The sequence below is a fragment of the Molossus molossus genome, unplaced genomic scaffold (genome assembly GCF_014108415.1).
Source record: "Molossus molossus isolate mMolMol1 unplaced genomic scaffold, mMolMol1.p scaffold_m16_p_17, whole genome shotgun sequence".
Lineage (NCBI taxonomy): Eukaryota > Metazoa > Chordata > Mammalia > Chiroptera > Molossidae > Molossus > Molossus molossus.
The window spans coordinates 1,967,115-2,038,509 of record NW_023425352.1 but is presented as its reverse complement, the minus strand read 5'-3'; the positions used below and the strand labels follow the sequence as shown (position 1 = coordinate 2,038,509).

The window sequence follows — 71,395 nt, the reverse complement described above, 5'->3', positions numbered from 1 at the left end:
CCCAGCATCTAATTTATTTTCCCAGTTTCCCCACAGTGTCTCTTCTCTGGGTGCTCACCTGCTGTCCTGTCCCCTTTGCTAACTGCCTCCTCTGTGCCTGGATTTGTTTTTAGACAGCGTTGTTACATTTAAAATCAATCAAAACCAAGACAGACCCGCCTGTGGCCGCAGGGCAGGTTAATGTGCACACTGCCGGGCACCGAGCTGTTAGGGACATCGGTCCACAAGTCCGAGAGGGATGCCAGGAGATGTGACTGTGACCCCCCAGCTTCCCGAGGCCCCTGTTTCCGGGTCGTCTCACTTGGAGATGAGGAAGGGCAGGCCTCAAACATCAACCAAGTGCCTGATCGCACAGCTCGTAAGAACAGGTCGACAGCCTTCACCCCACCCCAACACCTCACTGCATTGACCCTGGCCACTGGTCACCCTGCAGAGGAGGGGGAGGGACCCCCAAGTCCTCGGACTCTGCATGCCAGCCAGGCCACCACACCCCCTGCCCAGACTCTGGGACCACACTCCACTCCCTGCCCAAAGTGGGTGCAGGCATTAAAAGTGCAGCCAGGCTCTCAGTCCATGGTCCGGGCAGAAGGTTCCAACAGGGGCATTCTGAAGCATTCTAGTCCAGGAATCCAGGTGCTCCAAAAGCTCACCTAAACACCACTGTGTAAAGTAAGGTCCAAGACAAAATGGAATCCCCTGAAACGTACACCACGGGTTCTCTGAGCTATTGCCGCCAGCTCCCCCCACCCAACCCCTCCTCCGAGTCCGAGGGAATGTCCCTCCTGTGCAGCCAGAATGACCTTCTGAACTGCACAGCTGACCCTCTCACCCTCCGCCTCCTCCCCCACCCCTGCTACAAGGCTCCACAGTCTGGGGGCAAAGTCCAGTTTGCTTAGGCTGCCCACTGGCCACACAGGGTCTGGCCTCTGCTCCCGTCGGCCACGCTCAGGGCTCTCTGCGGCGCTGGATCCTAGCACAGGCTGACCGCCCCCTGGAACCCCGAGCAAAGCCTGCCAACTACTTCTTGAGCCCCTAGGAGCCCCCAGGCCCGCTCCTAAGCACCCCATCGACATTATCTATTTTCGTTCTGAGCAGCCCCAAGAGGAAGAGCTGCGGCCCGGAGATGCTCAGTGGCGTATCCCCTGTCCACAACCGGCTGAGGCCAAGCTGGGACTCTGGGTTGCTGAGGGCCTTCCTTATCCACCCTCCACCCAGGCCGGGACCAGGCCTCTCCTCCGCACCCCCATAGCCTTCTGTGCAGTGGTGCTCTCTGGTCGACCCCCAGAAAGTGGGCCCGCTGAAGGCAGGGGCTCAGCCTAATTCCCCAGCTCACGGCCAATGCCTCGTACGTGGCAGGTATTCAGTTAATATGTGCACAAGGAATTCATGAACCACCGGGAAAGAAGTTACTGGTGAAAAGACCTGCTACACGCCAGCTGCAAAGGAGCACCGCAGAGCCAGGCAGCGAGCCTGGGAACCCCTCTGGACCCCCATCCGCAGGGCCGTAGCCGCTCACTGCTCCAGCCACGGCTTAAGAAGGGGGCAGTCCTTGACCAGGCTTCATCCCCAGCTCCTCCCTCTTGCCACCCAGCATGCTCCTGGGTTCGCTCTCAGCACCATTAGTTGTATCCGTCAGGGCCCGAGTCCGAGCATCCTGTTAAACATATTACCGGGAAGACGGATCGGCGGCCCGAGTCAGTGTTTTCTGAGGCACACGCATGTAAATTACACTGATCCAGATGTTTCGCAGATCTGTGCCAAACCATTTAAAACATAAAGCAGAGAAGATCCTTGCGCCTAATTTCCAGCTTCCCGAGGACCAGCCTCGGCAGATGGCTAGGCAGCTGAATGCCGAGGAGAAATTAAGGGTCGTCTGTATCTTTCAAATTGACATGGAGAGCAGTTGGTTCAGCTGGAGACCAAGGATGACCACACAATGTAATTATGATTGTAATGAGAATGGGTTAAGCTGAAACTATTCCTCATTTTCATTGCCGTTGCTGCCACAAGATGGAGTGGAGATGAATGCCAGGCCATTTCCTGTGCTTGTTATACTCCTTGTCATTAGAATAAAACATCCCCATTTGAGCATCTCATCTCTGCGGAGGATGGCGGGGCGCGGTGCCGCTGCGCTCTGGCCAGGTCTCCGTGCGCGGGTGGGCCCCTTTGTGGTGGGCGGCCGCCAAGGGACTAGGAAGCTGTGGGCTCACCGAGAGCTCCTATCCCCGCGCCCCGTTCTGTAGCCCGGAAGGAGAGTCAGAGCCTCGTCAACTGGAGAATGGGGGCGACCCTCGCGGCATCGGGGATTTCATGAAGAGCAGATGAGGTGACAGATAGAATGTGCCCAGAATGGGGCCTGAACGTACACTGAGTGCCCCATAAAGAGCGGCGGCTTGAACTGTAGATGCTGGTCATTGCTAATGTCATCATCGTCTTCGAGATCACATGCGGGCTCATTAATATTCTGGTGACGCAATTGACAATGCTGAGGATTGCTGGCTCTGGGCGGGAGCTTTTCAACCCAGGATGCTTTGTGCGACAAAGTCTCGCTTGAGGGCCCACAGGTGGGAGCAGAGGTGCTTTGGTTCAAGGGGGAGAGGAGCGCTCAGGGCTGGCCATCAGCCTGTCCCCAGCAGCTCCTAAGGGTGCAGCCCCGGAGAGATCAAGCGCTAAGTGCTGAGTGAAGACCTGTATTGGTCCGGATCTCGAGCCCAGTACCTGCTGCCCGGTGCCCTGGAACAACTCATCCTTGTCAGATCGAGGCCACACGAGAGGAGACCCACAACTCTCCTGACACCGAGTTAGTGCCTGTCCCAGCCAGAAAGGACCTTGGCAGTCACCTACTTTCACGAAGCTGTACAACAGTCACTACCAATCCCAAACCATTTTCATCACCCCACACACAAACCCTGTGCCCATCAGCGGTCACTGCCCGCCGGCAGCTGGTGACCACTGGTCTACATTCTGTCTCTGTGGGTTTGTCTATTCCGGACAGCTCACGGACATGGAATCATCGAAATGAAGTCTTCCGCGATTTACTTCTTTTACTTAGCTAATGTGCTCGTGGTTCATTCGTGTCGTAGCATGTTTCAATGCGTTCGTTCCTTTTTATTGCCAAATAAAAGTCCGTTGTAGCCCTGGCCGGTTTGGCTCAGCAGTTAGAGCGTCGGCCTGCAGTCCGGAGAGACCCGGGTTCGGTTCCCGCTAAGGGCGCGTACCTTGGTTGCAGTTTGTCCCCGGCCCTGGTCGGTCGTGCGGGTGGCAGCCACTCGATGTGTCCCTTTCACATCGATGTTTCTCTCTCTCTCTCTGTTCCTCTCTCTCCCTCCCACTCTACCTGAACAAAAAAAAAATGGGAAAATGTCCTCAGGTGAGGATAAAAAAAAAAAGTCCGTTGTATGGCTATACTACATGTTTGATTATCCGTTTGTCAGTTGATGAGTTTGAATTGTTTCCACATTTTGGTCATTTCAAATAATGCTGCTAAGACCATTTAGAAATACATTTTTGAGTGGACTTTCAATTCTCTTGGGTATGGACCTAACGGGGAGTTCTGGGTCATATGGTAACTATGTTTAACATTTGCGAAACTGTTTTACACCATTTTATATTCCCAACAGCGTACATGAGTCCGACTTCTCCACATCTTTGTCACACTTATTTTCTGGGTTTTTCTGGTGGCCATGCTCACGAGTGTGCGGTGGTCTCTCACTGTGGGTTTGGTCTGAAGGTCTCTGATGATCAGTGAGGCTGAGCATCTACCCTCGTGCTGCGGGCCATGTGTGCACCTTCTTTGGAGAAAAGTCTGTTCAAGTTCTTGGCCCATTTTTAAGTCATGTTGTTTGATTTTTTGTAGCTGAGCTGTAGGAGTTTTTTATAGATTCTAGATACTAGACCTTTATCAGACATATGATTTTCAAATATTTTTTCCCAATTGTGTGAGTTATATATTTTAATTGTTAATAGTGTCCTTCAGAGCACAAAAGTTTCTGATTCTGAGGGGCCCACTTTATTTTTCTTTGGTTGCTTAATACAAGGCCACAAAGATTTGTACCTATGTTTTCTCCTAAGAGTTTCCTAGTTTCATCTCTCACATTCAGGTCTTTGATCCATTTTAAGTTAATTTTGTACATAGTCGGAGGCAGGGGCCCAACTGCATTCTCTTGTGTGTAGAAATCCGCATGCTATTTATTGAGAAGCCTCTTCTTTCCACAGTGAACGGTCTTGGTACTCTGGGCCAAAGTCAATAACCAGGAACGCTGACTGTGTCTGGGCTCTCGATTCTATCCCACTAATCTATATATTTATCCTCATGCCCGTATCTCACTGTCTTGATAACTGTTGCTTTGCATTAAATTTTGAGGTTGAGAAATAGGAGTCCTACAACTTTTTTCTTTTCTCCAAGATTATGGTGACTATTATCCTGGGTCTCTTGAAATTCCATATAAATAAATTTTAGGATCCGTTTGTTCATTTCTGCAAAAAGCCAAGGGGTGGGGGTGGTACAGATTGTGTTGACTCTGTGGATCAGGGCCGCCGTCCTCTCAACATTGTTTCCTAACCCGCGACCACAGACGTGCTTCCATCTACTCGTCGTCTTTCATTTCTTTCCACGGTGGTCTGTAGTTTTCAGTGCACAAGCCTTACCATTCTTCTGTTGAATTTATTTCAAAGATGTTTACCCTTTGGGGTGCTACAGTAGGTGGTCTTATTTCCTTAACTTCATGTTTGGGCTGTTCACTGCTGGTGTGCAGAAAGGTGAAGTTGTGGGCTCCTTAGAATCTCTGTATGCAGGATGACATCGTCGGCAAGTAGATACTGTTACTCCTTCCTTCCCTGTGTAGATACCTTTTGTTTCCTTTTCTCACCTAATTGTTCTCATTGCACCTGAATCTGACCCATGAGATCCTTGAGACAGGGACTCTGTCTTATTTACCTCATCACATCCCTGAGCTCCATACCAGACCTATCAGTAATACATGTCCAATAAATGGACAGAAGGGCCTAAGAGGAAGAATTTCACTTGAAAAATATGTATGAAATTTTTAAAAGATTTTTTTCACCGAACAACACGTGCTTTGGGAGGTAATAAAATATGAAGAACCCAAACACCTGCTATGAAGTACTCTCGCCCCCAGATAAGTTGAGGAGAGCTCGTCCTAGCTCTCAGAAACTACAGAGCATACAGGTACAAGTCAAATGACCCCTCAGGAAGCAGACAGACAAATGCAGGCTGTAGAACATTCCATGGGACAACCGACCAGTTCCTCTAACAAGTCAATGGCTTGTGTGGTCGGGGTTACACTAGAATAAAAGATGTTTAAGCCCTAGCCAGTTTGGCTCAGCGGTTAGAGCGTTGGACTGCAGTCCAGAGAGACCCCGGTTCGGTTCCCACTAGGGGCGCATACCTTGGTTGCAGTTTGTCCCCGGCCCTGGTTGGGTTGCACAGGTGGCAGCCACTCGATGTGTCCCTTTCATGTCGACGTTTCTCTCTCTCTCTCTCCCTCCCACTCTATCTGAACAAAAAATGGGGAAAAAATGTCCTCGGATGAGGATAAAAAAAAGATGATGTTTAAGAGCGAAATGGCATTCCATTATCTGTGTAAATATATGCTACCCCCCCCCCCCCCGGCCAGCCCTGTCCTGTCAGCCCCTCCCCCAGGAGCAGAAGACTTTGCTCCTCCTCTGTCCCCAGATATGGGCTAGTCCTTCAACCTGGGCCTGAGGACAGAGAGCGGAAGCCAACCCGTGACGGCTGTGGAACGTGGACCAGAAAGAAGCCTTCATGGTTGGAAGCTGCTGAGATTCAGGGCCATTGTTATGACCACATAACAACCCTTAGCTGGCTAACATAACCACCCAGGCTATGCAAGAAACGGCCCACCATTTGCAGAAATGCATATTCAGATGCTAGTAATAAAGTGTCCATGGTGGGCAAAGTCCTAAGGTGGCCCCCCGAGAGTCATACTCCCTGGGGTACCTACTCTTAATAATCCCCTCCCCCTGTGTGAGGACCAGCCCTGTGAATGTGGTGGGGTATCATTCCCACGATAGGTTAGTAAGCAGTGAATCAAAAGGGAGATTATCATCAGGTGAGACCTATCAGTGGCATCTTCTACCTTAGAAGAGGGCAAAGGGTGGGAGAGATTCCCTGCTGGCCTCCAGGGGAAGCAGCAGCCCCACCGTGAGCCGCCTGTGGAGAGGACTCTGCAAGAGCCGAGGGCCTCAGTCCTACAACCACAAGGAACTGAATTCTGCCAACAGCTCTGTGAGCTCGGAGGAGGCGGCTGAGCCTCAGATGGGCCCCAGCCCCGGTTCACGCGTGGACTCCAGCTTCAAGAGACCACAGCAGAAGACCTGAAAGTTGTGCCCACGCTCCCAGACCACAGAAAATGTGTGTCGTGTAAGCATGAACTCTGTGGTGACTTGTAGCCACTGCAGACAAATACGCCGTCTGTAATCTGCTGCAAACAAATTTCAGCAAACAGCATGGGGGACAGGCAAAGCAGACACGGCAGAATGCGCCAGTGCTTGGATCTGAGGGGGGCGGGGTAGATGAGAGTTCACTTCAGTGAAGGCTTGGAAGTTTGCAAGAGGTTAAAGGGTGTCTCATCAAGACGGCGATGCCCTTCAGGTCACAGGTCACGGGTCACGGGCCCGGCTGTTCTCCGCCGCATCCCCAGCGACCAGCAGCAGCCTGACACAGCAGTCGCCCATGAAGAGTTCTGAGGTCCACGGAAACACTGACTGTTACCGTTCCTAAACTCAGCCTTCGCTGGCGGTCAGCATCCTCAACACCAGCTCGCAGAAGCAAGGACCAAGGCCAGGGGTGTCTGTGACTCCGTCATGTGACGAGCGGTCGGGGAGACTAGGAGTCAGGTCTTCCCGATCCAGTACCCGCTGGCCTCGCTCTGGAGCATGATATCTGTCACCCAGGTTCCCCTGGGATTTAGCAGCAGCTGTTGCGCTCCGGTTTCCCGGGAGGATTTACGGACGCCGCGGTGGCCTGCGGAGACATCCGTTAGACAGCCCAGGCAGGCGGGTTAAATGCTCATCTCCTGCCTGCTGTCCCACTGTCTGACCTCCTTCCATGAATCAGCGTGAGCAAAGGGGCTCCGCTTACTGACATAAAGCAAAGTGAACAAAGTATGTTGCCGAACCAGGGGAGAGCTTGGCCTGCCGTGGATTCGGGGCCAGCCGGGGCCCAGCCTTTTCTCCTTAGTAACATTCACTTGCAAATGAGCTTCAGATTTTTCTGGTAACGAGGCACCGATCTCATTAGCGCGCGGCTGCCTCACATCGGCGGTCCTGGTCCTTGACGCTGCTTCTGGGCAGCGCCTGGCCTGACCCCACGTTCCCGCGGGCCGTGGATCAGAGCTGCGGGCAGAAGCCACGGCCCACGGAGACATTAGTAACCTCAGGGCGCCGGGGGCTCAGAGCCTCCCCAGATGTTAAATGACCAGTGCCACCCGCTGCATAGTTGTTTTTTTCTTGAAAAATGCTGATCAAAGAGGAGAATTTTAAGCTCTTAGCATCTGGGGCCATTTTGGCTTCTTTTGGAAGGGCCTCGGGGGGTGCTGGGAGCCCTGTCCTGAGCACACGCCCTGCACACGTGGGCTGGTAGCTGTGTGTGGCATGTATGTGAAGAGCCCAGCAGCTCCCGCGAGGCCGGAGGAAGGGCAGGACGTCCCTGGTCCCGAGCAGGAGCTGGCGGCAGTGCCCGGCCAGGGCTGCCCTCTGCCCTCACTCGCTCTGTAAATTGACCTCTTGTTGCCCACTCTAGAACTAACTCCTTATTTCTGCAAAATAAGGCTGTTGATCACATTATCATAACCCATGTCGCAGCTGGGAAACGGTTCACAGAGTGGGCGATGCCAGAGGCCGGCTGGAGCCCAGAGCTGCCCTTCGCCACAGCCCACACTTTGCTCCTCGTGACAGGAGGTGTCGGGAACGCCCCGCGCCCGTAGGACGGATTCTGCAGAGGGGTCAGGGAGCTGGCCGAAGACGCCCGCGGCTCCCCTCACTAGCTTGCTCCCGGGACCTCACATGACTCGCGGGACCTGAGGAACGACCCAAGGAGAGGGACTCAAAAGCCACTTTAAATGTCAGACCAAGTCCACTTTGGAAAATCACTCGTGAGGTGCGGCTCCCAGACAAGATCTCTCAGTGCCTGACACTCTTCTGTGTCCATTTCCGGGGGACGAATGTTGCTGCTGACATGTGACATCAGTCGCCCAGTCCGACGCTGTCGCACGTCACTCAGCTCTGTGGCCAAGGCAGCGGTGCTGAGGCGCGGGAAGCCGGCCGGGGCCTCGGCGACGAGGGAACGGGGGACACGGTGAGTCTGGCTGCAGGAGCCCCGTGTCCATTTCACGTGCGACGTTCGCAATCCCGTCTGTGTACTAAGCTGGCCCCAGTGGGCCTGATGTTGAAGGCAACTGGCCAGAGGGCAGACACGGTGAGGCGTCCGCCCCGGAGGCCCAGGGCAGGCGAGGCCCAGCACCCGCCACCTGCCAAGCAGGCCCCCGCCCCGTCGCTCAGACGCCGTGGGCAGTCACTTCTCTACGGCCAAGAGGGCGGTGGCCTCGCCGTGCCAGGCGTGGGAGCCGGGGGCCAGAGCAGAACCGGCAGGGCGGGGCTCAGACCTCCCCTGAAATTCTCTCGGCCTGGGGGGCCGGGGAGAGGCCTGCAGGTCCACAGAGGTCTGTGAGGGGCTGGTGGTCTGCTGGGTCCTACGGACGCCACCACCTACAAGCCGCGTGGGCCAGGAGAGAGGAAGGGCAGTGACACCCGCATAAGGAGGCAGCCAGGACTCCCTTCCTTGTTCACTACCAACACAGAGCCCGCATCCTCATCTGGAGCTGGCTTCCAGACACCAGCGTGAAGGGGACAAAGGTGGACGGGGACAGTCCCTCCCTCTCCCTGCTACTGCACCCTGGGGATGCACTTCTGTGGCCGTGCCTTCGGGGAACCAGTCTGGCCGGTCCCCGTGGCTCTTTCGTGTCTGCACGCGGCGTGGTCTGTGGCCCTGTGGGGGGCAGATTCCACCGAAGGCAGGGACCTCAGCAGAGACTGAGCATTTTTGAATTAATCCTCACAGACGTACCCTCCCTCTGTAAGTCCTTCCTCCACGGGTGGCATTTTCCTGGGGTGCAACCTTGCCAGACACTAGGGAGGCCCCTGCAGAGAGAGCAGCAGGGGGAGACGGAGCTGCAAAGGCCGCAGACCCTGTGTAGGTGACAGAGTCTGAAGATGGCGAGGCGGGGCTGGGACAAGGCAGTGGGGCCATCAGAAAAATGGCCGAAGTCTCGGGCCTGGGGAAAGGGGGGTGCCGTCCGCGGAACAGGCACCCACGGAGGAGGGGAAGACTGCAGAGACGGCCCTGCGGCTGGTGGGCGTCCCGGGAGGGACCTGCTCCGGAGAGAAAGGCCCGGGCAGACTGTGCCCGTCACGCAGAGAGGGGCGGTAGGCAGTCCCCGTGAGCTCGCCGGGAGGCACGCACATGTCAATATTTATTTGGCACCATTTCTAAGTCTGCATAAAGGATGAGAGTTTAAATTACCCACAGAAGTGAATGGGAATGTGACCAAGACCCTCAGGAAACGGGGACCTCATGTCTGACGGGTTCTTGTCAAAACACACACGGCCCCTACTTCACCGTTTAATTGGGTGGCTAATCTGCTGTCGGAATAGAGTATTGGCAAGAGTTGCTTATTTCCCTAAAAGCTCTAAATTCAAATATGTAGGTTTGTGTTTGCCTGTAATTAGCATGATGTATCTATTCGGAACAACGACCTCCCTTCCTGGTAATGAAAAGTAATTAATTCCCGATTACGGCAAGTATCCAATTCCAGGCGGTTCACACCGGCCCGGCTGAGGGATCGCTCCTCCTAATTGCAGACATGAAAAGTTCTAGGTCATTACTGCGGAGAGATCAGTGATATTAAAAATGTTGGTTGCAGCTATTATTTATGTTTGCTCTAAATGCAACCAAGACTTAAATTTATATTGGAGCTGCCAGCCATTTCGGGGGCGATTTCTGCGACCGCGGGACGACTGGTTTTTCTTCCCCTTTCACGGAGCTCATTACGACGAGTCTATTAACAGCGCCGGGCTCCCGGTGTCTAAAGCTTTCATTAAGTGGAACAAGTGAAAAAAAATCGCTGGTAGGTGCCTTTAGCAAAGGAGGCAGGTAATTATCTCATTTACAGATAACTACGTGCATTTCATTTTTCAGAGCACAAAGAGAAAACTAGCTCTAAATGACACTTTTTCATACTCATTAAATTCACTGGAGAAATATCAAATTAGGAGTTTCCAGCACAAATGCCATCATGAACTCTGACAGCAGCTATCAACAAAAGGGACATTTGGGGAAAATGTCTTCACGCTGAGGGTGGGAATCAAGGAAGTCCCAGGAGCTTAAAGGGGGCTTTTGGGGTTGTTTCCATCCAGTCCTGCAAACACCTGAGCTACACCTCTAGATGACAGGCTTATCTGACAGGCACAGTTCAGAAAACTGCATGCGCCGAGCAAGCCAGGTGGTCCTGGGCAGCTGAGGGTGTTCAGAGTCATGGGGGCATGACTGGGCTGGGCGCTAAGCGCAGACTTCAGTATGTCTCTCTTTCCCAGAGAGACAGCGAAGTACCATTCAGTGACCCCACGGAAGAGCCAACACAGAGGAGAGTGGGACCAACTCCACGGAGGGAGAGAATCCGGAATTCAAAGAGGAGGGGCTGCTTCAGCTGGGTTTTGAAGAATGAATAGGAGTTCATCAGCTACAGAGGGAAGGGCTTCCTAGCGAGACGTGACGTCCAGAGGACACTGAGGCCTCATAATGTTCTTGGAAGGAGAGAAGATGCTTGGAGAGCAGGAAGTTCCAGTCCATAGGTCATCAAATTTGGGACTAAGAAAGCGCCTCGGCCCCTTTTGTTGCAACAAAATATGAAAAACTATAAAACACTCAGTACAGAAGAAATGACTAAATAAACAGTGGTTTATCTAACACGAAAAACTGAAATGCTTAGAGAACTGTCTTATAAGCAAGAAACAAAATTGCACAATCTCAAATACGTAAAATCGTAAGCCCAGAAGGCCGAAAACACCCCGAGTGTGAGCAGAGGTTGGCCCTGGCAGAGGGGAAGGGTTTTTGTCTTCTGCGTACTTCTCTGCATATTTCAAATTTTCAGTAATGAACTCTGTATTTTTGATCAGAGAAACAAAGTGAAAACTCTGCCTAATGATGGAGCCCTAGCCTAACTGGTGTGGCTCAATGGATGGAGCCTCGTCCCAGGGACTGAGAGGTCCCGGTTCGATTCCCGGTCAGGGCACATGCCCAGTTTGTGGGCTCCATCCCCAGCAGGGGGCGTGCAGGAGGCAGCTGATCGATGTTTCTCTCTCACATCAATGTTTCTATCTCTCTCTCCTTTCCTCTCTCTCTTAAAAAAAAAAAAGAAATCAATAAAAACATATTTTACGAAATAATGGAGCCCTGGCCGGAACCAGAATTCAGAAGTCGCGTAGGGAATTCATAGACGGGAGCCCCCACAGGAGAAGCGACCCACCCCAGACACCTTGACTCCAAGGGAGGCCGGTTTCTGAGGGCATTTCGAATCTGCAAACAGGCTTTACAAGTTACTGAGCATCTATTTTCAGTCTATCATCACAAAGATTAAAAACGTCTCTGTCCCGCCCTGGCCAGTTTGGCTCAGCGGTTAGAGCGTCGGCCTGCGGTCCTGAGAGACCCGGGTTCGGTTCCCGCTAAGGGCACGTACTTTGGTTGCAGTTTGTCCCCGGCCCTGGTTGGTCGTGCGGGTGGCAGCCACTCGATGTGTCCCCTTCACGTCGATGTTTCTCTCTCTCCCTTCCTCTCTCTCCCTCCCACTCTATCTGTACAAAAAAAAAACAAAAAACAAAAAAGTCTCTGTCCCACTGCAGCTGAGTTTTGGCCCTGCCTCTCACACCTGCTCCCCACAGGCTTGTCCACGGGCCTGTGGGGGCCACTTGGAGACTGTCCAGTGACAATGACGGAGGCGGGAGGCTTGGAATCCGGCACTGCGGGGTGAGAGCGTCCTCCCAGCTGGTCCCAGAGCTTCTGCTCGACCCCGGGGCGGGCATCACGGGCCTGCTCAGCATCCCGGGCCCCGGCCGAAGGGGTGCGTTTGGGGGCATCTGTATTCCTTTGGGCACGTCTGCGGTGTGTGGTTTTCCTTGAACGTGCTGCAGGGAAAGCAGGGCTGTGAAACCCGATTGATTGATACGACCCATCGCCATTTTTAGGGTGCGTTGCGCAAACTATTTTGACAGCTGAAGTTCATAAATGAGCGGGCCAGCCCAGGGTGACACAATGAAGAAGATGTTGCGGCCGCCTCCATTCCCCCGCCGGGCGCTGGCTCAGAAACTCGGGGTGCAGGCCGTGCGGAAGGCGGCCTCCCCCTCCTGTTCCTGCGCGGCCGGAAGATAAATGTCGGGAACCAAGGACCCCGGGCACTCCATAATAAAAACCTTTTAGAGAGGAGAGCCTTGCACTAGTTAACAGAAACCTGTTCCATTTTTCTGGAGGAAAAAATGGAAGCCGGGTTCCCCAAGGGCGCACATCAAGCCCTTTTATTGAGACTCCGAAGTTGGACTCCGTGGGGCAAGAAGAGGGGGGAAGGAAGCGGGAGGAAGGGAGAAGCGAGGGATCAGAAAGAGGGCGAAGGGGGGCACAGCTGGCACAACCCGAATGTGGGGCAGCAGCTGGCACAACCCGAATGTGGGGCAGCAGAACAGATTGCTGAGGATGAAGGGCGCGTGGAGGGCAAACCGTGGACGCAGCACGCACGGGCCGAGGTCCCGCGAGGTGAGCAAGGGCAGTGCGGCCCGATCACCCGCGCAGAAGGAAAGGGGCTGAGTGTTTTCATCTCGCAGGGAAGGGAGCTCCTATGAGCATGAGGCTGGCATCCTACAAGGGTTTTGTGTACACACACACACACACACACACACACACACACGTCACAGAACATACCCCCAAAATGGACTTTGGTTCACATTCAAAAGTAATCATTGCCCAAGCCCAGTGCTGGTTTGAGAGATGGTCCCCCCAGACGGGCAGCGAAAGGCAGAACCAGTGACAAGTCCAAGTTGGGTCAGAACGCCCATTTCATAATTGAGCAGAATGTCCCCCTCCTCCTTAGGAAGTAATTCCCTGGGGGCAGCAGAGGGGGGTCAAGTGAATTGAATTTCCCAGGTACAAATGGCACCCTTTCAGCCCAGTCGACATCGCCCCATATTTCAGTCCGAGCAACTTTCGAATTACTCAGAGAAGTGGCGGAATGTTCTGTTTGACAGCCGGGGCGGCAGCGGGCGGCCGGGCGCGAAGCAAGCCCTCGGGAGCGGCTCTGCTGATGGATTGGAAATTAAAGGGCTTCGCAACGTCCTCCAGAGACCCGCTTGGGGACGGGGCCGTGTCACGAGGAGACTTGCCTTTCAAGTGCCCAGAGTGGGAACTGCAAGGAGGTCAGAGGCGCTTGGACCGCGTCCGCGTGCCCCCAAAGCGACAGCTGGAAAAGGCACAGACGCCCCAGCCCGCACCACACCGCCGCCTGTGCCCCCTACCAGCTCTGACCTCAAAGGAAGGGAACCCGAAAGGCCACTGAGCACACGGGGAACCAAGGCACAGAACGGGGGAAGCGAGGACTCGCCTAGGGTCCCACGACCAACACAGAGCCGAGTCAGGTCCTGGGGACCGACAGTCTCAGAGAGACTCCCCATGCCAATGGGCCACCCGAATCTGGTGCTTTCACGGAGCAGGAGGGGCCCTGGGTTACCGGGTTTAGCAAATAAAAATGTAAAACATCTGGCTGAATTTTAATTCAGACAAACAGTGAATTACTTATTTATTTATTTTTTAGTGTAAGTCTATCCCATCCAGTGTTTGGGATATACTTATACTTTAAAAAAATGTAATTGTTGAGTATCTGAAATTCAAACTGAACTGGGCACCCTGTACCTGGCAGCCCTGAGGGGCCATTTCTTGGGGACAGAGTGGATTGCATCCCCACCCCACCCCACTCCCCGCAGCCCAGAGCAGGCCCCCACGCATGGATGATGGCGGACCGTCCTGGCAGGTGAAGTCACCAGGCTAAAAGATGCAGCCTGGGGACAAGAAGAACCTGCTAAAACAGCACAATTCCGGCAGCTCCGGAAGGTCTTGTGGAAGGAAGGATGCAGCCATGTGCTAAGAAGTTACATGGGGCAGGTTCTCCCCACAAAGCGCCCCATTGACTCTTCCTAACTGTCCTGCACACAGGCCTCAGCACCTTCCACCTTCTCAGAGGGGTTCAGAGGCCCAGAAAGGGCCTCGCTGGGTGCCAGGAACCACTGTTTCCACAGCGGGTATGGGAGCAGCAGCCCCTCAGTCTGACCACCCATTAGATGCTGTTTTGGGCACCACGTGAGTGTACCCTGGTTCATCTCAGCAGCCCTGTGATGGAGAGATGACACTCCTCATTTTCCAGCGTAGAAACTGAAGCACAGCGTGGTTAAGACACTTGCCCTGGGTCACACAGCTAGGACATACCCAGCCCTCTGATCTCTGAAGTCCTGCTACGCTGTGTCCGTCACACAGCCGAGTGCCCCCCAGGGCTCAGAGAAGGTAAGACCAAAGCACACTCCGGTGGCAGACAGCTCCGGGCTCCGGGCCAGCCCTGCTCCTCTGGCCTGTGCACCGTGTCAGGAGCCAGCGTGGAGCGACAGCGCTGGGAGGAGGCAGGGGTGCGGGTGAGGGGTACAGCCCTAACTGGCTACCTCCCAACAGCGGAAACCATCTCTCCTGCCCGTCCTCCACTCTGAAGATGAGCATTTGGGTTTGCGGGGAATTCTGCCGGAGCTGCAACAAACCACGTCCATTGGACGGACGTCGCCCTTTAACGATTTTGCCTCTAGAACAAACAAACGGTTCTCCATATAGGAGCTAAAAGAAGGTGCTTCCAGCGTCTGATGTCTGCCGGTCATTTCCACCCAATTTGGCCTGTGCCCGGGCTAGAGAGGCCTCTCAGACCACGCTCAGCAGGGACGCTGCGAGGCCTCTTGGATGCCCAGATACTTCAACACCAAACAGCGACCACTCCCGGAGGCCCCGTGTGCCAAGCACGCTGCCCGGAGCACAGGTGGGGATCCCAGCGGCACCCACAGTCCCAGGTAGGACCCTTGTCCTTGGCTTCCCAGAGTGTGGGCGCTGGTGGCAACTACAGTCCCAAGGCTGCAGTCACAGCCTGGTGCCACCACCGCTGGGCATCTTGGGCAAGTCCCTCTCCTCTTCTAAGCCACAGACCCTCATTGTATCCACTTAGCAGGTATCAGGTGTCTAATAAGTATCAATGAAAAATCAATCAAGAAAGAATCCTATTTCTGAACCCAGTCTCTGTCGTGCTAGGAATCAGAATCACTACCCCCCACGGGGAAGAGTAGCGCGTGCCATCAACACCATGGGTACAATGCCCCACCGAACATCGAACTCCACGCCCTGGGCTGGAGTTGAGACCGAGAGAAACGGTGCCCGGCAGCCTGGGCACGCGTCAGCACGCAACGTGAGACCGAGTCCTCGTTCTGCCTGTGCCGCTGCCCACTCGGAGATGGCCGCGCACTCTGCTGCGGTGCTCATATGTGTGTTTCATTCACGGGGGGAGAGGGGGTCACCCTGCTGTCCCAGGTCGGCCAACCGCAGGGACCTCAGACCTGCAGTCCCCAGCTTCGGCCCCGCCCTGTGGCTGAGCCAGTGAGAACCAGGCCTAGCAGAGCCCTGCTGCAAAGGTCCCGAGTCACCATCGTACCCCCATCCCCAGGGTCACCCACACCAGCCCAAATCCCCCTTCCCTGAGGGCTGGAGTGCAGACACCCCCAGTCAAGGCCCGCGAGTGACACCTCACAGAATTCCCCGGGTAGCAGAACACCTGGCGCACAGGGCACACTGCCCCCTCTGGCCGGGAGGCCCAGAGCACGGAACCGTCTCTCCCTGTCCTCGCGGCCTCATGTATGGACCAGGGCCTCCACCGGGCACCTGCGTTCATTTCCTGTGGCCACCGCAATTGAGCTCCTACAAGCTCGGTGGCCTAAGACAAGAGGAAACCGGCCCCGCACAGTTCTGGAGGCCCGAGGCCGACTTCCAGGTGTCGGTGGGCTGCACGCCCTCTGGAGCCTCTAGGGAACCCTTCTCTGCTCCCCCAGCCTCTGGTGGCCGCGGGCATTCCCGGGCTCATGGCAGCATCACCCCATTGCTGCCTCCCGCCCTGCACTGCCCTGCGCCTCTCTCTGTGTCGCATCCTCCTCCATCCCCCTCTCAAGACACCTGTGCCAGAGCCCATGGGTCAGGGCATCTCCCGGCTCAGGGCCCTTAATCCTCAGATCTGGGAAGACCCTTTTCACCTCACACCCGTTAGGATGGCCGCCATCAAAAAGACAAGAGGTGCGTGGTGGCCGTGACGGGGAGGGAAGGGGCCCTGTGCACTGTTGGTGGGAATGTAAATCGGTGCAGCCGCTACACAGAGCAGCAGGAGGGGCCTCAGAAAACTGAAAGTAGAGCCCTGGCCAGTTGGGCTCAGTGGTAGGAGTGTCGGCCCAAGGCCTGGAGAGTCATAGGTTCAATTCCAGTCAAGGGCACATACCTTGGTCGTGGTTCTGTCTCCGGCCCTGGTCAGGGTCATGCGGAAGGCAACCAGTTGATGTGTCTCTCTCGCATTGATCTCTCTCTCTCTCTCCGCCTCCCACTCTATGTGAAGATAAATGAAAAGTATCCTCAAGTAAGGATTTAAAAAAAAGAAAGAAAGAAAATCAAACTACCCTGTGCTCTAGCTATGCCATGTCTGGGTACAGAACGGAAGGAAAGCATCAGAATCTAGAGGAGAGAGCTGCCCCCATGTTCAGCGCGGAGTGATTCACAACAGCCAAGGCCTGGAGACAACCGACGGGTGGAGAAGAGAACGTGGTGTACATGCCACGGAATACCGCACAGCCACAGAATGTCACTCAGCCACGGAATACTGCTCAGCCACGAAATACCACCCAGCCATGGAATACCGCTCGGCCACGGAATGTCGCTCAGCCACGGGATACCGCTCAGCCACGGAATACCGCTCAGCCGTGGAATACCGCTCAGCCACAGAATACCGCCCAGCCACGGAATGTCGCTCAGCCACAGAATATCACCCGGCCACGGAATGTCGCTCAGCCACAGAATACCACCTGGCCACGGAATGTCACTCAGCCACGGAATACCGCTCGGCCACGGAATACCGCTCAGCCGTGGAATACCGCTCAGCCACAGAAAGAAAGACCTCCTGGCATGGTGACCGTGTGGACAAACCTCAAGGGCATTTTGGTGAATGAAATAAGTCAAACAGAGAAAAGCAAATCCTGCAAGAGCTCACTTATGTGTGGAATCTTCTTTGTCATTTGTTTTTTTTATTACTTTTATTTTTCTTTTAATATGGAATGTTTTTAAACATTGAACTCAGAGAAACAGGCCAGGTGGTGGCCAGAGGCAGGGCAGAGGATGAGGGAAATGGTGAAGGGGGCCGAGGTGGCTAGGTTCTGGGGTAACGTATACCATGGTGACAGGCTGACAATAACTGTGTTGCGTATTTGACAGTTGCTAAGAGAATAGATCTTCCAAGTTCTTATCACAAAGAGAAAATGTTTTGTCACTATGTAAGGTGATGGATGTTAACTTATGCTGCTCATTTCACAGTGTGTACATGTATCAATTTGTATGTTGTGCACTTGAAGCTTATACAATGTTACACATCAATTATATCTCAATAAAACCGGAAAAAGAAAGACCTCTTCTCCTTATGTGGTAACATTCACAGTTTCCAGGGGCTGGGACATGATGTCTTTAGGGGGCCCTGTTCTGCCTACTACAGCACCCCTTCTCTGGGGCCCTGGGGAGCGCAGGCGCGGGAAGGTGTCCCGCTCTCTCTGCCCTCGCTTGTCCCCTGTGACTGTGGGCAGAGTGAACCCTCCTGCGTGGCTGTTAGCCATGAGGATGCTGGCGGTGTGCACACATTGGCACAGTCACGACCGACAGTCCTTCGAGATCCACAGCATGGTCTGCTGTTCGGAGCCCCAGGACTGGGACAGGGCCCCTCAACCCCTACCTTCCAGTTAATTTAGAGGAATCAGTGGGCCTTTAGGGGGAAAACCATCACCTCTGAATGGGCTGCCTTAGGCAGAGGGCTGAGTCTCTTGCCAGCAACGCCTTATGGGTCGTCCCAAGCCCGCTTGAGAAGGTAGGAGCTGCCTTGACCTGCTTTTGCAGGTAAGGAAACTGGCTTACCAAGTGGACTCTGTTGCCCCAGAGTTGAGACTCAAACTCTGATGTTTGGGGAGAATGGGGCTTTCCAGGCTGGTTTCCTTGGAGACGGGATGCTTAGCCCTAAAGAGAGCCGGCACCCGCCCTCCCTAGAGCCTCTCCAGGGGGGTTCTGGCCTCCGAAAGTTCCGCGGACCTCTGGGTCGACCACTGGTCTAGAAAGAGGAGTCCATGTTCCGAAGCCAAAAGTGGGATGGATGAGGAAACAGGGCCTTACTCCCATGGCCCACCCTGGACCCCCTTCCACCTTGATCTATAAGTGATGCTTTATTTCTGGGCCAGCCCACCTCGTCCCTGCCCAGCCCGGAGAGGCATGGGAAGCCTTCAGGCTCATCCCAGAAGACCTCACCCACCAGCCCAGCTTGGGATTGGCTCCGAAATGGGGGAAAAGCAAAGTGTGTGTGTTAGGTGGAGGGGAAGGGGGATAGGGGCCTGTCCCGGAATAGCCTCAAAGCTAATTTCAATTTTTTTTTTTTAATCCTCACCTGAGGACATGCTGTTATTGACTTTAGAGAGAGAGGAAGGGACAGGGAGAGAGAGAGAAACATCGCTCTGTTGCCTCTCACACACGCCCCGACTGGGGATCGCACCCAAAACCTGGGCGTGTGCCCTGCCCTGGAATCAACCTGGTGACCTTTTGTCGTACGGGACGATGCTCCAACCAACTGAGCCACAGCAGCCGGGGCGGGACGATGCTCCAACCAACTGAGCCACAGCAGCCGGGGCGGGACGATGCTCCAACCAACTGAGCCACCGCAGCCGGGGCGGGACGATGCTCCAACCAACTGAGCCACAGCAGCCAGGGCGGGACGATGCTCCAACCAACTGAGCCACAGCAGCCAGGGCGGGACGATGCTCCAACCAACTGAGCCACAGCAGCCAGGGCGGGACGATGCTCCAACCAACTGAGCCACAGCAGCCAGGGCGGGACGATGCTCCAACCAACTGAGCCACAGCAGCCGGGGCGGGACGATGCTCCAACCAACTGAGCCACAGCAGCCAGGGCGGGACGATGCTCCAACCAACTGAGCCACAGCAGCCAGGGCGGGACGATGCTCCAACCAACTGAGCCACAGCAGCCGGGGCTCACTCTTTTTTAATTAACCAAATCCAGGTGCATTTTGAATAGTGGTCAAAGGGATTTTTGTCTCCCACCATGTGGGTTCCGGCGTTTAACACTACCCCAACCCTGCCCTCACAGGAGTCCCTTGCAGCGTCCCGGGTCCGGGCCAGGGCCGCTCCGGCTCCCCTCCCGCACGCCGCCCTGCAGCGCGCTCGCTCCCCTTCCCGGCCCCTAATTGCCGGAGGAAGGGCTGCTTGTTTGCCGCCTCCTCCAGGAATGATTAAAGGGAGAAGTTCTTCAGACATTAGTGACAGAAAGAGTATAGTTAAAGCTGCTTTAGAAAGGGAGAGGCGGATAAAGAGATGGTACTCAAAGCATTATTAAAAGCATCATGCTTGTTAAAACCAGTAAAAGGCAGGGAATCGGCCAGGGAAAAGGCAGCTTCCTCTCCAATTACAGCGAGGGGCACACACCTTGAAGGTCTCTTTGAATTGTGGCCGCCAGCCCCTGCCCCCACCCTCCCCTGCCCCCCTCCACGGGGCCATTTACCGGTGCATTAGGGAGGAGGCAGAGGGTGACAATGCTCCCCCAAGTTCACTTCTCGCTTGTTACAGGCGACCCATTTAGAGCTGAATGACTATGTTCAGAGACAGCTCTAAATGACACCCTCCACCTCTTCACGAAGCCACTTGGTTTTGTCTTTTTTTTTTTCTTTTTTCTTTTTTTTTTTTTTTATCTCGGAGAAATAATTGATAGACCGAACGGCTGTCCACCTTCGAGCAGGGCGCCTCCCGCCACCTGGTTAGAATTCCTCCTCCTCCCCCACCACCCTCCATCCATTCTGCTCCGTGCTGTTTAAACAATACTTCATCAAATGCACCCCGCAGCAAATAAGAAAGCTCAGTAGAGTAAATAAAAAGTCAAAAAAAAAATCACCGGCTGGAGGGTAAGTACTTTTATCCCTGTACTTCCATTGCCGGGGGAATTATTATTCCATCGGCGATCTGGGAGGGCGGCGGGCGAGGAGGCCCGTTACTCACAGAATGGATGGCTGCTCTCCCTTCCCTCCTCTGGCCCTCTGGAGCTCACTGATTGCAACCAAGTGTGGCCATCTATCCCGTCTTATTGACAAAGGTCCTTAATTACCGCGGCAGCAGTAATACCTGCTATTAAATTCTGCTAAACAGAGGCCGCAAATTAGCTGTGGATCTCAGGCACCTTCTGTGTGTAATTACCGGAGCGGGATTGACGGGGAGGCCGGATAACTGACCCCAGCCAGAGCGGCGGGGAAACCTTTGTTTATCACCTGCGGTGGGGGCCAAAATGTGAAATTAAAAGCTCTCCATCAGCCGAAGGCCTTCGGAAGGCCCAGGGGAAGGAGGGTGGGGAGCAGCAGGCCCAGCACACTGTGCTTCCTGCTGTTTATAAGCATTTGCTCGCTTGCCGTTCACACCGGCGCTTGATTAACCGAGAGCCCTGCTAATTCGGTGAGTGATGCAAAGTCCAAAATGGCAAAAACGGAGCCACGGTAGGTGTGTTCTATATTTCACGGAGGCCTTTAACCCGCATTCAAGAGCCTGTTTAACGCAATTGCAAACTATAAACACCTGTCACTTACGTTCTGAACTTTCCATCGCTCCTTCCGGAGACCCGGATTAATGGGGACCACTCCAAATCTGGCAGCTCTCATCTGCAGCCGAGGCAGAATTCAGTCCTGACGCCTACTTGGTGTTTCACTGAGGGCAATCACTTTGGGGGAAATTTCATTTAAATATATTCAACTTTCTTTCCATTCTGGTAGAGGTAGGGTGAGCTGGCCTGAGCTAGCCACGCACACTGAGTGGTCAGAATGCAACAACTTAACACGAAACACTCAACATCCAGGTAATTCAATTCCACTAAGGTTTTAATCGCTCCAGACGGAAGCTGTTAAAATTCGTGGGGTTCCTGGCGCACTGCAGGCAATGGGCCTGGGGCCTGGACCCGTCTGCAAAGACCACTTCCAGCCCTGCCCCGGGAAACAAGCTCTGAGCAATAACCAGCTCTTGGACAGAGTCTGGGGTCCCTTAAAGATGGGCTGCCCCCTGCAGTCTGGAGAGACTCAGGTTCGGTTCCCACTAAGGGCACGTATCTCGGTTGCAGTTTGTCCCCGGCCCTGGCTGAGTCATGTGGGTGGCAGCCACTCGATGTGTCCCTTTCACGTCGATGTTTCTCTCTCTCTCTCCCTCCCTCCCACTCTATCTGAACAAAATATCGAAAAATGTCCTCAGGTGAGGAAAAAAAAAAAGATGGGCTGCCCCAATCCCAGCCAAGTACATAACTGGTTCTGTCTCCCCACTAGCCCTCCATGCTTCTTGTTGGTGCCCGATACAAAATCCGCACCTGCCCCTCATGAGCTCACAGAAACCCTAGACGGTGTCATTTGGCCATGCCTGCCGTGCACGGGTAAAGCAGGACTTGCGCCCAAGGCACTGGGCACCTCCTTACTCGGGTCGGGGCTCAGGCACGACCTCACTGGGAAGCCTTTCCTGTCTCTAGGCAAACTCAGGTCCTCTCACTCAGCACAGAGAGGGCTCCTCTGACGTCATTACCCTTATAACAGAGTGACTATTTTTATGACATTCTTCCCATAATGCACCGAGCCCCGTAGGGGAAGAGAGTGTCTTTCCCACATTCAGGTTTCTGGTCCCTGGTAACTATGGCTGTTCGGTAATGATGGATGGATGGTTGGGATGGATGAATGGATAGACAGATGAAGAGCAGATGGGTGGACAGAGATCCAGATGTATAGATAATGAATGGACAGGTGGATAGATGTCTAGATAAATAGATGGACAGATGATAGCTGGCGGAATGGATGCCTGTTTGCATGGGATAGACAAATGGAGGATGTATCAATGGATGAATAAATGGGTAAATGGACAGGTAGATGGGTATTTGGATGGATGGATGGATGGATGGATGGATGGGTGTTTGGATGGGATAGATGGCTAGATAAGTAGATGGGTAAATGGGAAGGTGGATGGATGGATGGATGGATGGATGGATGGATGGATGGATGGATAATTGGGTCTACTGGTTAATGGCTGGATAGACAGATAGATGGGTGGGCAAACAAATGAAGGGGCAGCTAGACAGTTGAACACGAGTGGCCTTGGGTCACAAAGGACAAGGTCCAGGCTCTTGACCCCCACTCTCTTCTCACCCTGCCTTGTACACACTCGTCTCTTTAACACATGGCTCAGCTCAGTCTCTTTTCTTAGACAGATGTCAGCTTGGATTGTCCTTGCGGTTCATTTTAGGCCCTTGGATCCTTTCCTGAGACCTCCACGGATTCTTGTTTCCATCACGGAAATGGATTTCCATTGCCCCTCCACACGCTTTCTTGTTCATTCGTCAGCTCCTGCAGCCTCCTCTCTGACAGGAGCAGAGCCTCCTGCGGAGCACTGGGAGGTCCAGTCTCTGCCTGCTGACACCTTCCGTCCGGGAACCAGCCTGCCGCTCACAGCTGGCAACAGCGTGGTGCTGCCCGCCCTCACATAGTAGGGTGCAGCTCCAGACCCTCTGCTCCCATTTCCTCCAGGCACAGTGGTGCCCGATGGAAACCCCCTGTCTGAACCTAGCCTGCCATTCATGCATCTTGCCAATCACTCATTCATCAACTCTCACCAGGCAAAATGCCCCTCAGACATGTGCACCAAGAAAAAATTACAGAAAGTTTACAATTCAACATGGCAAAGGCTCAAACAGAGGAAAGAAATACGGAGAACGCGCTCTGGGTGCCAGAGCAGCGAGCCCTGAGGGGTAGGGAGGAGCTGGCCAGGCAGAGCGGGGCAGAGACACCCGACCCCAGCAGAGGGCCATGGCAAGCGGCCAAAGCTGAGTCTGCAGCAAGGGGAGGGAAAGCCACAGAGCTGCCACAGGGTAGAGCCCACAGCCAGCGGACCGGGCACATCTGTCCTTGGTCTGTCCTTGGTCCCTGTGTGGTCCCACAGGTCAAGTGGCCTCTGGGAGAAATGGAAGAGCTGGTGGCATCTGGGCTGTCAGCTGGGGCAGAACGACAGAAGGCCATTGAGCCTGGCGGGCCTGGGGGCAGCCTGGGACTGGACTGGGTCCTCAGGCCACAGGGCTGTAAGCAGGGCAGTGATTCAAGCAGGTCTCTGTTTAGAAAACTTGGCAGGGCTCTGGCCGGTTTGGCTCAGCGGTTAGAGCGTCAGCCTGGGGTCCAGAGAGACCCGGGTTCGGTTCCCGCTAGGGGCATGTGCCTCAGTTGCAGTTTGTCCCCGGCCCTGGTTGGTCGTGTGGGTGGCAGCCACTCGACGTGTCCCTTTCACGTCAATATTTCTCTCTCTCTCTCTCTCTCTTCCTCTCTCCCTCCCACTCTATCTGAACAAAAAATGGAAAAATGTCCTCGGGTGAAGATAAAAAAAAGAAGAAGGAGAAAACTTGGCAGGGTTTTATTCTGGCCAATGCGTGTTGCATGTTGTAAATATGGGAGACACAGAAAGAAAGAAGACCAGGCAAAAGTCAGCCAGGCTAGTGATGATTTCTACAAACTCTTCTTCAAAGAGAGGTTTCAAAGTTCCCTCCCGACCGGGGCTCACACTGGCAGGCTAGGGGGGCGAGGCAGCAGCGGGCAACCGCAAAGCCTGTTCTCTTTTTATTCAATGAACCCACTGCGAACCGCACGCTCAGCAAAAGGCCCAGCCGCGCTGGTCTCGGCCCGAAGGAACCTCCGCGGAGTCCATTCGGGTCCGCACCGCCGGGCTGGCTCGTCCAACGTGGCTTCTGACCCCAAACCACAGGCAACTGAACCAGCGTTTAGAAGGACCTGGAGTCGCAGAGGAGAAAACCAAAGCCCCACGCTTCGGAGGGGGAAGGTCCGCTCTCGGCCTCGGAAACCGTCAGAAGGCCCGGTCACGTGACAGCAGGGCAGCTAGGACCGTGAGCGGAGACTAAGCAGTATCGACCGAAGGGTTTTCTTACTCATCCCATTAGGAATACTCCTGGTTTCTTTTCTCTCCACAATCTATTCCTCCCAGACCTACCTTTCGGAACAAGCTTGAACTTGAAATCAGGCCGAAAGGAGGATTTAGTGACCGCCTTTGCTCCGCTCGGCCCATGGTGCGGAAAGGCGCGTCCACGCCGCTCGCGTCCAGGACAGAGACGGCGCCGTCCCCCAGCAGGGACACCCCATTTGCTAATACGTACAGGCTCAATTCTGGTTACAGGTGAAATTTTCATTTTGACACACTCAGAGGACTCCATTCTTCAGATCCCTCCTACAGAGCCAATAATCAATTCCTTCCCGATTTCTGTTTTCCTTCCTCCCCTTTGTGTACCGATCACAAATCTGCATAAGTTTCTTCCAGCAACGTGGAGACCCGAGATTCTGAAGGACCCCTCCCACTCATTATGCACAGAAATGTGCACATAAAATGTAATCCCGGTCAACTGTCAAGAACAAAAGGGCGATCGAACCCCAGGTACCAGCATGGAGGAGGGTCTTTGACAACCAGATGGCAGCCCAGAAGCTGAACATGTGGCTCCACCAGGGTATCAGGTCTGCATGTAGGCGCCACAGCTCAGGGCCGAGGACGGACCACCCGGGTGAGGACAGGCGTCTAGGCCGAGGACACACCAGAGAGGAACCCCAAACTGAGGCACAACGTGGTAGGGAGCCCACAGTCCGCCCTCTGCGTCAAAACGTGGCTAGAACATCCACACCTGAGGAAGCACCAACGAAATAACGCCATCTGATGAGGGTCGGGGGCGAAGGTCCCCCATCCTCTGGGAAGTTAGCCCCCAACATGAATAGCGAGGGTCGCACTGGTCGCGTTCACGTGGCACGGCATCTCCAGGTATAAACGGGGCTGTGACTGTGCCAGGGGCTAAGGCAGTGCTGCCGTCTACTCCGTTGATGCTGGTGATGCTGTCGGAGGACGGGCAAGCGCGGGCACCGCCTGGGTGACAGGCACACGATGGGACCAGCTCGAAGGAGCATCTTGGTGGGCCTAACACATGACCCTGCATTTACACTTCAACCCCGCCACCCCATTTCTAAACTCCGACCCCAAGGCTACACTGGTGAAAATGCAAAGCAACACGATCTCAGGGACATTGATTTCAGCGTCGATCATAGTAACTACCTGGTGCCAATAAGCCAGCTGCCCCAACACTCACAACAGCAGCCCAGTGCAAACACCACACCCACTAAAAGTGCATATCTTCTAAGAGAAAGGGGGGTAACTATATTTTCAAAAATAAACCATGGAAGGATTAAACCAGAAGCAAATGGAAAATGGTCACAGAGAAGAAGGGAAAACAACTCAGGGCAGGGAAGGCTTAAAGCAAACGTCTGCGGACACACCCATTACACCAGCGTTTAGTTTTCCCTTTAGAATTTGGAATTTCTTTCATAGTTAAAAAATGCCTTAAAGAAAAACATCCCCAAAATGGAAAGCACACTGAAACAAATGAATTTAACTGTGTATCGAGTTGGTGGTAGAGACACACAGAGGGAAAATGTACTTCAGTCGACTTGAACTTGAACGCTCAATGCTGGATAGATTGTATCCCATTAGGGATGTACTAAGAACAAAAGAAAGAAAAAAGAAATCTAACCCGTTATTCAGTAGGTTATCATGTAAATGCTGGTGTTATTCTGAAACCACGTTGGTATATCCTACAATAGAATAACAATGTTACTCTAACACAACCAAGATTCTCATCATAAAAGATATACAAGTATAAAATCAAAGAAGTAAAAACACTGTGATCCTAAATTTGGATGAAAACGATCAGTATGAATGTATAACTTTTCTTTAAAAAATACACAATTTAGCTCTGTCTACCAAAAAGCCTAGAAGCGGTGATGGTCCACTGGCAATGAGCACACTGAGTACAAAGATTATAGTCTCTAAAGACCTTATCCCAAAAGAACCAGGTCTTATTGGGGAAAATGGCAAATTCCAGAAATGAGTAGTGTGATATTGTGATTTATAGTAAGAAATAAACTCAGAATTTCCTAAGTTACAAGAGTGATAAAGGTGAAAGAAATCTTTCGTGACTTCTAACACAGCCCTTTCAATAGCACATAAATCTATGTGGATGAGGTGATTTTGGGGGAAGCCCCTAGTTAACCACAGATGATGGCCAGTTGCCAGGGGAACCTACCACATGATTAGGGGGTTGAAACTTTCAGCCTCACCCCAACCTCTGGGCTGGAGGTTGAACTGACACCCAGTGGCCAGTGATTCCATCAATCACGTCTGAGTCATGAAGCCTCCATAGAAATTCCTAAGTGACGGGGTTTGGTGAGCTTCCGAGCTGGTGACCATGTTGAGGTGCCGGGAGGGAGGCGTGCCCAGAGAGGGCATGACAGCTCCTGCTCCCTCCCCTTCCCCCACACCTTACCCAAAGCCTCTCTGCCACCGGGCTGTTTCTGAAGTGCATCCTTTATAACAAACATAAGTGTCTGCCTGAGTTTTATAAGCCAGTTAGCACATGTTGAACCCAAGGAGGGGGTCGTGCGAACCTCGAATGTATGGTCAGCCAGGAGCACAGGTGCCTTGTGATGGTGTCTGCAGTGAGAAGGGAGAGGGCAGTGTGGACCGAGCCCTCACCTGTGAGACTCTCCGGGTAGGCGATGTCAGGACGGAGTTCAACGGCAGGACAGCCCGGCGATGTCTGCAGACGCGTGGAGAGCTGCTTAGTGTGCGGGAAACGCACATTCGTGAACCAGAAGTGAGGCGTTGAGAGCAGAGTGGTGAGGAGAGAAGAAGGGGCTGTTTTTCCCTTCGGGTAGGAAATGCACAAGGTTGGTCCGGAGCACCTAGGGTGCCAGGAATAAAAGAAGTGACCGAAGACTGCCGGAGTCGTGTCAAGAGACACGAGGACTGACTTGAGCAGCTGTGGACAATGTTGGTTAGAAATCCCAGTGGTATGGCTCAGGGGCTGAGCGTGGCCCACACACTGGGACGTCAAGGTTTCCATTCCCAGTCAGGGCACAGGCCCAGGCTGTGAGTTTGATTCCCGGTTGGGGTGCTAATGGGAGGCAACTAATCAATGTCTCTCTCTCTCAAAAAAATAAAAAATAAAAAAATACAAACATTTCTTTTAAGTGACAGGCAAAATTCTTGCATTGGAAGGGAGAGTAATTTTGGGCACTGGGAATATCTGGGGCTTGGGACTTTTAGGGTGACCCACCGCCCCAATGTGCCTACCAGTCGGTGGGTCTCAGGCAGTCAGGGATGAACCGATCACCCCTCTAGAGGCCTTGAATGTGGGTGCATTACACACTGCCTCCGTCAGATTATTCGGGGTATTTGATGTGGGTACAACCCAAACTTAGGAATGAAAAACCCACTTAGCCGCCTCTGCAGAGAGAATTCTGGAATAAATGATCTTTTTAGAGCACAATGCAGAGGTCACTCTTGAAATTGAGGTCTTCCCCAAAAGCTGCGGGCTGGGGCGGGCTGGCGTTCCCAGGGACTGTTCTTAATGGAAGAACACTTGCTTCGGGAACCGAGTCGGGCTTAATGTAGCCGCTTTCACTTTCCTCCCCGATCGTGCTCGTTACTAAGAGACCGATTTCACAGAAGGACCGGCGACTTAAATCCCTGTAATCACTGGTCCATCCCATGAATTAAGACGGAGCCTTCGCAACTGTGCTGAGTGAGGAAGAATAATTACCGAGTTCATGGCTCTGGGTTCTGTTTACCCTGATATCGTCCGGGATAATCATTTATTTCTTGTAAGTTTTATTAAGCTGTTCAGAAAAGTTCCAGCCATGCTTTATGGCTCTATGAACTGCCCATGTATCCATTTCACAACTTGATTCATTCTGATTAAATTGTTCAACTGTTAATGAGGTTTGGATTGCAATACGGAGAGGCAAACAGTTTTGTACATTAAGGCAGTAAAATATCTTAATATTTCACAAGTTCTCGCTGAACACATAAAACAAAGGCCTCATTTCTGGAAGGAGAGGCTGTAATAATTATGCTCCGTAAAAACAAATGCACGGGGCTCCCTCTACATTATCCGGGCTTGGTGCAGTCACACGCACATGAAGGGAGCCAGGGGGCACCTGGAACCCTCACAAATGCCCGTAGAAATTCTGATACTTTCAAGCCAATTGCCACAGACGAGGTAACCATGTTGACATATTATTCCAAAGAATTTCTGGGGCTAGACAAAAAATTGATTCTTACTCACCTTACTTCACAGTCTGATGAGCTTTGCAATCTGGAGGCCATGGTGCTGGTGAGATGCTGGAGGGTGGCGGGCACTGAGGGCTTCGGGGATGGATGGGAATTATGAATCAGGTGACCAGACATGACTCTTCAGACAGCTCGCCAGCCCTCCGCCCCTCCTCCCGCCTGCTGCAGGTCCCTGGTTCGCCATCTCTTTCTCGTCGGGTACGGCGTTGGCTTTGACAGTCCCTGAGCGAAGACCCGCTGGCCTCACCCTTCGAACACTCCTAGGGACGGTCCCACTACTGAGGAGCCCTCGGGGAATAGAGATGTGGAGCAGGCAGAGGCTGAGGGTGGTAAGGCCTTGCATGGGCCACGTGAACTCCAGAAATGCAATCACTGCATTCATAAACTGGAAATTAAAAGACGTTATCGGCCCAGGCTGCTTCAGAAGCTGTGGCTGTCACACGCACAAGACTTTGCCCCCAACCTACTTTTCAGGGTGGCAGCTCTTTAAACTCAGGGAAGGAAGAGGAAGTTGTATTTGACCGTGAAGACTCGAGAGGTCTTTGCACACATTCCCAAAGGGAAAAGCCATCTCGGAACCTGGAAAGGCATACGCCATGCAATCAGAATGTGTGAGGGACCGCAGGGCACGTCTGAGGCAGGGACGGCTTCCAGTCGAGGACGCGCATGCCCAGCGGGAGCAGCGTCTGTAGCCTCGGTGTGCGGCAGGCCACACCATCTTGGTCACGTTAAGTCGCTCTATGATGTTCACGCAATGACGACATCGCCGAATGACACATTTCTCAGAACGCATCCCTGTCGTGAGGGGGTGCATGACTATATTTTGCAGATGAGAAAACCGAGGCCAGAGACCTCAAACAACTCCCCCACCTCGGGACTGGCCGCAGCAGGAGCAGGGACCAGGAGCAGCCACGAGAGATGGAGCTCGCACCGCAGCCCTCCGCCCCACCCAGGCCCAGCTGACCGGGCGGACTGTTGGGAGCACTTCACAAATGCATGGTGGATTTCTGCCCACACCCTAGGAAATGGCAGGGCTGAGGCTTCTCCAAAGGCAATGCTCGCTCCTCTCGTCCACGCTGTCTCGGGGACAGAACGCTGCATGACCTTGTGCTGAGAACAGGAGGTCAAGGGCCCTTGCAGCTCAAGCCGTCCTGGTGTGTTCGGGCTCGTCTCCACCACGCCCATCACCGGGGGCTGATGGGACCTCCCTCTGCATTACCCCTTTCTTAAGTATCCCTTATTCCATCCCAAACAGGGGGGGAAAGCCGTAGTTTACATGAGTTCTTTTTTTTTTTTTTATCCTCACCGGAGGACATTTTTCCATTTTTTATTCAGGTAGAGTAGGAGGGAGAGAAAGAGAGAGAGAAACATTGATGTGAAAGGGACACATCGAGTGGCTGCCACCCTCATGACCAACCAGGGCCGGGGACAAACTGCAACCGAGGTACATGCCCTTAGCGGGAACCGAACCCCGGTCTCTCTGGACCTCAGGCCGATGCTCCAACCGCTGAGCCAAACTGGCCAGGGCATGAGTTCTTAAATTAAATTAACGTGTCAGTTTTGCTTTAAGATCTGAAGGGACTGGATGCACCAGAGTTTGCCCAGACCGGGCCGTAGGGGCGATTTACCGGGGAACCTCCGTGGAGCCAGCCACCAGGCCCCCCATCCCGACTGGGGCCCGGTTTCTCGGGGCCACCGGACTCCCGCAGCAGAACGGAGGCGCCCGCGCCCCGCTCCAGGCTCCCTGTGGCGGCTGCAGTTTTAGGCGTGAGAAGCTGATGCCGACACGTCCTCTCGGAAACATCTTACCTGTCTCCAGAAAGGGCCTCAAATGCTTTTCTTTTTTTTTTTTATCCTCATCCGAGGACATTTTTCCATTTTTTGTTCAGGTAGAGTGGGAGGGAGAGAGAGGAACAGAGAGAGAGAGAGAAACATCGACGTGAAGGGACACATCGAGTGGCTGCCACCCACACAATCGACCAGGGCCGGGGACAAATTGCAACCGAGGTACGCGCCCCTAGCGGGAACCGAACCCAGGTGTCTCAGGACCGCAGGCCGACGCTCTAACCGCTGAGCCAAACCAGCCAGGGCTCAAATGCTTTTCAAAACTGTGCCGACCCCCAAGCACCCCGTAAGTGCAGACGTCTTAACCGCCCACAGCGTGGGTCCTGCCTGAACCCTCAAGCACACTTGGCCGCAGGTTGTCCTTCACCGGGCCCGCACTGTGCTGGTGGCTGCTGAACCACAGTCCCCGCAGATGACGGCCGGGCACCCTGGGGGACGCCTCAGCGCCTCGGCCCTCACGGGGGCGGCTACGTCGGGAAGATATTAGTAGCGACAACGAAGCACCCCCCGGGCTGTGCAGTTACACACGGCGTTTCGTGATGAGTGAAACCGAGCCGGGAAAGGGGGAACGGTTACGAGACGTTCCCGGAAGCCTCCTTCCCCCCCGACTTCAGTCCAGTACAAGATATCTCAGTAGCAACATAAACACCATAGTGTCTACTCGTTACTATAGCAACCCCATCCTTGCGATTCGCTCATGCCCAGAGGAAAGCTGCCCAGGGCCGCGTCCACTGGCATCTCCCACTCGGACGCTCTGACGGGGCTTTTCTCGGCGAGAACTGTGTCTCTCGGGCGCACGCAGCCGACGGCACCCCCGCCCCGGGGCCTCGTTCTGCCATTTCCTGACTTTGTTTCCCTGTTACGTCAGGAGCTCATCGAAGAGAGACCATGCTCTCTGAGCAGTTCACATGTTCCCGGAGAGTGGAGCGGGGGGAGAGGGAGACCCAGCTCCCGTCCGAAAGAACGTGAGCGTCTGCCCAGCACTGACCACTGCCCGTGAGCTCGAGTCTCCGCCTCCTCACCCAGCGGGATGCCCTGGGCGGAGCCCCAAGAGGACGATGGGAGAGGCCTGAGGTCCGATGGGAGAGGCCCAAGGCCCGAGGTCCGATGGGAGAGGCCCCAGGTCCGATGGGAGAGGCCCCAGGTCCGCTGAGGGAGAAGGCGCTCTCCTAACCTTCTCTCCTCTGGCTCCCCGCCTTCAGCTCTGAGAGTAAGTTCGGGAGGTCTTCCGAGTCGGTGCCTATAACCAATGCGGCCAACTGGTGTTCCTGAGTGTTCCCACGAAATGTTGAGAAAGTTCTGGATCGAAGCAGCCAAGGGTTGTCCATCCCGTCCTGTCTCCTCATTTGCGTCTGCTCTGGGGTAGGGCTGGGACGGGAATGTTGGCGTGAAGAAACCCGGTCGATGCACCTGCCTTTGTAACGTACTGATTCCAAACGGAAGATCTACTGGCTCTTCAAGGGGCCAAGGTTCTCAGCGGCCCTGCCAGGACGTGCGACACGTTCTCCAAAGCGGCTTCGGCACGTGGGGCCTCACAAATGCTCGGTGAGTCTGCACGTGGGAAACACCCGCCTGGATTAACGCAGGATGGACTCGCAGGAAGAGCGTCGCGGTGCCCTCAGGGCGGACACGGGGACAGCCTGTGCCCACTGGGGGCTTCCCAAGGGTGAGCCCTGGCGTGGGAAACCTGTCTTTAACGGTTCCAGTCCACCCACGGCCTTTCGCTGCAGGGGCCGCCTTTGCACGTGCCGATTCCGGTCTCTCTTTTTCCCTGCGGAGCCGCATCCGAATCCCAGTGCATTTCGGCGGCTGCTCGCGGCGGCGTGGGAGCTCGGAACCAGCATCACCGCGCGCCTCCGAGGGCAGCCAGCCTTCCGGTGGCTGGTTCAATCCTCCAGCCGTCCCCCGTCTCTCAGGCGGCCCTTCTTATCGTCTCGGGCTAATCCTTCAACCGTTCCAGGCTGGAGGACTTGGCCACCAGCACCCCGTCTGCTAATAAGATTTTCATTTGGAAGGATGCAGGGCACCCATGTTTTCTATCATCTATAAAAATACTAAGATTTAATAGCTCCAGGTTTTGTTTCATGTTAACGCCAACTATTTTTTTTTTTTTTAAAGGTCCCGGAATGTCTGCCCAGCAGTGAAACGCCCCGCCGACAGCCATTTGCAAGGGTAATGTCGTGGAAACAAACATCCATCTCGGGAACAGTTTCATTAGCCCCATCTAGCTGACCTCCCCACATAATGTTGTCAAATGTGACGGCATCAGATTATTGGGAACGTGGAGATCAATAAATATGCAACACCGGCGCCTGGAATGCTCCTGGCATCGGAACCGCGCGAACGCCGTCTGACACGCTCAGGGTCGCTGTCATCTGTCACACCAGCCAGCCAACAGACAAGCTTAAGGGGCCGGCTCTCCATAGCGGGGAAGCACATGGTGAAGACGGATGAGATGGGGGTGCAGCCAGACTCCTGGTGCACGGAGGCTCCAGATGAAAACACCAGGCGCACGCTCGGGGCCGCAGCGGCCCAGTTCGGGGAGTCCATGCCAGTTCCGGCCACACGGTCCAAAGCTGCTCTGCAGACCTGCTCCTGTGTTTTTTATGTCAGAGGCCACGAGAGTCTGTCTGCATCCGGGAACTTGCTAGGAACTCGGGGCATCTCGAGTGCATTTCAGACACCATGAGGCAGCCAGACCCCCAACCCCCAAAATTCCTGTGTGTGTGTCAACCACACAGTGTCTTTCCATGGGATAGCTACTGCCCAAAGCCCAACAAAGAGCCTTGTCCAGTCGCCGAACCCTCAGATGCCCACACCTTTGGGTGCACAAAACAGCAGGCTGGTTGAACTGCTAACGGAAACTGTGACCCCAGCTGGGGGTCACCACCCCCTCCTTCTGAGACCTCTGCGTGCTGCCTGCCCACTCTTGGCACCAGCCACCGCCCGCAGACCCCAGCCGCAGGCTTCGGCTCTGCCCCCCACCGCTTCCCCAGAACAGGCACCCCGTTCAAAAACCCTCTTCCCCTCCACAGGGCTCAAACCCAGCGCAGTCCACCTAGGAAGGAGAGAAACTGGAAGGAAACCACATTCTTGAGACAGTCTGCGCGGAGGGCATGAGCCGCGGGGCCTCCACCGAGCCACGCTGTCCCGAACACACACGTCCCTCCAACCCGATCGGTGCGGATGACCCGCGGTGACCGCCACACCCTCACCCCCGCCCCTTTCCACGGTGCAGGGCGCACAGCAGAAGCATAGAGGTATTTTTGAAGCACACTGTCACGAGGTACTTGGCTAGTAATTTGCAGCCCAGGTACACACCATACCTTTTAGCGCGGCTATTTATCTCTCGGGGAGAATGCTGCTGTCCTCACGATAAAGGCTCTGTCGGACCTCTTCATCAATAGCCAACCTTTAAGCACAGCACATCTCATAAATAGGAGTTCCACTAACACAGACTTCAAAAGGATAGAACTTGATAATTCAAAAAGAGAGCGATATTAAGTGTCCCAGCAGTCCACCATAAAAGCCACCGGGCATCCAAACGCCACAGTCCTCCGAGCAGCGAGACAGGTCTATTAGAATAATAGCAGGGGAAGCATAATTACCAGTAATCACCGGCTGGAAAGGAGCTCGTTGTTTTTGTGGAGCAAAATGCCGCACCGAGCCCGCGGGAGATGCTGCCGGAGCGCGGCGGCGGGCAGGTAACCACCGAAAATCACCATGGCGCCAACCCGGGGCTATTTATTTCTATTTATTAAGAACTCTTTGTATACCTGAGTGTTTTCCTGGTGAAATCATCTTAATCTGAGCCCACATTTTCTTTGGATAAGAGTAGTACGTAATTGCTACTCACCGGCCACTATTTTCTATACGTCTGTTGGTCAAACAGGTGCAGCGGCTGCTCCCTCCAGGCTCAGAGGAGTGGGTTCCGTCCAGCAGGGGCTCCTGGTTGGCTCCATGGAGCCGGACCATGTATACACCATGTGCCAAAGAGGAGGAGGAAGGCCTGGCCCCGCAGTAACTTTCCAATCCGAAGATGAGTGACTGTAGCTGGCAAAGGGTCGGGCGGTCTCCCTGTGGATTCAACCACGTCCCACACCAGAAACTATTTGTCTATAGCTTGTGTTTCTCCTCCTCCTTAGTTAGAGGTCTTCCTGTCCTTGCCAAGCACTTGAAACGTTGCCAAAGGGCAGGGAGAAGAACAGGCCCATCGGAGTCTTGTCAACAAGCCCAGGCGGGAGTCAGGGCCGGCGCCATCAGCTCCACTTTGCAGATGGGCAAGTGGAGGCTCTGGATGGAAAAAGACTCCCGAGGCCACACTGCTGAAGCCTCCCCTCCCAGCACCCTGCACCTGCTTCTGCATCTTCCTTACTCCGCAGGGAGTGTGGGCGAGGTGAGCGGTCTCCACACCCTGAGGGGCCCAGCACCGAGCCTCGGGACAGCAGGGAGAGGGTCTCCGCACGCTGAGGGCCCAGCACCGAGCCTCGGGACAGCAGGGAGAGGGTCTCCGCACGCTGAGGGCCCAGCAGCCTCGGGACAGCAGGGAGAGTCTCCACCAACTGGAAGGCGGCCCTGCTGCTGGTGTAAAGAGATACTGTCAAGGTGGTTTCACCTGGGCCTTGGCCTCCACCACTCACCTCACATGAACTGATTTATGGGCAGGTACCGGAAGCGGGGGAACTGAAGGGGAAGGGGGCAGGGAGCAGGAGAGACAGAGTGAAACCTAATTTTTAGCCCGAAGACGAGAAAATGCCCTTCTGGTGACTTGGCTGACTAATGGGAGGGAGCTGGCACGGAACACCGGGGCGGACACCGGGGGCGAAGCGGTGCGGGAGGTGCTGCCCGCCCTGCCTCTGCGTCTGACCACGGCAGCCACGGAGCCTCGGTGGCCCGCCTGGGACGCGGGGCGGCGGTGCTGCTAGAAAAGTCGACCGTGGCCTGCGGGAGCACTCAGCCCGCGCACGGCACCCAGGCCCGCGGAAGCCAGAGGGAGGGCCCCACGGGCCTGCATTCAGAAAAGGCCTCCGGGAGGGGGGGCAGCTGGCCCTGGAGGGTAGGGAGACCATTCTCCAAAAAGCTGGCACCCCAGGTGGTCCAAAAACTCCACTGGCCGGCCTCCTGCCAGTCGCTTCAAGTTTCAGATCAATTTGGTTGTGAGACAGCAACGCCAGGATACACCCAAGCAAGGTCGGAGAGCCCAGGCTCGTGAACAGATGTAGGACTCGGGCTATCAGGATGTCGGAGAGTTGAGAGCCGGGTGTCACCCTCTCCCCTGGACTGAAGCTCCCATACTGCTCAGCGAGACCGCGTCATTCTCCCAAGGCACCTGATGCAGACGCCGAGGAGAAGGTGATGGTGGCGGGGGTGGGGTGTGATGGTGGCTGGGATGATGACCACACAGGGGAGGGAGATTAGGCTCAGGGTTTATTCTCAGCAAGGGACGCAGGTAGGCAAAGACCAGGGACCCACTGCGCCCCATCAATGAGGAGCATGATCACGGCGAATAAAGACCGTGGATCGGTTTGCTCCAAGTCCTGAGACCTGAGACAATGCCCCACCCTCAGCTTCTCCCGAATGCGGGGTTCAGGAGGCACAACCGTGACCTTCAAACCAGAGGTCTTCCGAAAGCTTTTACCCGGGAAGAGAGATCCACCTGACACAACCATCCTGGGCCTGTCTCGGGCTTGGAAAAGGTACACACAGAAGGCAACCCGAGAAAGCAAGAATCTGCAACAACCCTCCACAGCCACACACCTCCCGTCGTACCACACGCCCCAAGCCCCGGCCCTCCACCCTCCGAAAGCGCCTCCCGCAGAAAAGCCTCCTCACCCACCGACAGGCTGCGATCCCAGCCCAGGCTTCCAGGAAAGTCTCGGTGTCGTCACATCAGCCGGCCTCGAGCCGAGCCCAAACCCATTTAATCAATGCGCTGTAATCAGTAGGTATTCCGGCGCGGTCGCGCTAATGTACAGGTAGACTAATTAAAGCACCAGCGTCCACAGCACTCACATACCTCAATTTTCTCTACAAAATCCTTATTGAACCACTACTTTAAAAAAAAATAATTGCATTTGCAATTAGAAACACTGAAGTTACATTATCGATTTTCCGCTAAAAACCTTTTTAGTAAACAAGCATAAACTACATTCATTAAATGTAAGTGCTTGGAGCTACGGTGTGAAATTCAATTCGGCCATTATCATGAATTACACTGATTATTGCTGTAATTATTTTCTCTTGGATACAACTGCATTTCTGTCCCTTGCTAGTTCTGTCGGACATAGAACCATGTTCGTTTTATAGCTAATAAAGCTTGGCTGCCGTCCGGCAATTACTGCCACTTACGCAAAATCATTACGTTAAGCTACGGGTACCTAGCAAGATTCAAAAAAATTAAGTAAAACATCCTTTTTTACCCCTGGAATAACTCATAGCATCAGAGAACGAGGGGAATTACGATGTTAACTGATTTACCAAACTCCGAGCACCCCGTCCTCGCGGGCCAGACACGGCTGCCGGCTGCCGTCCTCAGCAGGGTGGGCCGGGGATCCGCCTTTGCAAAAAGGAGCAGTCGACGGATGGATGGGGTTGTGAGGCTGCAGTTTTCTCGGAGAGGAAAGAGACAAAAAACAACAAAACGCCCCGGTCACTTGGCGTGTCGCAAGATAATGGAGTCTATGATTTAATAAGAGGGAAAAAAAAGCCTCGCATTTTATGTGTGTGTTTGTTTCGGAAGCTTGTTGACTAGACAGAGTTTTAAAGAAGACCCCGTTCCTCTTGCGGAGGCAGGTGCGCTTCCCGCGGCTTTTCCCGTGAATCTTCCAGGGGCAGTGGGTCTGTTTTCAGAGGAGGCCCCTCCTTCCCTGGGGCGAGGGCATTGCAAGAACCACAGGGGCTCTTCCCTGCTGTGGGAGCTGGTCTCGGGGGGGGCCTCACGGAAAACTGGTGGGGAAGAAAGAGGAAGAGGGGAGAAGACAGGAGAGCGATCTGTTAAAATCTGTGCAAATGTCTGTAGCGATGGAAACAGTGGGTCTCACCGCAGGAGGCTTTGCAGTCTCTGGTCCCGGCTGGGTGCTGAATCCCCACCCCCACGGTCCCCAAGGCCAAGGCCATGCCCCAGAGTCCCCCAGGCTTGCGGACGACCTCGCTCCCAAACGGCAGAGGTGCCTGAGGTGCCTGCTCCCATTAAGTCGAAGAGCCTCTGGGAAGGGAGCTGCCCCAGCCACCTTCTCATGCCGGCCTGCCCACTGGGGGCGGGGGCGCCCGGCCCTGGGGTCCCTGGGGTCCCTGGGGTGAGACGTGGACGAAACAGAGCCGCCCAGGAGGGAGAGGTCCACCCAGCAGAGGACGGGCACACCTCCGCAGGCCTTCACCGTTTTCTCCGTAATCAATGTCCTTAGTACCACAGGACATGGGCTTCATTTCCCTTTTTTTTTTACAGGTTTTTATTTTATTGGTTTTTTTCAAAATTTATTTATTTATTTCCGTTACAGATGTTTCTCCTTTCCCCCCACGGATTTCCCCGCCCCCCCTTCATTTCACATTTAAGAGGTGGACAGTGGTGGTAGGTGGCTACAGGAACCCATAAAGAACGTTTGACCAAATGAGAGGGGAAAAGTTAAGTGAGGGTGACGTGCAGGGAATCAATCCACAGGTGGGGTTCACCCACCCGCTCAGCACCCAGGGTCCTGCCAGTTGCTGGAAGCCAGCCAGGCTCGGAGCTTCCCAGTGGCCAACGCAAAATGGAAAACACAGTCATATCGACAGAAGACTGACTGGTTCCGAAAGAAGAAAGGGAGATTCTGAAATAAGTAAAAACCTTTCGTTTGAAAAGAAAACCGTACACAGAACCTGATGTTAAGTTCCAGAATCCAAGAAGGAAAGGCATCTTTGTACAAAGTCAGATTCTGCGTCTCTCCTAGATGTTTTGTTCGTCAAGAGTCTAAACCTCTGGAGAGCATCCGCTGAAACTCTGACGCTATGTTCAACGATAGGGATGATAAAAAAAGAAAATAGGTCAAAGTGGTATTGTCAGCACCTTCAAAGGCAGCACCACCGAGGGACAGCCCGTGCTAAACCCCTTTGAAACAACACAAAATTCACTGGCATGTGCTGTTATTTCAGAGACGTTCGAATTTTTCCGGACATGCTACATTAATGTTCTGACCGTGTTTGATCACTTAAAGTATGAATTAAGATCATGTATTTAGTATAAAGAAGTCACTTTCTTATTCTAAAAAAAAAAAAAATTTAAAAGGATCTTTTTTTTTTTTTTCAATAATATTTCTTGCTTCTGTTATCTGGGAAATTACCTGCAATGATTTAATATAGTTTTGAAATGATCCGAAGTCAGAATTCTCAACTCTCTCCTTGTAACTATTTTAAATAAATGGGCTTTAAAAAACAACAACCATGTAATTGATAGTAATGACATACATGTGTCAAAGGTACCAGTAAAAAGAAGAGACAGGTACCCTCCAAATCAAGCAGGGGCAGGCACCCTTGTCTTGCGCCCTCGGGGAAGAAAGCATTTTCTAAACACGACCGATGTGGCCACATCCGGTTGTCTGTCTGCCCTGGGCCCTTCCTGGGAACCCACATTAAAGAATTCGGTCGACGGGCTTGAAAATTCAGAAAAGGGAAAATTACATTCCTGGAGATCGTCAAGAATATCTTTTCATAAAGAGCCTTTTCCGCAGGAGCTTGGAAACATGTAACATAACCTTCAAAGCAAAAAACGGTTTGTCGCATTAGTTCTGCTCAGCTGACCGTGAACACTAATTGCAGGAAGAATCAACGGGGCCGATACCTGGGGGCAGAGACACACAAAAGTGACCTGGGAAGGCAAACAATGAATAAGGTAAAAATGAGCATCCACACCCCAATTCAACTCAACATGATCTGCCACAGAACCCTAAATGACAATGGAGCCAGTATCTGCCTCCCGCCCCCCAGAGATTAGAAGAAAGAAGAGAGGCAGCCACAGAAAGCTGGGATTTGGGGGTGAAGATAATGGGTGCTTTTACCCTCAGATCTCATAGTCGAACTCTCTGCGCTCACCCCCCCCCCTTCTTTCTCCCGCCGTAGCAATTCCTCCACCACGCCAGGACACTTCCTCCTGTGGGTCCAGCACCCCGCTTTGCAGGATCTCTCTGCAGGGGGGACACTCTGCTTGGTGGAAAGAAGGTTCTGGGGTAAGGATGAGACTGCATATCAATTTCCGTTCTGCAATTCACTAGCCTTGCGACCTCCAGCAAATCACGTAACCCCTCTGGGCCTCAGTTTCCTCATGTGTACAGTGGGGACAGTGAGGCTGAGATCGCAGAATTCTGCAGAGGACGTGAGAAAAGAGCTGTAAGGTGTCTGGAACATAATAGATCCTGAACAAACACAACCCTCGGATATTTCCCACAGACACCGGAGCTGCTGGAAATTTTGCGACACACTCCGGACCCCGCCCCTTCCGGGAAAAAAGAGCCCCACCCCCCACTGTCGCCTGGAGCTGGGGAGCAAATAGGAATATCGAACCCGCTCCACCAACCAGTTCTCTCCCTGGGGCATGCAATTGGCCTGAGGCTGTTCGGGTCCCCTGAGAGAGGGGCTGTTCCCCACTGACGGGGAGAGAAACCAGCCGGTACACCAACCTCGGACAGCTAACGACTGAGTCGGCGGGGATTCTGCAAGCCAAAACGGTTAACGCCGGCATGATTGAAAGTTAAAGCATATCTATTTACAGTTACAGAAATTATATTGAAAACAAAGGTAATACATGCTCAAAACCCATCACTTCCTAATTAGTCTACCTTATTAGTTTCACTTTCCCTTTTATTATTATCTGTGCTCTGGAGATTATTTCCATCCGTGTGTCTGTGTGGCAGGAATACTGTTAACTCTGCTACAGGGTCCTGGCTCAGGGCCCCCACGGAGTCCGGCCCCCAGCAGGGATACCATAGGTATGTGTTCTGTTCTAATAAATACGTTTACAAGAATGAATGAATGAATGGGGGGGGATACTATTAATGGTGTGCTACTGGGCATCTGGTTCCAACTTGACCTTCGCCTTGGTAGCTTCGAATCAGCCATGGTGGGAGTGTGTATACCATGGAAACAGGTAAATGCTCCTGATCAAGGCCCCCCCCCCCCCCCCGAGAGCTGGGTGTTGGACGTTTACTGGAGAACTCAGGCAGAGGGACAGACCTGGGGCAGTGGCTCTGTGAGAACCAACCCAGGGCTGTGGCCCGTGAGCAGGCTCCCCCGTTCCCAGCCCGTGCCTCTCCTGCCGTCTCCCTGGACTGCTCTTGGGTTTCACCCCCCCCCACCCCCCCACCCCCACCCCATGCTTCCAGTGAATTCCTTTGTTAGGCAGAAACTAGCTCAGGTTGGTTTCTGCATCCCAGTCTTAACCAGTGAACAAGACATAAAATCAATGAGGACAGTGCACACTCTCTTCCAGGGTCATTTTAATCTATTCTTAGCCGAGCATAATAACAGAGCCCTAATCACCAGCCGGCCATTGTTGCGTTTTGTTTTGTTTGTTCTTTTTTTTTATCTCCGCATAATACACCACGTATCCTGGAGATATCCCTGCTATTTCTTCCTCATTGCCAAGAACAATCGTGCGTGGGTCTGGCTGGCTGGACCCCACAGGCCCCCGACTTCCCGGCAGGGCTTGGTGCTGCTCAGACGTGTGTGTGTGTGTGTGTGTGTGTGGCTCCTCTGCACGTGCATTAATTACGGTGACACAGACGGCACAGTGGTCGCATTGGGCCTCAGATGTTTCCTTAAGACAAAGCTCTCATCGTGCAGACACCGGCTGGCTGGTCGACTGGCTGATCCACGGACGTGCTCTCCACGGATCGGGTGGGCCAAGTAAATCTTCCGGGAAGGTAAAAATGCTTTTAGTCTTTAATGCGTTTCCTTCAAAGAAGCAGAAACTCCAACTGCTGACTTGTTCACCCCTCTTGCCCCCGGCCCCGCCCCGCTCACTTACTCCACACCCCTCTTGGGTAAACTTGGGGTTCCTCTTAGGAATGGACAGCCCGGCCTGCAGCCTCTTCAAATCTGCTACTTTCAAGATATTGAAATGGCAGCGGCTCCCTCAAGGGGCTCCCCCCACCCCCCCCATTGGTCTCAGCAGGTGGGCCAGCAGGTCCGCACGGAAAAGCAAGCCCGATGCAAACAGCACACAGAGTGCACACGCACCGCACAGGCACGCGGCGCCCACGTCACCAGCTCCGCCCGTCCGCTCACACCCCGGCAGCAGGCAGGGCTAAGCCTCGCGGCGCCTGTCTCCGGGCGCGAGTGTGACTTCCGGCATCATCGAAATCCTAGAGCCACTCAAGTTCCCACTTGCACAGACGCCTGAATCGGGATTTGGAAGACAAGCTATCTAATCTGCTGTCTGAACGACTCAATAATCTGAAAACAGGTCAGCCCGCAGGGAAACTGCACATAAATATTTGGAATGACAGATACTTCGCTTCTCAACAGTCATCAGGACGACGGCAGTTTTTCTGCTCTCGGCTCGGGGTCATCTTCACCTGGCAGCGTGCTCCCAGCGGTACCTTTCCTGCAGGAAGAGAGCCTCCTGCCCAGGGCCCGACCGGGGCTCCTCCCTTCTGGACTGGCTCAGGCGATTCCCACTCGTGGGGCATGGACTGTGCTGACCGGCTTAGCCGGGGTCAAAGATCTCATCTCTAAGTTCCACCGGATGCGTGCTATTTCCACGTGCATTTTCTCCCCTGGGGGTAGATCAGGACTTGAAACGAAACGGCTGGTCAGGATCCCTCCACCTTCCATTTCAATGAGGCTGCAGTTTAATTAGAAGTAGAATAACATTTACATACATAATCACCACACCTCACCAAGAGGCAACAGCAAGCTTCTGGTGGGCGCCGGCGCCAACGCCACGGCCTCCGCTGCACGGAGACTCCCTGCAGACGGGCCGGTTCTCTGTCTGGGCGAGACTGACACTGTCGATGAACCGCTTCGTGAAATTAAAGTGCGCGTCTGAGCCTGGAGAGCCCCTTGGAGAGCGTGTGTTTCTTGCGTTTGGAAGGAAACGGATCGCGATCATCATGGATGTGCACAGACGCTGAGGGCTTTATCCCTGCCTGTCCCCGGAACACCCGGGCAGGTGGCTAAGGGGGCCACCCCGTCCGTCAGTGAGGAAGGCGGGGCGCTGCAAGGTGAGGTGATCCCCTCGGCAGTGAGTTGACCGAGTGCCTGTTCTGAATCCAGCGCCCTTTCTACCAGTGATGTCACCAGGCGATACATCGGTGATCCTCCGGAATTGTTGTTTGCCTAAAGCTGTTCTCACCTAGATACAGAGTGGAGATCTCAGCAGAAAAACGTAACAGATGTGTAAGGCCCTCCTTACAGGACTTCAGAGTTAGGGAATGCAGGCAGGACCATGTCTCAGGTAAAGAAAAAGGACTCGAGTCTGCCTGGGTTCACATGCAGACTCTGCCACTAGTTACCTGTGCGGACCATGGACCAGCTACTCACTACCCCTGGCCCTGGTGGGCACCTGGGATTGTCTACGTTCCCTCGGCTTCCATTCTGGGGTCCTGGGGAGCCAAAGTGATCTAAGCTAAGCCAATAGATTCATGCCCTCACCAGGGTGCTGTCATTGACTCAGCCCTGGACGTGGGACCCAGGCTCGTTCAATCCGGAGCTGCAGGACCTCCCACTGGGTGCAAACAAGGAGCGTGGAGTCCTGGGGGCTGCAGGCAGGCATCTCCGTCTGTGCAGAGAGGCAGCCTGCGGAGGAAGCAGGTGCTCCGGAAGGCAGGGCAGACACATGGGAAACGGTCCCCAGCGATGTTGCTGACTGCGAGTCATACCTGCCCGGTGACCCGCATCGTCAGTTACTTGAACTTGTTATGTAGGCCAGCTTGACTTGGGTTTCCAAGGTCACCCCAACCGACATGCAGAGCATCACCTGTGAAAGAGTCAGAAAGGATCTCACCGACCCCCATCCACCTGTTGTGAGGCTCAGATAAGGGAACGCAGGGACCCTGGGCACCGTCCTGTTCACGGCAAGCCCTCTGCTCCACCTTCGGACCACGGGGAACATCTCGTCATCTTTCTCTCTGTGACGTATGCTTCTCTGGGCCCCAGGGCCTGGTCTCCCCGACGTAAACATCGCGTGTAACTGGGCTGCAGGCACCGCACACTAGCCCACACTGTCCCGCGCAGGCGGCTCCGGGACGCGCCACGTTCAGGCTGTCTCATCGGAACTGCAGGAGCGGGGACAGGCTGGGGTGCCAGTCCACCGCTCGTCACTGGCGATTCTACCACCTCGTTTCTCGGAGTCCCCTGGGAGGTGTCCTTAACCTGCTGTCATGATATTTCCGGGTCCGGGAGACAAATTGCTCCCTGAGCAGAAGATGGCAGCGGATCTATACCCCTAAGCTCTGATAATTAGTTTTTAACGTAACTGCAATTCTTTTGAGATGTTCTCCCACTCTACAGTCTTCTTAAGAGCATCCCTTAGGCTGAAATTAAGTTGGAAGGAGTGTCCTGGAGTCTGTGGGCGCCGGGCGCAGGTTACCAGCCCGCCTGACATGACGGATGGGCCGTGGGCAGAGTGGGGGGCCCTCCTTGCTCCTCTGCACCAGGCCTGTCCCGGCGGCGGCCACCGAGGCACAGGCCAGAATGCCCTTCATCACGGAGGGCGACACCCACGTAATGGTGACAAATGGGTTTTCGAGGAGGAGGGTGCGCAGGGTGGAGGTCAGGGAGGAGGATGGGAGCCAGCGGCTGGGCGGGCACCACGCAGGCCCCCCCTTTTCACTGCATCAGAGTTTCTTCCTGAGGCCAGACAATTGTGGGCCCTTTTCCACTGGGTCAATGGGGGTATATTTCAGTTGAGGCATTAGTTTATCTATTTATTTATTTTTAGAGAGAGAAACGAAAACCTCCATCGGCGGCCTCCCACAAGCCCCCGACTGGGGACGGAGCCCACAGCCTGGCACGTGCCCTGCTTGGGAGTGGAACCAGGACCTCTCAGTCCACGGGCCTGGACTCCATCCACTGAGCCACACGGGCCAGGCTCAGTCGAAGCCTTTGCCATTCATACGGGGCCACAGGCAGTCTGTGCCTCGGGAAGCAGCTCGGATTGCTCGGGAAACGCCTGGGAGCTGCTGAGCCTGGGGTTCCGGCGCCCTCCCGGGCCTCCCGCAGGTGCGTGGGGGGCCCTCCCCGTCTCGCTGCCAGATGCGGGGCTGCTGGCCCTCCCGGTCTCCCGCAGGTGCGTGGGGGGCCCTCCCCGTCTCGCTCCCAGACGCGGGGCTGCTGGCCCTCCCGGGCCTCCCGCAGGTGCGTGGGGGGCCCTCCCCGTCTCGCTGCCAGATGCGGGGCTGCTGGCCCTCCCGGGCCTCCCGCAGGTGCGTGGGGGGCCCTCCCCGTCTCGCTGCCAGATGCGGGGCTGCTGGCCCTCCCGGGCCTCCCGCAGGTGCGTGGGGGGCCCTCCCCGTCTCGCTGCCAGATGCGGGGCTGCTGGCCCTTCCGGTCCTCCCGCAGGTGCGTGGGGGGCCTTCCCAGACGCGGGGCTGCTGGCCCTCCCGGTCCTCCCGCAGGTGCGTGGGGGCTCCTCCCCGTCTCGCTCCCAGACGCGGGGCTGCTGGTCCTCCCGCAGGTGCATGGGGGGCCCTCCCCGTCTCGCTCTCAGACGCGGGGCTGCTGGTCCTCCTGTCCGCTGGCGGCACGCGCGGGGAACCGGGCTCCACAGCCGTGACATCAGATCGGAGCACCCGTGTTCGCGTCGGCGCCGGTGGACCCTGACAGGCTCACGGGCTACGCAGAGGAGCAGACGGGAGCCAGTGGGGCCCTGAGGACCAGGGTGGACAGAGCGCAAAGCTCGCTGGGAATCCAGGGGCATTTCAAGTCCCCAAATGCCCAGCCCGTCTGTCCAAACGTTTCCTTCCCCTTCGCCTGAAGCCACCCCTGGGAGAAACGTGAAGCGGTGTGAAAGTAATGCACAAGGGCTCCTACTTGCTCATGGGGTGCACACAGGGGCCTTCCCTCCAGGTGCCCGAGGGCAGCCCTGCCCCTCGTCAGGGTGTGGCCTCCGTGTCAGGTCGGGCGCCAAGCAGGGCCCAAGCCTGGCTGCACTGGAGAATCACAGGAGGACGGTGCAGCGGTGCCCGTGCCTCGGCTGAACCCCAGAACCGTGGACCCAGAGCTCTGGGGCTGGAGCCCAGGGCGGAGCCGGCATCATTCTAAATCCCCCAGCCCGTTCCAGCGGACCTCCAGCCCGAACTGAGCACCACGGCCCACCGCCTGTCCAGGTGGAGTCTCAGAGAAGCGGAGCTGAGGCTCAGCTCACGACAAGGAGAAGCTCTGAGGAAGTGAGTTCTAATCCAGTCATTCCCAACCAGAAAGAGGAAATGCAGCAAACAACGCAAAGGGAACCTTCCTGCATGCCCTGGCGGTGTTGCTCAGTGGTGAGCGTCGACCCTGCACCAAGAGGTCGCCGGTCTATTCCCGGGCAGGGCACATGCCCAGGTTGTGGGTCTGATCCCCAGTGGGGGGACGTGCCGGAGGCGGCCAATCTATGTTCTCACTATCAATGTTTCTCTCTCTCTGACCCTTCCTCTCTCTCTAGAGTCAATAAAGAAAAAAATTAAAAAGCTTCCTGCAGCCACATGGGAGGCCGCGGAGGAAACTCAGCCTTCGAGAGAAACACAGCACAGGACGTCCCGGGAGGACCTGCACACAAAACGGTCCTGACCCATCAGAGCCGGCCAGTCGCTCTGCAGGAAGTGGCAGTGGAGGTGGGCGTGGAGGTGGGCGTGGAGGTGGAAGTGGAGGGGGCAGGAGGTGGGCGTGGAGGTGGGCGTGGAGGCGGGTGTGGTGGTGGGTGTGGCGGTGGGCAGCGGAGGTCGGCGTGGAGGTGGGCGTGGCGATGGGCCTGGAGGTGGGCAGTGGAGGTGGGCATGGAGGGGGCAGGAGGTGGGCGTGGAGGGGGGCAGCGCCCATGGAACCCAGAACAGTGACATGGACCGTCCACTGACTCGAGCTGGCGGGAGCCTGGACCTCACCTCGCCCTCTGTTGCTGGGCCCCTTCTCATGTCCTCTCTTGAGTAGGATGGATAATATGACCCTTTTCCATCTTAAAAGGGGAGGAGAGGGGAGAGGAGGGGAGAAGGGGAGGGGAGGGGAGGGGAGGGGAGGGGGCCTTGGCCAGTTTGACTCAGCGGTGGGAGCGTTGGCCTGCGGACCAGAGGGTGGCAGGTTTCATTCAAGGACAGGCCCCCGCGTTGCAGTCGGGTTGTGTGGGAGGCAACCCATCGATGTGTCTCTCACACAGATGTTTCTCTCTCTCTCTCTCTCTCCCCTTCCCTCCCTTCCACTCTCTCTCAGTGGAAAGGGTGAGGGTTATTAAAATAATAAGTAAAAATAAAAAAAAAACTGAGGCCCAACATAGGTGAAAGTTTGTTTGTATAAAAAGCTCAGGATTATTCAAATTAGTTCAAGTCTTAGGGGGGCTGGGTGAAAACGGTGAAGGGATTAAGCAAAAGAAAAAACCTCATAGACACACACACACACACACACACACACACACACGACAGCATGGTGACTGCCAGAGGGAAAGGGGGGGAGAGGGGAACGGGGGAAGGAGACTGGACTTGGGGTGGTGAACACAATACAGTATACAGACCAAGCATTACAGAATGGTGTGCTTGAAACCTACATAATTTTAATCAACCAATGTCACCCGAATAAAGTCAATAAAAAAAATGTTTTAATTGGGGCAAGTCTTGAAGCCCGAATAGACAGGCTGGGACGGGGGGACGGGGGGACGGGGTTCCTCTGGGGCTGCAGCATTCACTGGGAGCCAGGTTCCAACTGGGAGCCTGCAGAGGGACACACACCACAGCCACCTCCGACGTGGTTGGACCCCAGAAACGAGGTCAGGGACTGCTCTTGGTCCCTGACCGCGTGAACTCTCGGGTTGGGACAGCCACCCTCAGCGGCAGGGTGACAGGAAGGGGTCGCGGAAAAGCTGGCGGCCTCGGCACATGACACTCTCCGGTTCCTGCTTCTGCTCCCTCGCGGGTCCCACCATAATCCGTGTGACCGGGCCACTTACAGTTCCCTCGAGTTGTCCGAACGCGACTCCATTCTTACTCGCTCTAGTGAGGAGTGAGCTACTCTTACTAGTAACCAAAGCAAAAGACAAGCGCACAAATCTTAGACTAAGACATTGGCCAATGGCTCCTTCCGCCCAGAAGGAGCCGACCAGTCTCCCCAACTGACCCTGTGTGAGTTGAACATACGGCAGTTGGGGTATAAGGGCGGACTGGGCCTCGGTGTGCCAGCCTGGAGGGGGGACAGACCCACGGGCCGTGAGACTCGGTCACCCTGGGAGGTTCTCTAACCAACGCCAGGACACGGTCCTCCCAGCCTGGGAATGGCCATTTCTTGGTCACGTCAGAGAACTCCGCCGGGAGAAAGCAGAGGCTGGGCCCCGCCGTCCGAAGCTTCTCCATGCTGCATCGCGTCCTGGGGTGGGACAGCCCTGGCAGGAGACGGGCCCCACATCTGCTCAGGGCAGGGGGCAGGTTCAGACATCTGCAGGGTAAATGTCGCCCACCGCCAGGGGTGCCTCGCCTCCTGAAGAAATGACTGAGAGTTGATTTAATCATGAACTTTATTTTCCATTTAGCCCATTCTTCTCCAAGGATGTTGACAGCAAAACAGATGATGCCAACGCCCCTTGCTCCCTGCCTGTCCTATGCGCTGGTCACCCTGGAGGAGAGCTGTCAAGGGGCTTGAGGTCCAGTAGGGCATTTCAGCCTCACCCACCCTTCGTGGGTGGGGACGTGACTGTCCCAGGTACAGACCAGGAAGCCGCGGTTCCCAGGCAGCCACCTGGCCCCAAGGCCATCAGGCCTGGAAGTGCAGAGGCCTTTGCCTGCAGGCCCCCCAGCTCCAGAGGCCCCCCTCGGGCTGCTCTTTATTTCCACACGAAGAAGCTTCCGCTGGAGGCTGACAGGCAGGCCCTGTGCTCTCTGACGACACCTGGGACTTCTCTGACGGCACAGTCTCACCTGAGGAGCCTGCTGCTGGCCCACACTGGGGGGCGGCAGGAGGAAGCCAGCAGGATGAGGTCCCAGCTGCCAGTCAGGAAGGAGGCAGGGGCAGGGGGCGGAGCCACGTCCCCATCCTGCCCCTCCCACCAGAGCCCACAGAACAGTCTGAACACAACGGGACAAGAATGTCACAGGAAAGGTAGGGTGACTGAGCCCGGCCGGTGTGGCCCAGTGGTTGAGCGTCGACCCTGTACCAAGAGGTCGCCGTTCAACTCCTGTGGTCTGGGCACATGCCCAGGTTGTGGGCCTGATCCCCAGTGGGGGACATGCAAAAGCCGGCTAATCTATGTTCTCCCTCCCTCTCTCTCTAGAAATCAATAAAGGAAAAAAAAATTCTTTTAAAGGCAGGGTGAGTTCCAAGTCACCCAGATTAGCAGGCTTCCCTCCAGTCTGGTGGGACCCGCTCCGCTGCTCGGAGACGCGCCCCTTCACCCAGTGCCTGCATCCCTCAAGCTGCGGCCCTCGGTCCCCACTCATTATAAAACACGTGTGTGAGAATCGCCCCTGGATGTCAAACCACTGACATGTCTGATGGGGAACAGGATAGTGACAACGCCCAGACTGCTTACTAAGTACAAAGGAGAAAAGAGTAACTGCACAGCAGCTGAGACCACCTTACTATGTCACCCCAAAACATGTACGCGCGAGAGAGATCAACACCCCACATCTCCCGACCCATGTCCTGAGCCACAACACCTGTGGTTTCCTGTCCAAAACAGGCCCCTGAATCTACTCATCAGGACACATCAGACAAACCCAAATGGGGAGACATTCTACCAAATGAAACAAAAGGCGAAGAAAGGCTAAAGAACCATTTCTGATCGAAGAAAATTAAAAAGATAGGACAGTCCTGGCCAGTTTGGCTCAGTGGTTAGAGTGTCGGCCTGCGGTCCCAAGAGACCCGGGTTCGGTTCCCGCTAAGGGCGTGGTCCTCGGTTGCAGTTTGTCCCCGGCCCTGGTTGGGTTGTGCGGGTGGCAGCCACTCAATGTTTCTTTTTCTCTCTCTTCCTCTCTCTCCTTCCCACTCTATCTGAACAAAAAATGGAAAAGTGTCCTCAGGTGAGAGTAAAAAATAAATAAATAAACAGATAGGACAAGCTCTCTTTCCAGCGGGCGCTGAGCCATGGGCACCTCTCAGGACAACGGGCACAAGCACCACAGATGGGGGCAGGAGGCGAGAGAAAGCCCCACCACAGGAGGAGAAACTATGAGCTGGGACATCTGTTGCCAGTACTATGGTTGGCCCCGGCCAAATACACACAGTCCATGTACACAATCCACACACAGTCCGTGTACACAGTCTACACAGTCAGTGTACATACAATCCGTGTACGCCCAGTCCGTGTACACATAGTTCATGTACACACAGTCATCCATACACATGGTCCGTGTACACAGTTCACACACAGTCTGTGTACACCCAGTCCGTGTACACACAGTCTGCACACACACAGTTCACATGCAGGAGGCAGCAAGCAGTACCGAGCCTTGAGCCTGGACACGGGCAGCTTCCCCTGGGCCTCTGAGTGTTGCGCACACACAGGGATTATTGATGTTGTCGACACTGCATCCGACCACGAAATGCCAAGTCAAAGCTGCCTCATGCTCAGTGACAGCACACGGCACGACACTGGTATGAGTGCCCCCCGGCTGCGGGAAGGGGCCAAGCTGACTCCTGAGGAGAAAGAGATTGTAAACAAAAAACGATCAAAGAAACTTTGGGAGGAATATGACGAAAGCAGAAGAACGCCCCCAGCGGCAGGCGGGCTTCCCGCGTGCACGGGCCAAGCCAGGCCCGAGGCGAGCAGCTGGGGTCCCCCTGAGGACGATCCAGGCCAGCAAGGCAGCCCTGGACGTGGCTCGGCCGGGTGGAGCATCAGCCTGTGCACCGAAATGTCTCGGGTTGGATTCTCCACCAGGACACATACCTGGTTGCAGGTCCAAGCTCCAGCATGGTCACATGGGAGGCAACTAATCAACGTTTTCCTCTCCCACTGATGTTTCTCTCTCTCTCTCCCCCTTCCTCTCTCTCTAAAACCAGTTAAAAACATATCCTTGGGTAAAGATTAAAAATAAATAAATAAAGCCCCAAAAGGCAAATATATCCTCCTCCCTCCTAGCTTAGCTCATGTAATAAAGGTGTTTATTCTAAAAGAAAGAAAAGATAGGACAACACGGGTGATTTTTGATGTTTGGGTGTGGACCGAGGAGGGGGGGAGGGGGAGGGGGAGCACCTGCTCCAGAGGGCGTGGTTGGGGAGCAGTACTGGAATCTGGAAGCTTCAGTGCCCCATTTGCTGACGCGGCTCCTCTCCCCATGAGAGCACGTCCTTGTTCTCGGGGGGCACGCGCCAAGGTGGGTGAAAAGGGTAGAAATGAAACAGGTGTGACCCAGAGGGGCCGACCGGTGCATCTAGGTGGCTGGTGCGCAGTTCTCTTCTGAGAGTTTAAAATGACTTCAAAGTGAAGTTATGCAGCTTATTCAAAAGTAAACGTTATTTAAAATCACACTGTACATGTGCAAGCCCACAGAAAGACGATTTGGGACAGGCTTTGAGCTACAGCATCCTGCAACCGGTTTGCAAGAGAAGGAGCAGCCTTCCGGCCTTTCCCGAGCTTCCCCACCCGCCCGCCGCCCACCAGCTCCCACCAGCTCCCACCAGCTCGCGCGGCTGCAGGAGGAGGAGGCCCTGCCCAGGCGCTGGCTCCCGGCTGCAGGGAAGACGCGGCGGGAGCCCCAGACAAGCGGGGGGAGGGGCTGCGAGGCACCTGAAGGAGCCTGAGCAACTCCGCCTCCGCCAGGCAATCTGATCAAAATGGTCTCTCTCACCTCTCCTGGCGACACAATAGCCCTATTTGCTTCGAGCCAACTCCTAGATTTTGCTCATTACTTTTCCTGTTGAACCCTTTGGTCCGCAGTGAAGACCATTTGCAAATAGAGCCCAGGGTTTCAAGAGGGTTTACGAAGCCGTCGGCCGGGCAGGAATGCCGTCTCCCGTGTCAGACCAGCCTCTGTCCCCTCCGTCATTATTTTTTTTAATATCCCTCATAGTCTTCCCTGTGAAAGTTGTTTCTATTCATCTCACTTTAGCATTGCCCGATCCATCTTCCTGAATTAGCAGGGGCTGCAGCACCCTGCCCGGCGAAGGAAGGGAGAAAAGACAGACAGACTGTCTGCGGCAGAACGATCCAATTTGAGCCGGTGGCCCCTCTGAAAAATGATGTCCACATCAGATAAGAAGACGGCCAGTTTAAATTGTTCTATCAGAACCCAGTTGCCTGTTTCTGAAGCTCATTCCAGACAATTGGAAACTGTTCTCTTCTCCTTTTTTTATAAGGTAATTGCCCAACTCGAAGCCTGTTTATGATTGAAGTAGAGGCCACAATAATTTATACAGTAAAAGCCTCTATCTAGATCAAATTGTGTGTTTTCTAGGTAACCATGCTGGGTAAATATTCCCTCTGTTTTATCTTTAATGCGCTATCTTTATGCATTCTGCCAAGCTAACGCTCTCTGGGGAATATTTTACACGCCAACAGGCAGGCAACTTGCTACCTATTACATTGAATGTGGGAATATTGAGTCAGATGCTCCTTCCATAGAACTGTTCGGCCCTATGAATGTTGCCCTAATGGGCCCCTTCCTGTTCTAATTAATATGACAACATGGTATTGTCATCAACCAATATTTATGGAGCAGACCTCCACGGCTTGGGGTCTGCGCTGGGGCTTTAATTAAAAGGTCCTATCTTATTCTGGAGATCTATGCAACAGAGGTACTCACACAGCTGTGCAGGGGCAGCCGTCCAAGGAGCTGCCTGCAGCACCCTTTGCTGTGGCCCAACAATGTGATGGACTAAATAGATTATTATACAGCCATTAAAGAGCTAGATCGATGTACATTAGCTGAAATGGAATGATACCCATAATATATTAGAGGGATGGAAAAAAGTGAACTGGAAAACATGGCTAATAGAATGATCCCATTTTCAGGGGGTGGGGGAGAGTCTCAGTATATGCAGTGTGTGTGTGTGCGTGCGCGCGCGTGCACGCACGCGTAGGTGTACAGGAAGCTTATATTTACATTTTTAAAGGCAGAATAATATGCACCACACTGCTGACAACAGTAACCCTTGAAGAGTGGACGAGAGCAGGGGAGACACTGTACTTTATTTCAGGCACATACATTATTTACTCTTTCTACAAAGAATGCTACTTTTGTAAATAAGAAAAATGAGAGTTGTAAGAGGCAGTGTATTCAGTGACCAGGTACTGCACGCTTCCTGCATGCCAGGCACTGTGCCAGCCTCATAACCATGGAAACGAGCGGCAGAGAGACCAAAACATTTAAATCAGCAGAAAACTCGGACTTCACAAACAAAGCTCTTAGTTAGCGGATTTGCTTTGTTTTAAGATGACTTCTGTCCACATTAACAAACAAAGCTCTGAAAGTTGAAATATGCCGGCGTTTCTCTAAAACAGGGCACACTATGGGCAACTGTCAACACTTACTGAACAATTAAAATGGTGGAGCAGTGACACCTCCATGTGCCTAGGTGGCGCTGTTACTTCCAAATATATATATATTTTCCTTATTGATTTTAGAGAAAGAGGAAGGGGGAGGGAGAGAGATAAAAACATTGATGAGAGAAAACATCGATTGGCCGCCTCCTGCATGCCCCCCACTGGGGATTGGGCCCACACATGGACATGTGCCCTGACCAGGAATCAAACCATTGACCTCTTGGTGCATGGGTCAACGCTTAACCACTGAGCCACACCGACGGGGCTAAAAAAATCTTTTTTTTTTTTAAATTAGAATATCTAACCTCCATTCACTACCAGGGATTTCAGGTCATCTTAAATATAGAACAATGTGAATACCAAAACATCTCTCTATACACACACACACACACACACGCGTCTCTTTTATTTCTTCCTGTGGTGCACGCAGAGTTCCCAATATTTAATGAGTATAAGAATTACTGTGGCCCTGGCCAGTTTGGCTCAGCGGTTAAAGCGTCGGCCTGCGGTCCTGAGAGACCCGGGTTCAGTTCTCGCTAAGGGCACGTACCTCGGTTGCAGTTTGTCCCCGGCTCTGGTCAGTCGTGCGGGTGGCAGCCACTCGATGTGTCCATTTCACATCGATGTTTCTCTCTCTCTCTCTGTTCCTCTCTCTCCCTCCCACTCTACCTGAACAAAAAAAAATGGAAAAATGTTCTCGGGTGAGGATAAAAAAAAAAAAAAAGAATTACTGTGCAGGGTTATTATCAACTTGTCTTTTTTTGGTGGGGGAGGGGGAGGGAGAAATGAACTCTCTAGTACACTACCTTCTCCCAGTCTCAGAAAGCAGAAAACCTTGTAGCTTCCTCTCACCACAAAAGGTAAGGAAACTAGATCCTCCCTCTCCCCACCCCCTGGCAGCCTGCTCGGCCCATCAGAAACCTCCACCCAGGACTTGGAACCTAGAAGAAATGAGGAAATACAAGAGGAAGTCAGGATCTAAATGCAGTGGGGGCCGTGGTGGTATCTAGCAAACACAGCCCTGTCCTGGCCAAATGATCACCACTAAATACAGTTGTTACACAGCCCAGCTCATTAAGTTAGCATGACCTAGACATGGAAACCTTACTGAGGCAGTACAATGTGGGGAAAATATATCTCAATGTCTCTCAGTCCCCTAGATGTAAAGTCCTAACCAAAATATTCGCACACCAAAATATATGAAAACAATATTCTCTTATAACCAAGTTGAGTTTATACCAGGAATGCAAGGTTGGTTTAACATGAGAAAATCAGTCAATATACTTTACCACATACACCAATTTAAAAAGAAAAAGTATGTGATTTTTTTTCATAGATACAGAGAATACATTTGATAAAATGCACTGTCCTTTCATGATGACAAAAAAAGTTATAGTAAAACCAGAAACTTCCTTAAACTAATGAAGACTCTACACCCTCACCCAATCTCATACTTAATGGTGAAATGACAAGGGTTTTCCTTTTACTATTGCAAATAAATAACATAAGGATCAGAAAGGAAGGCATAAAACTGTCATTATTTGTGGATGACACTATTATTTACATTCAAAAACAAAGAATCTTTGAATTATTATGATAAATAAGGGAATTCAGCAGGGTTACTTGGTTTTTTTTAAAAATCAACACATGAAAAGTAATTGTATTTCTATATACAACACAAACAATAAAAAAAAGTTTAATGATACAATTTCAACAGCATCAAAAACAGCGAGCACTTACAAACATATCTAGCAAAAGATATTCACATCACAGAGAAAACCACATAACTAGGAGAGAAATTTAAAAAGGCTTAAGTAAATGGAGAGACAGATCATGCTCATAGATTAGAAGACTCAATATTGCAAAAGTATCAGTATCAATACTCCCCTAAAATAATCTGTCAATTCAAGACAATCCCAAAACAAAACACATAAAAACATATATTTTGCGAAAATCAAGAGATAATTCAAATTTTATATAGTAAAGCAAAGGACCAAGATCAGTCAAGAAACTCTTAAGAAGAACAAGTAGGAGGATTGTCCTGCCACAGATTAGGAGCAGAAAATAAAACTTGTAACGAAGGTACTGACGTCAAGTGGTACTGGCTTAAGGAGACACAATGGACCAATGGCATAGAATATCAAACCAAGACAGGAAGCCATGCACATGTGGACATGTGGACATGTGTGGACACGTGTGGACACGTGTGGACACTGGTTATGTGCAGAGCAATGGCAAAAGGTAACACGTACAGCTGGGGAGCTTTGGTAGCCTTATGAAGAAAATTCCGCAGACTCTTCATCTCATACTATACTCAAAATCAACTCTAGGCCAATGACAGACCTAAATGTAAAAAACAAAACAAGAGAGAAGACTGTCTCTTTAGGAAACATTATAAAACAAGACAGAAAATAGTAACCATAGAGGAAAATACTGATACAATTGACTACACTAAAATAAAAAATTCCTGGCCTTGGCCAGTGTGGCTCAGTTGGTTGAGCATCGTCCATGCACCAAAAGGGTGCAGGTTCGATTCCCAGGCAGGGCACATGCCCAGGTTGAGGATGTATACCTGAGGCAACCAATCGATGCTTCTCTCTCACATCGATGCCTCCCTCTCTCTCTCTCCCCCTCTCCCTTCTTCTCTCTAAAATCAATAAAAACATATTTTAAAACAAAAAGTTTAATTTCTGTTCATCAAAACATGCTATTATGCGAGAAAAAAGGGAAGCCACAAAGCAGAAAAAAATGTGCAACACCTAAAACCAACCCAAGGCTGATGTCCAGGGTATACAAAGGAGTCTCAGCAATCAGTTTGATAAGCTCCAACAATCCAATCTTTTTTAAAGGGCATAGGACTTGAATAGCTATTTTACAAAGAGGAAATCCAAATGCCAAATGACATATAGAAAGGTAATCAACCTCTGGCCATCAAGAAATTCAAATCAAAACCACCCCAAGCTACTCCTCCACGCCCACTGCAGAGGCCACGGCTGCTAAAAGCTTCCTTTTGTTTTACTATCAGGGAGGGGGCCTGGGCTCCAAATGGGGGCCACCCTCGCCCCCATTGCCAGTTCTGACAGAGCCACCGTCTCCCCAGGACTGAGAAGAACATCATTACAGAAATGAGAAATACACTCTCGTGCTGGTGGTAGGCATTCAGTGAGAGCTGACCCCACTCGAGGTCAAAGAGTCTTAGGCTCGGAAGCATCTTGCATAAAAGTCTCTCCCCCCCCCGCCCCAGTACTTCTTTGAAGCAACCCCATCACATCACTGGTCCCTTCGAACCTCTCCTGCCCTCCAAGACTCGGGCTTGGTTCTGGCTACTGCAAAACCACGCCTTTGAAACCGTGGTGGTAAAGGTCATCGGCGGTAAGTCGAAAGCACTCTGTGGTCTGGGCCGTGCACAGTTTCCCGCCAGAGCCCCTGCCCAGTCCCACGCCGTCCCACCCTCACACGGGCTCCGGGGACAAGGTGGACCAGTGGTGTCAGGGAGGACACAGCCTGGCCTCCCCTCCTCACACCAGTGGCTTTCTCCTCCTTCCTACCCAGGACCCTTGAGTTTCAGATAAAGTCATCTCCCGTGGCCCAGGAAAGGTCATTTAGCAACGACAGAAAGTTCTCCTCTTCTCGTCGAGTAAAGTTCCCTAATGGCTGGTGCATTTCTAACGGGCCCAGAATTGGACCATTTCACTGTCAGCGATGGGCTCCCTGTAGGGCGCCCTGCCACGTGCCCGAGCGGAGCCAGCGGGGCTCCCCATTCCTCCCTTCCTGCCTGCGTGTTTTAATTCACCCCCGAGGCCTCACCCTCACCAGAGAACGGAGGCGCCATGGGGGTCCTAGACTGCCCCTATTGAATCAAATGCAGCTCATATAGATATATGTTTAAATAGTCCCTCCTTTCCAAGCCTGCCTGGAGAAGACAGAGAGTAACTTGGGGGACGGGAGGGGCTCCTCCTGCAAAAATGACCTAAAAAAATCAGTCTGTGAGCCCTTCCGCCAGAGCCTCTGTATGTGCGGCTCGTAAAAGACCCTGCAAATCTACCCACCCCTGCAGCGGCCTGTGTACTGGGAAGCGATCCGACTCGGCTGGGACGTGCCCCAGAGGAGGCTTCTGGCCCATGCGTGTCGCACGGATGCCTTTCCCTGCCGGTCGGACGTGAGACGGTGACCTCCGCTCTCCGCGCAGCAGCCCCAGGCCGCCGAGAAGCGCCTGGAACGTGAAGAAGCCTCAGCTGGACTTGAGGTCGGGGCATCGCGACCCCTGTGTGTGACCTCACACCCCGGCTCTGAAACCCAAGTCTTCCGACTCTCGCGGCGGCAGCCCACCTCCACGCTGGCGTGGCATCTCCGGCGACCCCTCAGGCTGCTGCGCCTGGCGAGGGTCTGGTGCCGAGAGCCCCCGCCGCCCTCTTCGCTCGGTCCATCGGTGTCTGATGCCCGCTGTGCACGGGCCGTGGACGAGCAGAGGCCCTGGGCACTCACACCGACAGCTGCCGACGCCCGCGGTCTGGGGCGAGGCTGGCCTCGGCCCGGAGAGGTGACGCCGTCCTCCCTCCTGAGGGCTCCTGCCATGCTACAGAAGGGAGCCCCTAGAGTGGCCCCTGTTTCCCAGCCGGCCCCCAAAGCCCCTGAACCCGAAAGAAAGCTGAGGCTGACAAATTCTGACCAGCAGACCACGTGGGGTTTGGTTCCCTGGTGCCACTTTGAACTGGAAGCAGTAAGTGTCCCACTTCGAAGACCTGCCATGCAGGCGATTGTCTGCTCTTCGCGCTCAGAGAGTCAAGTGGCTGGCCCGAGATCACACAGCCGTAGGACCCCTGACTCCAGACCGCGCCTGTCGCTCGGCGCAGAGTTCTTTCTTTGGCACAGTTCCTAGCACCCTTCTCCGGTGGGGATGGGTGTCCTCCGAGGCCACCCCGCTCTCCCCATCAGGACCCCTGTGGCTACCGCACAAATCTTACCCTCCTGGGGAGCAAGGGGCTGTCTGCTTTCCCAGCACCACTCGGCTCAGCAGCCTCCGAGCCGACTCTGCTCCGCTCAGCCACCTTCCGTGGCTCCCTCAGCGTGGCCCCTGCACAGTCTCCACAACGTCCTCCTGGCGTCCCGTGGGCCAGGGGCGCAGACCTGCCTGAGTCCCTGCTCTGTCGCCTCCACGCCTGCCTTGAGCCACTCCTTCCCCCGGACTCTCTCTCCCCCAACTCCTGACTGGGGCTCAGAGGACCCCTCCTCCAGGAAGGCTGCTCGGATTCCACCCCTGGCCACTTGGCTTCCACACCCACCAAAGTCCTGACCCCTGTCTAATAGCAGTCTGGCTGATGGTGTCCATCAGCAGTGTCCTGAGTATGGGGACTGGGTCTGATCAGACCCGTATCCCCAGAGTGACCCTCAGGGGAGTGACCCAGGCCACACCTGCTCTGAGAGTGTGTGCCTTCCCAGCCTGGATGGGGCAAGGGCCTAAAAGAGGCCCAAGGCACCAGCCCCGCTGAGTCCCCAAGTCCCACCCCTGGTGCCGCAGACAAAGGCAATGCTCCTGGGAGGCACGGGGTGGTGGCCTCTCCTGAGCCAGGAACAAAGACAGCAGCGGGCATCGCCCTCAGCGGCAGCCACTCGGCCCAGCTCCGCGCGCCGCCAGTTGCCATGGCACGTCGTAATTAAACGCAAGGATTTGGTGTCTTGATAACAGAAAGCATGTCTCCCTTTGTTCGTCTTCAGTCCCTCTGGGAACAGAGACGGGTATGGAGCTCAGAGCTGGTTCTCAGGGGAAGGGTGGCAGAGGGCTGCCCCAGGGAGGGAGCCCTGGGGAGGTGAGCTGCCCTGGGACCAGGCTCCACCGGGGGCGCCTCCTCCAAGCTGTCACCCATGATGGGCTCCGGGGCGGAAGGGCCGATCTGCTCAGCCCCGGTAGGCAGCCTCTGCTTCCATCAGCACCTAGACAAGGCCACGGCGGGGTTCAGACACACACAGCATTTTGTCAACAGCCACACCCTGGGTGCTACTCCTCACCCCCTGTGCCTTGTGCCTGGGGCCCATCTGCAGTGACACCAAGAACCTGCATGACACACCCTCCATGCTCAGGGTCACGCCTCATGTGCATGCAATCCGAATCCAGCAGAGACTGGCAGCCCCTCTACAGATGGGGACTCTGGTCACAGAGGTCAGAGGATTGACCCCGAGCCACCTGCACAGCAGAGCACTAAGTCAGACCACGTGGGGACCAACGTGAGAAGAAATGGATGAGGGCCCCAGCTCATGGCCTCGGCCAGCGCTATCCAATAAAATCCAATGGCAGCCACATACACAATTTTAAATTTTCTAGTAGCCACAAAAATGAGGGGAAAAAAAAAAGGTGAAATTAATTTTAATAAAAATATCTTCAGCACATTATTCAGAATATCATTTCAACATTTAATGAGCTCATTTACATTCTCTTTTTTGTATTAATTCTTAGAAATCGGGCATGTTTCAATACTGGATATCAGGTTATACTACAAAGCCACTGTAATCAAAACAGCCTGGTACTGGCACAAGAACAGGAATATAGACCAGTGGAACAGGACAGAGAACCCAGAAATGGACCCAAGGCAATATGTTCAATTAATATTTGACAAAGGTGGCAAGAGCATACTGTGGAGTAAAGACAGCCTCTTTAATAAATGGTGTTGGGAAAATTGGACAGCTACATGCAAAAAACATGAAACTAGACCATCAACTTACACCCTACACAAGAACAAACTCAAAATGGATAAAAGACTTAAATGTGACTCGTGAATCCATAAAAATCCTAGAAGAAAATGTAGGCAACAAAATTTCAGACATCATATGCAGCAGAATTTTTACATCAACTAAGGCAACAGAAACAAAGGGAAAAAAATAATAAATGGGACTACATCAAACTAAAAAGCTTCTACAGCCCGGCTGGTGTGGCTCGGTGGTTGAGCATCGACCCTGCACCCAGAGGTTGTCAGTTCAATTCCCAGTCCAGGCACACGCCCAGGTTGTGGGCCCATCCCCAGTGGGGGGCATGCAGGAGGTGGACCAAAGAACTTATATGCACGTATGTGTAACCAATGGACATAGACAACAATGCTAGGGGGTTGGGGGGATGGGATGGGGAGGAGGGTATCCAGGGAGGAAAAAGGAGAAACATCAGTAGCAAAAATAAATTAATAAAAACTGGGGGGAAAGACAGAGAGAAATCGGGCGTGTTTCACAGCCCCAGCAGACCTCAGTTCGCGTCTCCTGCCGGGCCGAGCCCTGACCCCCCGGCACGCCCGCCCTCTGCTCCTGGATGTGCGTCCCACGCAGGGTGTCCTTTCCCCTGCGGTGAGGCCATGGCAGCCACAGCTGCCACCTTACAGCAAGGACACTGAGGCCGGGGGAGCTGCCGGCCTTCGAGATGATCCCCAGTGACCCTTGCCTCTGGGCGGGTACCCTTCTGGGGCCCCTCCGCATTGCAGAGGCCGCCCTATGAAACAGCGGTGCGCTGCAGACGTGGCCGCGTGGCCTCGGAGGCTGGCCACGGAAGGCACGGCCCCGGTACTCTCTCCTAGATCTCGCTCTGGGAAGACAGCGCCACGCTGTGAGGACACCCAAGCAGCCCTGCGGAGGCCCCTGCCCACAGCCACACTAACTCGCGGGGAGCCCCTCGGAGGCGCGGGCTCCAGGCCCCGCCAGCCCGGGATGGCAGCAGCCTCCCGAGAGAGCAGGAGCCAGACCACCCTCCGCGTCGCTCCAGGACTCCTGACCCGCAAGCTGCCTGAGATCCTGGTTCTCTGTTAGAAGCCACTGAGGTCTGGGCTGACTTGGTAAGTGGCAATAGATGATTACTACATCAGGACAGACAAGGACACCTACCCAAGCTGACGCCCCTCGGCAAACCCAGCTCAGCCCTGGGGAATCGCAGCTGTGACCCAGGCCCAGGGATGCCGGCCGGGTGCCCCTTGCCCACGCCAGCCTCCCCACTCCTGTCTCTAGCCGATGCTCCTCCCACAGACACTCGTCACCATATTGCTTTGCTGCTCCTTCATCCTCTTCATCACCCTCGAGGAGTGATGGTCCAGCCCTCTCGGGTCGCGGGGTGGGTGGAGCGGAGGCCGCAGAGCAGGGGGCAGGGGTTCTGCCCGGAGCTGCAGACAGTGACCCTCACCCCGCAAGCGCCTGCTCTCTGCCATCCCCTCCTGCTGATGCCTTTTCCCAGACGGCTGGCAGGAAGTCCAAGGTCCCCTACACGCTCCCTGGCCCTCCGTTCTCGACAGCATGTGCAGGAAATCACCCTGTTAGGGCGCCAGGAAAACGCCGGGGAGATGAGGCACCCGTGCATGACACAGAGGGCCACCCTCCAGTCCCTGGGCGTCAGAGGGACCCTCGATCTTTCATCCGCAGGCTCGTGGTAATTCCCACTTCCCTCCCTTCACTGTCTCCCCGAAGGGTGGGGCCAGTGGGGGTGCTTCTAAGTGGCCTTCCCCATGGGGTTCTCAGCACCGTGTGGGTACTTGCTTACTCCCATACTCCCAGCACCTCCCTTCCACTGCCAGCCCCGAGGGACCAGCCCGTGTGCCCAGCCGCCAAGAGGAGAGGGTTGGAGGGAGAGAGCACCCTGAAAACAGGCACCCTTCAGAAACCCCCTCACCCCACGGAGGGGGACTCACACGTCACAGCCTGGCTGGAGGGAGGGCAGGGTCCCCAATGTGTCTGTCTATTCGGCAACATTTCCTGAGGGCCCGGAAGTCAGTCCTGGCGCTGAGCCGGCTGTGGGGGCACAGACGGGACGGGCTCGGGGTCTGCCGGCGTGCTGTGGCCAGGCTGGGCTTGGGACATGCACACAGGTCATGGGCAGGCACGTCCTGACTTTGCAATTCCAGTTCATGAGTCAGCTCTTCATTTAAGGGTTTACTCAGCGGCACGTTCCTCGTTTTCTGCCATTTGCAACTGGTTTTCTCTATTCTCCACGCTGAAGCCAGAGCCTAAATTTGATCTGTAGCCTTCTCTTGGCGAAAGCCCTCAGAAGTCTGGCCACCGCTCTGAGGATGAAGACTAAACCTCACGATAGGACCCCAACATCTACCCCACACCCGTGGTAGCAGCCCCATTCCTGCTCTCAACTACAACCCCACAGGCCCTTGTACCTGCCCCAGGGCCTTTGCTCATGCTCCTGCAGGCCTCGGGCCTCCCCAGTGAAGACAAGCCCTCTCCCCACGCCTTGGTCACTACAGGGACAGGCCAAGCTCTCTAGGGGACTCAGGGGGCTCTCAGCCCAGAGACCCTGGGACCCTCGTCCTCCCTCCAGGCTGCTTGCCTTCCATTGAGGCGCCCCGCTACAGAGGGGACCTGGCAGGGCGCCGTGTCTTCTGGGACCCGGGACACCCTGTCCCACAGCAACCACCCCCCAGGGACCGATTTGAAGGGTGGGGGTGTTTATGGCTCAGTGTCCTCGCTGGCTCGTGAATGGCTAACAACTGTCCACAGTGCCTGGCTCCCTGGCACCCAGCACTTGGTACATTCGTGCTGCCCCACAGTGAGCCCGGTGGCCACACCCCACGCACACCTCGGCTCAGAGGACAAGGGTCCGTCGCTGGACCGCTGCAGTGGGTCAGTCCACACTCCTTACCAGAGTTCATCAAGAATAGTTAGCTACATTGTGTCCTCCGCCTCCCCAGTGCTCCTGTCCTGGGAGACAGGAATGTGGCCACTCAGCAGCTGCAGCCCCAGAGAGTACCCTGTCCACGTGCTCCCTCAGCTTCATGGAGCAAAGGTGGTCGGTCCACCTGGCTCCGCAGGCCCCTCCGTTCCTGCTCCGCCTCTTCCCGGCGTGGATGAGTTGCTTCAAGCAAAGGTGCCTGTGTGTTTATATGAAGAAGGAGATGATCTGCCTCATGGTTAAAGTACTATCGCCAATAACAAGTGTTGGCGAGGATGCAGAGGAAGTGGACCCTCTCACACATTTCGGGTGCTGGCGGATCCTCAAAAGTTAAACAGAACTGTCATGTGCCCCAGCAATTCCATTCCTAGATCTATATCCAGGAGAACTGAAGGCAAGGACCCCAAAATACCCCTGACACCCATGGACATAGCCGCACTATTCACACGAGCCAAAAGGTAGACAGAACCCAGACCACCCCATGTGTCCATTGACTGATGACCGGATACACAGAGTGTGGTTTACACTGAATATTATGGAAAAGCTGACACGTGCTACAATGTGGATAAAACTTGAAAACATGTTGGGTGGAAGCAGCCAGACACAGAAGGGCGGACACAGTCCGATGCACCGAGGGACCCAGGGAGCCGGATTCACAGAGACCAAAGGGAGAAGCAGGGCAGGGAAGCCGGGTTTAAAGAGCACAGAATTTCAGCTTCAGCTGAAAAGCTCTGGGAATGGATGTTGGTGATAGTTACACGACGTGGTGACTATGCTTACTGCCATGAATGACACACTTAAATGGTTAAAAAAAAATGGACTAAAATGGTTAAAAAAAATAAAAAAAAATGCTGCGGATATATTTAGAAAGTCCTTGCACCCAAGTCGGGTTTCGCTGTTTATCCGGCAGCTGTGCACGGCCGCAGCCCTGGGGGTCGTGTGCCGAGCAGGGCACAGCTCCGTGCGGACAAGGTGCCATCGCGAGAGGCGTCTGCTCACCTTCGTGTGGCTCTGAGTACACCTAAGTCGCAACCCTAGTGACACGGGCCGTGAAGATGCTGCCTGGGGAGTAAAATCAAAGTTCGGGGAAGAGGGAGCCTGCCCTGCTGCAACCCAGCTCCCAGCTGAACTCTCCCCAGGTGTGGGGGTGGTGAGTCTCCTCTACACCTCCCCACCCGGCTCATGGAGAAACGAGGGGGTTGGGGAGGGACAGCCAGGGGCTGGGAGCCCTGCAGTGACCCTCCGCCTTCACCTACCTGCCGGAGCCGGGAGTCGTGACCACACGGGTTTTATTCATAACAGGGAGACAGACACGGCCCAAGAGGTAACTGCGATTATCGACACCATTTTACAAATGGAAAAAGCTGAGTTCAGGGAGGAGCCCGTGTCCGAGGTCACAGCGGGAAAGGGGGTTTGTGAGTTGGACACAGAGCAGAAAGCGTCGTTCTTTCTCTTCTTCTCAGAACGAGGGGGGCACGTACCGGGGTGCCAACGCATAGGCCTCGGCGGGGGTTTCTGGAACCCTAACCTTCCCCTGGGGCCCCCCAGATGGGAATTGGGGCAAAGGTCATGCTGAGCTATCCACGGACCGGGTCTAGGCGGGCTTAGCTGCCCCACAGCTCGGACCCGGGCCGGGCTCAGTGAGGTCAGGAGGGGCTGGCCTCGGCCCCCTGCTGCCTCCTCTCGGTCACCCCATAGGAGCTGGGAGAGGGGTGCTGGGCCGTCTCTAACACAAATGCCTGGCGTCGGCCTTGGGCCTCAGGATTTACGGGGTGCTCCTGGGCAGGCTCTCCGTGAACCCCCTCCAGAACATCTGCGGGGGGAAACCGCGTGTCCCCATTTCACAGATGAAGAGCGGAGGCCAGAGAGGCGGAACTCAGCCCGGCTCCAGCCGGGGCACAGGACCAGCCGTGCCCGTACGAGGCCAGCCACCGTGAAGCCAGCCCTGGGGGGGCGGCCAGCGCCTGCGGCTGCCCTCCTGCCCCCGCCGCAGCTCCGGAGTGGGGGGGTCCGCGAAGTGAGGCAGAGGCCTCCACAGAGCCAGGTCACGGACTCCAGCTCCATGTCGCTGATCGCATTAGCGCAATTCAATTGTGATTCTCCGTAATTACGGTCCTTTTCTAGGAAGAAGAGGGCCAAACTGAATTAGGGGGGAAGCAGTCCATACTTTCATTCAGAAAAAAAAAACTGGAATAAAAGCAAAATTAGATTTCACGCTGAGGTCCTGGATGCAGGAGCCAGAGGACTCGGGGGGGGTCTCACACTTCGACTCGCGCCCCTGAGCGTCCCGGCTCCTCTGGGCCTGGTTTCCTCATCTGTGGACTGGGGACAGAATAACGCCTGCTGCTTTCACAGACTAACTCCGAGCCGCGGGGAGGCCGCCCCGGGCGGCGCCGGGGAGGATGCACCCCCGGCCCGTGAAGGCACTCGGCGCCTGAAGTCCAGCCCCGACCCCTGGAAACGGCCGCAAGTCAGGCTAAGAATTGCTACAGTGAGGGCTGTACAAGCGCAATGCAATTAAAATACGTGTTGTCATTTTGTGGGATTTCGAACCCCTGAAACCTGAAAAGGGCTTTGTCGAAATAGAGCTTTTAACAAAGAAGCCAGGGAACCCACGCGTTATTTTATTCTGCTCGAGCACGAATATTTCATAAATTACATGCAATTATTAACATCAACACCAGCAAATTAATTACTGTCAATTCATATTAATAAAACTGCGTTTTGTAATAAATAAAGTTAGTTTACTGCGCCCATCAGTCTCAGAGGTATTCGCATTTGTCAATTGTCCTCTACTCCAGGCTAAAACAAAAGTAATCAAATAACTAATTATTGTACTAAATGTAGCACTGCTTGCCCGTCGATGAAAACGCACATTATTTATAACCCTCAGGACTAAATATTCAAATCCGTGCTGATTCCTAGGCGAGGGGGACTCTCCGGCCCCTCCCGCTCCAGCTGCCCCGAGCCCCCAGCCTGCGCACCAGGAGCCGCGGACCTGGACCGTCTCAGCAAGCGGCCTGGGTGGCCGCTGCCGTGGGCAGGAACTCGGGCCAAGTCTGCAGAATGTGCTGGAAGTGTCCCCATCGCCAGTGGCCAGTTGCTCCGTTTCTTAAATTCGGTACCACAGAGACTCCCTCTATCAGTTTTTATTCTTACAAATAAAAATTCTTTCTCCTCCAGTAAAGGCCCCAGAGTAACACTGAGATCACAGGGCTGGCTCCGTCTCCATGAGTCCATTTCAAAGCCTGGGGTCGTCCGCCCGCCACAGTCCAGTCAAAACAACGACAGTGGGATTCTCTGCAGAGCCCGCTGGTGCGGTCAGTGGGTGAGCATCGACCCTGCACCAAGAGGCTGCCGGTTCAATTCCCGGTCAGGACACATGCCCAGGGTGTGGGCCTGATCCCAGTGGGGGGGGTGCAGGGAGCGGCCCATCGATGTTCTCTCGCATCGATGTTTCTCTCTCTCTCTCTCCTCCGCTCCCTTCCTCTCTCTCTAAAAATCAATAAAGAAAAAAAATGATCTCCAAGCCCATGGCAGAGTTCGATCACTCTGATGTCATCTGACGCTCACTCACCACAACTGGGTGCCCTGGTCGGTCCACCTGTTGCGGGCGGACACCCTGAGCCTCCACGAGGTCAAGCAGGGAGAGGGCCGCCGAGCCCGGAGCCTGCCTGCAGGACGCCCAGCAACAGTCCCAGCAGCTCCCTCAAGGCAGCAACAAACATCCGGGAGCTGGTCAGGCCGGGCCAGGGCTGGCTTCCCCCCTGGGGATGCTCAGGCCGGGCAGACGTGGAGCCTGAGATTTGACCAGTGCCACGTGGGCCAAAGGCATTTTAAACCGTTAGTACTTGACCATCAGTTGTAAAAATGTGTTGATACAAACGGCCAGCAACGTCTCAAACGGTGACAAAAGATGCCCCCTGACACTGTTAATAGGAAAGTGCACATCAGAACCACAGCGAGACATCGCCTCACACCTGTCCGGATGCCATCGTCGGAGACAAGAGGTAAGAGGCCCGGGGAGGGCGCGGGAGCGCGGAGCCCTCGTGCACTGCCGGCGGGGACGCAAGTGCCGCAGCCTCCACGGGGAAGAGCACGGGGTCCTCGGAAAGAAGAATAGAGCGCCCACCGGGTCCAGCAACCCCGCTTCCGAGTGTGTCTGAGGGAAATGCAGTCAGGACCTGGAAGAGATACCTGCCCCCATATTCACTGAGCACGATTCACAACAGCCCAGGCATGGAGACAATGTGTGCGAGGCAGCTGATGACGGACAAAGATGTGGCATGTGTGCAGACATGTATACGTGTGCGCGCACACACACACACACACACACACACAGGAATATTATTCGGCCATGAGAAAGAGGGAAATCCTGCCATTTGTAAGAACATGGATGGACCTGGAGGGCATTATGCTGAGTGAAGTAATGAGACGGAGAAGGACAAACAGCAGGCGCTCACCGTGTGGAATCTACAACAGCCACACTCACGGAAACAGCGTAGATCGGAGGACGCCGGCGCTAGGGGGTGAAGGAAAGGGGGTGCTGTCGGGCACAGGGTACAGACTTCCAGTTACAGGATGAATACATTTGGGGACCTAATGAACAGGTGGCGGCTAGTTAGCAACACTGTATCATTCCCTTAAAAGTTCCTGAGGGAGCACATCTTAAATGTTCCCACCACAACCAAAGAAAGGGTAATTTGTGGCGTGATGAAAGCGATAGCCAACACCACAATGGTGAGCACGACGCGACATGTCCATGTGTCAGGTCGACACGCGGCACACTTGAACTTCACATATGTCCACTATGTCTCAATCAATCTGGAAAAGTTAAACATTAAGTGAAAACATGAAAGATGTGTCAAGATCTGTTTCCCCCACAGAGGGAAGTTCCTTTCTGAGACTTGAGTCGATGTTCATAAATGCGCCAGACTTTCGGCGTGGGGCCGTCAGCGGGGCACGCCTCGTGCAGGAGGCCCGGGATGCGGCCTGGGGTCAGCACGCGTGCCCTGCGGCTGTTGGACACGCGACCACGAACTTGGAGGCTTCGAACAACAGAAACTCATCGCTCACAGTTCTGGGGGCCGAAATCGAGGTGTCGGCGGGCCAGACTCCCTCCAGAGCCTCGCGGGGGAAACGTCCTCATCTCCCCCAGGTCCTGGTGGCCCGGGCGCTCCTTAGCCTGCGGCCGCGTCACACCCATCTTCTCGCGCCCACTTCCCTCTGTGTCTCTGTGTCCGAATCCCCCCTCCTGGCCAGGACACCACGTATGCTGGGTTTGGAGCCCACCCCTCTCCAGTCCAGCCTCACCCTAATTTGATTACCTCTGCAAAGACCCTATTTGCCAGCAAATAGGTCATAGTCACGGGTTCTGGGTGGACATGAACTCTGGGGGGACCCTAACCAGCCCCATCTAACACTGCCTGATATGACACAGGAGTATTTGTCCCCACAGGACACAGGTGCTGGCCTGGGCCAGGGGCATGACCTTGCAGATCCCCAGGCTGGGCACCCATCACCCGAGGAGCAGGAGCCAAGCTCACTCCCAGACCACCCTGGCGGTTCCGATTCCGGGGAACAGGGAGGGGCAGGGGTGGATGTCTGTCCACGTGATTCTCATGGTTGCCAGGTTTGAGGGTCTCTCGCAGAAAAGCTAATAGTCATCGTAGTGGTAACAGCGCAAACACCCGACGAGGGCCCACTTGCGCCACACGCTGAGCTTGGCTCTTCACGTGCCCGGCATCCGTGAGGTCTCATCACATCCACTGTGTGCACCCGACAGGGGCTGAGGGCTCACCCACGACCCAGGCTGGAAGCTGGTGTCCGATCACACCCCACGCACACAGCCGCGGACAAGCAGTGAGGACCAAGGGCCCTGTGGGGGAGCTGGTGCCGAGGGCTCTGGCGAAGGGATGCTGTACCCACAGCACAGCTCATACTCCAGATGGGGGGGGTCCCACCCGGGGGAGTCCCACCCAGCTCATACTCCAGATGGGGGGTCCCACCCGGGGGAGTCCCACCCAGCTCATACTCCAGATGGGAGGTCCCACCCAGCTCATACTCCAGATTGGGAGTATGTGGTCACAGGAGAGTGACCAGCCTCGTGGGCAGGGAGGGTCCCTCCCAGCAGGGCAGTCCCTGAGGCATATCTGAGATAGTCACACAGGCGAATGGGACTGTCACATGGGGGGCGCTCCCTCCGTAACACTTGGAGAATGAGGGACGGAGCATGAGAGGGGTTCACGGCGGAGGCAGGAAAAAGGGAAGATGCTAAGCTCTCCGCAGGGCTGGAGAGCTCAGGGGAACGGTGGCTACAATGTATCGTTCCTACAACTCAGCACACAGTGGAAAGCGAGCCAGTGACAACCACGATGACAACAGCAGCCACGCAGCCCAGCAGCCCAAGCTCCGAGCTAAGACTTTGTCGTGCTAGTTCACTTCGTCTCTGGGGACTGTGGTGGCGCCCGTTTCACAGATGAGGCCGGAGCTGAGCAGCTCACCGTGATCACAGCGGGCACCATGAAGCCACACTCGGGCCGCCCTCCGGTCCGAGCTGGGGTGTGGGGCCTACCCGGCTCTGTGTTCTGTGGCCAACACGTGCTGCCGGCGGTGCTGAGTGTGGAGGGACAGCGGGGGCTGTGCCTGAGGACCCAGCAGGAGCCTCCTTGGGGACCCCAAGGGGAAAGGGAAGTCACTGACACAATACCCTAAAACAGAATTAGCCAAAACAGCAGTTTATTCAAATAAACACTGCAGATGGGACACTACTGCAGGCTGGTCACAGGGTGAACCCCCCTTCCTGAAGCATGGAGAAGCTGGCCCACAGCAAACAGGCTGTTTCCCCGAAAAGGGCCAGGTTCTTCCCAGAACAGTGCTATTGACTTCAGACATGCCCACGAAGGCTTCGGTCACCCTCACGAAAAGGACAACATTGGGACATCAGTCAGAAGCACGGGGACATGTTCCCAGAGGTGGCAACGTAGGCTGAGGATCTGGGTTCACAAGAACGTGGAAAACTTGTCCTGCTTGGACGCACACTGGGCAGGGTCCCTCTGCTTCCCAGGGCGGGTTAACAGACACCAACCTGGGCACTGGCAAGCCCTGGGGTGGGGGCACTTGGACCCATGGGCCCAGCATCATTACTGAGGTGTGGGGGTAGAGCAGATGAGACACACACACACACACACCCCACCTAGGCTGCTTTGGAAAGACCCAGTACATGCGCGTGTATTAACTGATCTAAGAACTTGGAGTCTCCAAACACTTGGAGCCCATCTGCTGGAAACCATGCATTTCCCAGAGGAGGGGTGGGGTAGGGAGGGTCTTCCCTGAAGCTCAAGCCCCCAGACTCCCAATCCAAGGCTCTTTATTCTCTTTCCATCCCCAAGAAATGTTTCTTCTTCAGAAACAAAACCCAGAAAAGCAGAAGCACACACATACACACATTCATACATACACATCAGATGCACATACACACACAAACACATACACATGCAGATACACACACACATGCATGCACATGTACACACATATGCAGATACATGCACACACAGCACACATGTGTGCGTGCACACATACACACACCCGTGTATGCACATGCACACACATACACATGCATACACATAGACATGTATGCAGATGTGTGCACACACAACACACGTGTGTGCACGCACTTACACATACACGATGCACATACACATGCATGCATGCACACATGCAATGCACACACACATGCACCTGCACACATGCATGTGCACCAGTCTGAAAAGTGGGGGAATCACTGGGTCCAGGGAGCCGGAGTTCGACGTGGCACCACCTTCACCGCTGAAGCTGTCCTGTTTCTCCTCAGATGGCTTTTGAGCAGCAGGAAGAGTTAAGTGCGGTGACCACCGTACCCCTGCATTTCTTGCCTTTTAATAGTTGGTGTCACCACCTGAATGTGACTCAAATTTAGTTGCTTTGCATCTAATTGAAGCGTTGAACAAAAAACGGTAATTTGACAGCCCAAGGAGGAGCGTGGGGAGAGCAGAGAACAGAGGAGACATATTACTTAACTTGGTGATGATAATTGCCGGATACAAAGACGCTCACAAGAACATTCTACACTGGATATCAGCCAGAAAAATTAAACCTGTGTTGCTGCTTCAATCCATCTGAATACTAGGAATTGGCAGAAAAACATCTATTCTGTGAATAATAGCTTCTACAGGCCCAGAGGACAGCAGTACATGAATTTTTTTAAAAAAGGGAAAAAAGAAAAAGAAAGAAAGAAAAAGAAAAAGGGAAAATCATCTCCAGCTTTTTCCAAATGGTGCTAATGCGCCGCTGAAACTTCATTTTACGAGTTACTGGCGTCAGGATGGCAGGAAATAAAATAATTTGCTATATTCTGCACAACAAACCCTGCTTTTCCTGGGAAGGGGTAATTATCCCCATGGGAAAAAAAAAGAAAAAGAAAAAAATACGCCATCTCATATTAGGCTAAAGTCTCATCAAGAAGAGAAAAAGTGCCTCATTACGCGTAATTACCAGGGAATTAGAAACATCATTTAACTAAATGAGCGAATAATGCTCAGGATATTGAAGAAACTTGCCCGCGCTTCTGCAAAGCACTCTAAGTCCCATTACAAAAATTGCCCCTGTTT

At 54.3% G+C, this 71,395-nt stretch overlaps 1 long non-coding RNA gene across 1 annotated transcript; it reads right to left on the bottom strand.

Annotated features, from left to right (window-relative positions):
- Positions 1 to 26,035: 26,035 nt before the first annotated feature.
- On the bottom strand, positions 26,036 to 28,995 carry LOC118632587. Its single transcript, XR_004960047.1, has 3 exons — positions 28,631 to 28,995; positions 27,037 to 27,245; positions 26,036 to 26,096 (listed from the first exon to the last, which is right to left on the bottom strand). It is a non-coding gene; the product is annotated as an uncharacterized LOC118632587 (long non-coding RNA).
- Positions 28,996 to 71,395: the final 42,400 nt, after the last annotated feature.